The 66,975-nt window shown below is 45.9% G+C and overlaps 1 protein-coding gene and 5 gene segments (V, D, J or C); all 6 read left to right on the forward strand.

Moving 5' to 3' along the window:
- Positions 1 to 17,150: 17,150 nt before the first annotated feature.
- On the forward strand, positions 17,151 to 17,992 carry LOC119048488 (T cell receptor beta variable 10-1-like). The segment is given in 2 exon segments: positions 17,151 to 17,529; positions 17,650 to 17,992. Coding segments are annotated over 2 exon segments (531 nt in total).
- A 9,212-nt stretch (positions 17,993 to 27,204) lies between these two features.
- LOC119048495 (uncharacterized) lies at positions 27,205 to 30,571 on the forward strand. The gene is made up of 3 exons (XM_037144099.2): positions 27,205 to 27,332; positions 27,622 to 28,071; positions 30,243 to 30,571. The coding sequence occupies exons 1-3, from the start codon at positions 27,284 to 27,286 to the stop codon at positions 30,569 to 30,571; spliced, it is 828 nt and encodes a 275-aa protein (XP_036999994.2). The 5' UTR covers positions 27,205 to 27,283.
- A 3,238-nt stretch (positions 30,572 to 33,809) lies between these two features.
- On the forward strand, positions 33,810 to 35,193 carry LOC128626081 (T cell receptor beta variable 20-1-like). The segment is given in 3 exon segments: positions 33,810 to 33,909; positions 34,219 to 34,552; positions 35,181 to 35,193. Coding segments are annotated over 3 exon segments (387 nt in total).
- Positions 35,194 to 36,242: 1,049 nt separating this feature from the next.
- LOC119048494 (T cell receptor beta variable 19-like) lies at positions 36,243 to 38,068 on the forward strand. The segment is given in 3 exon segments: positions 36,243 to 36,489; positions 36,625 to 36,943; positions 38,032 to 38,068. Coding segments are annotated over 3 exon segments (405 nt in total).
- A 4,232-nt stretch (positions 38,069 to 42,300) lies between these two features.
- Positions 42,301 to 44,141, forward strand: LOC128626082 (T cell receptor beta variable 19-like). The segment is given in 3 exon segments: positions 42,301 to 42,589; positions 42,725 to 43,043; positions 44,105 to 44,141. Coding segments are annotated over 3 exon segments (405 nt in total).
- Positions 44,142 to 48,955: 4,814 nt separating this feature from the next.
- LOC119048487 (T cell receptor beta variable 19-like) lies at positions 48,956 to 49,791 on the forward strand. The segment is given in 3 exon segments: positions 48,956 to 49,224; positions 49,357 to 49,716; positions 49,763 to 49,791. Coding segments are annotated over 3 exon segments (438 nt in total).
- The last annotated feature ends 17,184 nt before the right edge of the window (positions 49,792 to 66,975 follow it).

Here is a 66,975-nt window from a genome sequence, read left to right on the forward strand (position 1 = left end):
GGCATGTGATATAGCAGAGAACAAGGAATGGTGGAATCACGGTGTTGTGGGAAATGACGATTGATGAAAATCTTGGAGACGATGAATGGCTCAAACAGCCCCAAAAGAGACATGACCTATTTCAGTCAATTCAACTGAAGAGGGTTAATATTCATCATTGGGAGGAGGTTCTATGAGAAAACACAGAGAGTGATGTCACTACTAAGACATATTTCACCTTGTGAAGCCCAGGGGAACAAGAAGCCCTGGCCCTGTACTCAGGCTCACAACAGTCTTGCCTGAGTAGAATCTCTTCCTGCCCTCCCCTGCCATGGCCACCAGGCTCCTATGCTGGGTGGCCCTTTGTCCTGGGAGTAGGTGAGTCTCTAGAAATGAAGATGTAATTCAACCATTAACATTTATATGAAAGCATATACAACCATTAACATTTATATGAAAGGCATAAGCTGTTCCCATGTTCAATTTAATACATTGTTTGTCCTCCTCATCCCTACCTGCTGCTTCCTGAACATTTTCCTCTCCTAGGTTTTCATACCCAATTCTTCACACACATGGATTAGAATGTTGGTTTTTGTTGCTAAACTTACTTCTCTACAATCAGACCTGTCCTCGTTCACTTCCTCCCTCACTGCTGATCCTCCCATCACTGGTGCCGTCATCACCATCACACGAACAATTTATATGTGGTTTGGCTTCTCAGTTTCCTGACATCCTCACTGTCAATAATATTGTGCCTCCAATATTTTCCAAGTGCACTTTCCACATCTGGAGCATGGAGTGAAGAACAAATAAGCTCTTTCCATAATTTCCATTTTATCATTCCATGCTCCTATTTCTCCCTTCTTTCTTTAACAAAATCATCCTCCTATGTTATTTAGAGTCACTGACCTGCCCTCACTTATCCAACTACTCTGAAATGCTCATGTCTTATTTCTCACATTATCTAAACCCCATTAAAGAGTTAACACTATAATGTCCACCCTTGGTAAATTGAACCCTTTATTCCCAGGGCATTTGTATAGTTCCTTTCATAATGATCGTGGTGGCCAATCAAAATGCTTCTAAGAGGGATTGGGTGAAAGCTGCAGCTCAGCCAGGAATTGTTTAGATTTGTGTGTCTGGGAGTCAGGGACTGTCTTGAGAGGAGTATGAAGGATATGAGACTAGAAGTACTGTCTTGGGGCCCAGATTCTGCAGTGCCATTGACACACCCACACTGATATGCCCAGGAGACAGTAGACATGTGTATCGGCAGAGAATAAAGTATAATTGAAGCACAGGTTGTGTAAGGTGACTATTGTTAAAAAGTCTTGGAGACTTTGAATGATCCAAACAAATCTCAGAAGAGACATGGCCTATTCCAGTCAATGCCTCTGAAGAGGATTAATATTCACATTGGGGAGGAGATGCTGTGAGAAATCACAGAGAACTCTGAAACTAGTAAGCAAGTCTCCACCTTGTGGAGCTGAGAGGAACCAGAAGCCCTGCCTCTGTGTTCAGGCTCACAACAGCCCCTTCTAAGGGAAGCTTCCTTCAGCCCCACCCTGCCATGGCCACCAGACTTCTCTGCTGGGTGGCCCTTTGTCTCCTGGGAGTAGGTGAGTCCCCAGAAATGAAGAATCTGCATTTCTGGATATTCCTCATTCTGTGTTCATTTATGCACCTTATCCTGTTACCAATCTCTGTCCTTTTTCACAGAACCCACACGTGCTGGAGTCACTCAGACACCCAGGCACAAAGTAACAACAAGCGGACAGGGAGTGACTCTGAGTTGTCAGCCAATTTCAGGCCATGAGGGCCTTTACTGGTACAGACAGACCTTAGTGCAAGGACCGGAGTTTATGATTTACTTTCGCAGTCAAACTATTGTAGATGAGACTGGGATGCCCAAGGAGCGATTCCCAGCTCAGATGCCTAACAAGTTGTTCTCCACTCTGAAGATCCAGCCCACAGAACCAGAGGACTCAGCCACGTACCTCTGTGCCAGCAGCTTAGCCACAGCGCTGCACAGTCACCACCTTCCTGTGCAGAAACCTCCTGCTTCCCCTTCTCTCATCAGCTCCGAGGTGTCCTGTGTAAGAGAGTTGTCTGCTCTGCTTGCACCAAGAGACATGTGTGGGTTTGGGGCATGACACGGACAGAAAGCAAAAGGTATGAACAGAGAAACCCCTGTGGAGGGAACAATGTAGAAAATGGGCTTTAGGTTTTCCTCACACACTGTCTGTGGGCTCAACTCTCTCCACACCTGAGAGACAGAACTAAGTTACCCATTTCTGGCCTTCCTGCACTTACTTCTCCATCTAAACCATATGAGCTCCTGGTAATGACTCCCCAGACCTCCATTCTCCTCTCCCTCTGAGGTGTTGACAGAATTTCTCCCCAACACACACCTGTTTTTAGGGTTCTATCATGCAGCCAAATTTTACTTATCATTGTCTTAATTCACAGCATTAAGGTGCTCTGAACTTTAAGATGGATATGCAATATAATTTCTTCTGTGTTTATTTCAAAACATACAATCAAACATATGATGTCCAAATTCAGTGCATTCTTTATCCTCCTGGGTCCTCCTTGCTCCTTCCAGACCAGCCCCCTCTCCCCGGCTTCAATACCCACTCCTCACATGGCCTCAGAACATTGCTCTTTGTTGCTGAACTTATTGCTACTTCTCTACCATCATTTCCATCCTCATTCACTTCTTCCCCCACCTCCCCCAAAATGTTGTCACCATTGGAGATGTCATCATCACAGACACTTTCTACAGGGCTTTGGTGTCTTAGTCTCCCGACCTCCTCACTTGCCGTAATTTTTCCCTCCAACACTTTTCAGACGCACTTCAGTAACTCCCATCTGTGCAGTGAGACACCAGAGAGCTCCTTCCAAAATTGCCATTTCAATCATCTCATTTTCCTACCTCATCCCATTTGTTTCCTTCTCACCAATTCAGCACCATCCTCCTAAGATTGCTTTACCCACTGACCCTCAGTTCATGTACTTAGCAGCTTTTAAACTCATGTGTTCTCAATTCTCTCATTGTCTAAATCGAGTTTATTGTTGAAGACTGTGATGGGAACCCTAGGTCAATCCATCTTCATCTTGGCAGCCCTGGATGGCAAGGTGGGAGTTCCTGAGTCACTGAGAGCATTTGGCAGTGATCACCACACAGCCTGGTCACTGACAGGAATTCTCTGATCCTCAGTGAAGAGCATTCCATTGGTTGATTCCGGGCACAGGAAATGCATAGTCAATAGGACGCTTCACTTACATTTAAAGAATCTAACTGCTAACGTGGTGTGTTAATGTTATTAAATAACAGAAACATTATAACTATACAACAACTAAATTATGAAGCTCCAAATACAGGATATGATCCCATTTCTGTGCAAATATATGTATATGAATAAAGAAAGCAGGCAAATAAACAGAGTTAGATTTACATCTACTAATGTATATGACTGCATATTTACTCAAATTTTAGAAATTACAAAATAACATATAGAAGATTCTTCTACTTTGATTAACAAAAGAATATGTTTTTCATATATGCCATTAATTTTTACTGTTACTTTATAGGAGCCATGACAAATCTATGTGAGGTTATAAATCAAATTCTTCTTCCAGTAGCTCTGCAAGGTGGGATTGGAGGAAGGACAGAGAGGTGTTACCTGGCCTCACGTTACATACATCTTTCTCACTTATTGCTGAAGTGACATGTAAAATATTACGTTTGACATTTTTTGCAGGGCATAGGGTATCTTTTTTTTTTAAAAAAAGAAGAATTCTCAGCCATGAAAAAACGATTTGTGTGAAGTCAGTACAGTGACGGGTAATAAAGGCCAGAGACATGACCAGTGATTCTAGCCAGAAAGAGCCCTGGGGCAGGACCACAATCCAAGTCACTTGTGACTGTCCCAGTGATCTGTTGCACAGAATTGATGTTCACCTTTGAGAGGAGGTCCTATGAGCAGTGACAGAGAGAGATGTCACTCTCCACCTTGTGGAGACCAAAGGAACTAGAAGCCCTGGCCCTGTGTTCAGGTTCACTAGAGCATCTTCTGGGTGAAGCTTCCTCTTGCTCCACCCTGCCATGGCCACCAGGCTCCTCTGCTGGGTGGCCCTTTCTCTCCTGGGAGGAGGTGAGATATTAAGATTCTGCATTTTGTTGATATTCTCATTATGTTTCTATTTACATTCCTTATCCTGTTCCAAACTCTGTTGTCTTCCACAGAGCCCACACATGCTGGTGTCACCCAGACACCCAGGTACAAGGTGACAAAGAGGGGACAAGATGTAACTATGAGTTGTGAGCCAATTTCAGGCCATGACTACCTTTACTGGTACAGACAGACCTCAGTGAAGGGACTGGAGTTTATGATTTCCTTCAGCTATGGAAAACCTCTGGACCAGAAAGGGCTGCCCAACGCCCGATTCTCAGCTCAGATGTCTAACAAGTCATTCTCCACTCTGAAGATCCAGCCCACTGAACCCAAGGACTCAGCTCTGTACCTCTGTGCCAGCAGCTTAGCCACAGCACTGCACAGGCACCCCCTCCCTGTGCAGAAACCTCCTGCTTCCCCTTCTCTCACCAGCCCCCAGGTGCTCTGTGTAAAAGTTTTCTCTGCTTTGCTGTCACCAAGAGACAATGTGTGGTTTGGGGCATGACAAGGGGAAAAAGGAAAAGGTCTCAACAGAGAGAACCCTGCTTAGGCAACTAGGTAGGAAATGGGTTTTAGATTTTCCTCACACATTGTTTGTGAGCTCAGCACTCTCCACACCTGACAGACAGACTTAGTTACCCACAGTGTGCACGTTCCTGCCTTCCTGCACTGGCCTCTCCATCTAAACCATGGGAGCTTCTGGTATTGGCTCCTCAGCCCTTCATTCTCCTTTCCTTATAATCTCCTAACAGAATAACCAAATGACCACACACACACACACACACACACACACACACACACACATGTTTTCTAGAGTCTGTCTTATAGCCAAATTCTACTTGTCATTGTCCTTTTTCTTTTCAGGGATGCTGATCTTAAAGTTGGAAATAGAATAAAATACCCACTGTGAATGCCAAGAGGCATATTCTGCTCCTCTGTTCAATTTCAGTGCATTCTTCATCCTTCCAATCCTATCTACTGCTTCTAGTACATTCTCCTCTCTCTGGCTTTAATATCCAGCTCCTGAGCATGTGGATTAGAATAATCCATGTTGCCCTGAATTCTCTACATGACATCTGTCCTCATTCACATCCCTCCACACCATGATCCTGCCACCACTGGTGATGTGGTTATCATGTGGCCAATATATACACAAGTTTGGCTTTGCAGTTTCCTGACCTCCTCATTTTCAATAATATTTTGCCTCCAATCTTTTTCAAGAATACCATCAATTCTAGACCATGGAGTGAAGGACAATACTCTGCTTCCAAAAAGTCCACTTCATGATTCTACACTCCTATCTCTTTCTCCTTTCTTTCTTTAATGCAAAATCTAGTTTCTATGATTCTTATAGTCACTGAACTTCAGCCCATATATCTAACTGCCTCGAAACTCTTGTGTCTTATTTCTCACACCATCTAAACCAGGTACAAGGATTAGTACTATGAAGTCAACCTCCTTTCCAAGGGCATCTGTTTATGTACCTTCATAATCACCATTTTATGACATCATTGATTATAGATACCATTGAGTCTGATCTAAAGTCTCCATGGAGGGATTAGGGAAAAGCTCAGCCAGAAATTATTTAGATTTGTGTGTCTGGGAGTCAGGGAGTGCCTTGAGTGGAGTATGAAGGACGTGAGACTGGAAGTACTGTCTTGGTGCCCAGAACCTGCAGCGCTATTGGCACACCCACCCACACTGATATGCCCAGGAGAGGTAGACACATCCTATAGCACAGAATAAGGAATGATGTAGGCACAGGTTGTATGAGGTAACTGTTGTTAAAAGTCCTGGAGACTTTAAAAGGTCCAACCACATTCCAGATGAGACATAACCTATTCCACTCATCTGCAGAGGAACACTCTTTACCTTTAGAAGGAGGTCCTATGACAAACGACAAAGAACTATGTCACTACCAAGCCACACTCCACCTTGTGGAGCCGAGAAAAACTAGAAGCCCTGCTCCTTTCTTCAGGCTCAGAAGGGCCTCATCTGGGTGAAGCCTCCTCCTGCCCCACCCTGCCATGGCCACCAGGCTCCTCTGCTGGGTGGCCCTTAGTCTCCTGGGAGTAGGTGAGTCCCCAGAAATGAAGATTCTGCATTTTTAAAAAATATTCCCAGTTCTCCTTTTATTTATGTTTCTTATCCTGTTTCTTATTCAAACTCTGTCTTCTTCCACAGAGCCCACACATGCTGGAGTCACCCAGACACCTAGGAACAAGGTGACAAAGAGGGGACAAGAAATGACTCTGAGTTGTGAGCCAATTTCTGTCCATAAACGTGTTTACTGGTATAGACAGACCCCAGTGAAGGGACTAGAGTTACTGTTTTACTTCCAAAACCAATTTCCTGTAGAGGACACAGGGATGCCCAAGGAGCGATTCTCAGCTCAGATGCCTAATGGGTCATTCTCCACTCTGAAGATCCAGCCCACAGAACCCGAGGACTCAGCCCTGTACCTCTGTGCCAGCAGCTTAGCCACAGCACTGCACAGTTGCCCCTTCCCTGTGCAGAAACCTTCTTCCCCTTCTCTCACCAGCCCCCAGGTGTCCTGTGTAAAAGACTTCTCTGTTCTGCTGTCACCAAGAGACTTTAGTGAGTTTGGGGCATGACAGGGACAGAAAGCAACAGTTATCAATAGAGAAACCCCTCGGAAGGGAATAATGCAGAAAATGGGCTTCAGGTTTTCCTTACACACTGTCTGTGGGCTCAACACTCTGCACACCTGAGAGACAGACCCCAGTTACCCAAATTGAGCATGTTCCTGCCTTCCAGCACCAGCCTCTCTATCTAAACCATATGAACTCCCAGTAAGGGCTCCTCAGCCATCCATTCTCCTCCCCTTGTAACCTGCTAACAGAATACCCCTCATGACTCCACACACATACACACAGACACACACCCAGGTTTCTAGAGTCTGTCTCACAGCCAAATTGCATTCATCATTGTTCATTTTGTCATCCAGGGGCCCTGGTCTTCAAGTTGAAAATAGAAAAAAATCTACTTTGATATCAAGAGTTGGAATCTGCTTGTCTGTCCAATTTCAGTGTATTCTTGGTCCTCCAAATCCTACCTAGTTATTCTACAACATTCCCCTCCCCCTGCCTTTAATATCTAGCTCCTCACACACGTGGATTAGAATACTGCCTTTCATGTTGCCCTGACTTCTCTACCCTCAGATCTGTCCTCATTTACTTCCTCCCCACTACTGATCCTGTCACCACTGGGGACATCATAATCACATAGACAATATATACACAGGTTTGGCTTCTCTCTTTCCTGATCTCTTCACTTTCAGTAACATTTTGTCTCCAATCTTATCCAAGAGCACTTCCAAGTCTTGACCATGGAGTGAGCAAAGATAATCTTCCAGAATGTCCATTTCACATTCCACGCTCCTATGTCTTTCTCCTTTAATGCAAAATCCACTCCCTATGATTCTCATAGTCATTGAACTTCAGGCCATAGACGCAACTGCTTTGAAACTCTCCTGTCTTATTTCTCACATTATCTACACCAGGAACAATGATTAGTACTATAAAGTCAATGCTGCCTGACTACACCCTGCTCTCCCAGAGCATCTGTTTCTGTCCCTTCATAATCACCCTTGTGTCCAATCTAAATGATTCTTGGAGAGTTTAAGGTAAAAGTCCCAGCTCAGCCAGAAATTATTTAGATTAGTGGGTGTGGAGGTCAGGGAGTGCCTTGATGGGACTATGAGGAACACGAAGATCAATGAATCAACTGTCTTTTTGGCCAGATTCTGCAGTGCCTGTGGCACATGCATGCCACCATGGCCAGCAGATGGGAGATGATGGACACAGCAGAGAACAGGGAATGCTGGAAGCACAGGGTCATGAGAAGTGACAATTGATGAAAGTCTTGGAGACTTTGAATGGTTCAAACAAACCCCAAAAGAGACATGACCTATTCCAGCCAATTCAACTGACAATTAACATTCACTGTTGGTAGGAGGTCCTATGAGAAATGACAGAGAGTGATGTCACTACCAAGAAACACTCCGCCGTGTGAGGCCAAGAGGAACAATAAGCCCTGCTCCTGTGTTCAGGTTCATAGGGGACTCTTCTGGGTGGAGCCTCCTCCTGCCCCACCCTGCCATGGCCACCAGGCTCCTGTGCTGGGTAGCCCTTTGTCTCCTGGGAGTAGGTCAGTCCACAGAAATGAAGAATCTACATTTTTTTATATTTCCAGTTGTGATTCCACTTAAGTTCCTTACCCTGTTCCCAAACTCTGCTCTCTTCCACAGAGTCCACTAATGCTGGAGTCACCCAGACACCCAGGCACAAAAAGACAAAGAGGGGACAAGGAGTGACTCTGAGTTGTGAGCCTATATTAGGCCATAACTATCTTTGCTGGTACAGACAGACCTCAGCAGAAGGCATAAGGTTTCTGATTTCCTTCAATTATGCAAAACCTCTGGACAAGACAGGTCTGCCCAATGAGCGATTCTCAGCTCAGATGCCTAATGGGTCACTCTCCACTCTGAAGATCCAGCCCACGGAACCAGAGGACTCAGCCATGTACCTCTGTGCCAGCAGCTTAGCCACAGCGCTGCACAGTCACCCCCTCCCTGTGCAGAAACCTCCCACTTCCCCTTTTCTCATCAGCCCCCAGTGTCGTGAAAAGACTTCTCTGCTCCGTTCTCACCATATAGGTTTAGGACACGGCAAGGACAGAAAGGATAAGTTATGAATTTAAAATTCTTGTGCAGGAAACAGTGTAGAAAATGTGCTTTAGGTTTTCCTCCTACACTGTCTGTGGGCTCAACACTCTGCACACCTGGAGATAGACCTTAGTTACCCACAGTGCACATTCCTGCCTTCCTGCACTGACCTTTCCTTCTAAAGCATAGGACCTCTTGGTAATGGCTCCTCAGGCCTGTATTCTCCTTTCCCTCTGAGCTGTGAACAGAATTCTCCCCACCACACACACACAGACACACACACATTTTCTAAGGTTCTATCATGTAGCCAAATTCCACTTATCATTCTGTTAATTACACCATTCAGGTGCTCTGCCCTTTATGATAGGAATGCAATAAAACTTCTACCGTGTTTGTTTCACAACATAAAATTAAATATTTTGTGTTCTATTTCAGTGTACTCTTTATCCTCCTGGGTCCTCCCTTCTCCTTCCAGACCAGTCCCCTCTCCCCGGCTTCAATGCCCACTCCTCACATGGCCTCAGAACATTGCCCTTTATTGCTGAACTTATTGCTACTTCTCTACCATCATTTCCATCCTCATTCACTTCTCCACCCCCTCCCCCAAAATGTTGTCACCATTGGAGACGTCATCATCACAGACACTTTCTACAGGGCTTTGGTGTCTCAGTCTCCTGACCTCCTCACTTGCAGTAATTTTTCCCTCCAACACTTTTCAGACGCACTTCAGTAATTCCCGTCTGTGCAATGAGACACCAGAGAGCTCCTTCCAAAATTGCCATTTCAATCATCTCATTTTCCTACCTCATCCCATTTGTTTCCTTCTCACCAATTCAGCACCATCCTCCTAAGACTGCTTTACCCACTGACCCTCAGTTCATGTACTGAGCAGCTTTTAAACTCATGTGTTCTCAATTCTCTCATTGTCTAAATCGAGTTTATTGTTGAAGACTGTGATGGGAACCCTAGGTCAATCCATCTTCATCTGGGCCCCTGTGGATGGCAAGGTGGGAGTTCCTGAGTCACTGAGAGCATTTGGCAGTGATCACCACACAGCCTGGTCACTGACAAGAATTCTCTGATCCTCAGTGAAGAGCATTCCACTGGTTGATGCTGTGCACAGCATAGTCAATGGGATGCTTTGCTTACTTTTAAAGAATCTATTTTCACTGACCTGGTGCGTCGGTGTCATTTTATTAAAATCAGAAACTTCAACCCTAGCTGGTGTGGCACAGTGGACTGAGTGGTGGCCTACAAACCTCAGAGACTCAATTACCAGTCAGGTCACATGCATGTGTTACAGCCAGATCCCCAGGAGGGGGCGCATGAGAGCCGACCACACAGTGCTGTTTCTTTCCCTCCCTTTAACCTCCCCATCTCCTCTCTTTTAAAATAAATAAAATACTTTTTAAAAAAAGGAACTTTGTAATCATATAATCAGTATATAAGGAAGCTCATACAGTAACTAAGTAATGAAGCTAAAAATATGATATGATCCCATTTATGCAAATATATATACCAATAAAGAAAGGAGGCAAAAAATACAGATTTATATCTACTGACATATAGGACTTTTTGCATAATTTGTCAAATTTTAGAAATTACATCATGATGCATAGAATCTGCTCCCCCTTTGCTAATAACAAAAGCATATATTTTTCATGTATGCCTTGTTTTACTATAAATTTACATGAGCCAGGACAAATCTATGAAATGTATAGATCAAGTTTTTCTCAGTAATTTAAGAAACTGTGACTGGATATGAAATAGGGGTGATGCTTAGCACCGTGTTATATATAAATCTGTCTCACTTAATACCAAGTTCACTTGTAAAGTATTACTCCCCAGTATTCAGTGCATTTAAGATCTTTAAAAAATACTTTAAAAAATCTCAGCTATAAAGAAAAGATTTATGCAAAGTCAGAGGAGTGAGGGGTGGTAAAGACCAGAGAGATGACTGGTGTTTTCCACCAGAAAGAGCTTGAGCAGGGCAATGTCCCAAGTCAAATGGAACTGTCCCAGTGATCTTCTGCATAGAATTCATGTTCGACTTTGGGAGGAAGTCCCCTGAGCAGTGACAGAGAGCGATGTCACTCTCTACCTTGTGAAGCCCAGAAGAACAAGAAGCCCTTCCCCTGTGCTCAGGCTCACAAGGGCTTCATCTGGGTGAAGCCTCCTCCTGCACCACCCTGCCATGGCCACCAGGCTCCTCTGCTGGGTGGCCCTTAGTCTCCTCGGAGTAGGTGAGTCCCCAGAAATGAAGATTCCGCATTTTCGGATATTCCCAGTTTTGTTTTCATTTATGTCCCTTATCCTGTTCCCAAACTCTGTCCTCTTCCACAGAGCCAACGCATGCTGGAGTCACCCAGACACCCAGGCACAAGGTGGCAAAAAGGGGACAAGAAGTGACTCTGAGTTGTAAGCCAATTTCAGGCCATAACTTCCTTTACTGGTATGGACAGACCTCGGTGGAAGGCATGAAGTTTCTGATTTCCTTCAGCTATGCAAAACCTCTGCACAAGACAGGTCTGCCCAATGAGCGATTCTCAGCTCAGATGTCTAATGGGTCGTTCTCCACTCTGAAGATCCAGCCCAGTGAACCCGAGGACTCAGCCCTGTACCTCTGTGCCAGCAGCTTAGCCACAGCGCTACACGGTTGCCCCTTCCCTGTGCAGAAACCTCCTGCTTTCCCTTCTCTCACCAGCCCCCAGATGTCCTGAGTAAAAGACTTCTCTGCTCTGCTGTCACCAAGAGACTTTAGTGGGTTTGGGGCATGACAAGGACAGAAAAGAAAAGTTATCAACAGAGAGAACCCTGCATAGGCAACAGTGTAGAAAATGTGCTTTAGGTTTTCCTCCCACATGTCTGTGGGCTAAACACTCTGCACACCAAAGAGACAGACTTAGTTACCCACACTGTGCACGTTCCTGCCTTCCTGCACCGGCCTCTCCATCTAAACCATGGGAGCTTCTAGTAAGGGCTCCTCAGACCCCCATTCTCCTCTCCTTCTAAGGTCCTAACAGAATCCACCCTTTGACCACACACAGATGTTTCCCAAGTCTGTCTTATAGCCAAATTCTACTTCTTATTGTCCTTTTTGTCATTCAGGGATGCTGATCTCGAAGTTGGAAATAGAATAAAATTCCTTCTGTTGATGCCAAGAGATATATTCTGCTTCTCTGTCCCATTTCAGAGCATACTTTGTCCTCCCAATTCTACCTACTGCTTCTAGAACATTCTCCTCTTCCTGGCTTTAATACCCAGCTCCTCACACTCATGGATTAGAATACTGCCTTTCCTGTTGCCCTGACTTCTCTACCCTCAGATCTGTCCTCATTCACTTTCTCCCCACCACTGATCTTGCCACCACTGGTGATGGCAGTGGACAATCATCCTGTGGACAATTTATACAAGGGTTGGGTTTCTCAGTGTCCTGACATCCTCATTTTCAATTACATTTTGCCTCCAATCTTTTCTAAAGTGCTTCCAGGTCTAGACCAGGGAGTGAACAACAAATAGTCTCCTTCCCAATTTTCCATTTTATCATTCCATACTCCTATCTCTGTCTTCTTTCTTTCTTTAATGCAATATCTACATCTTATGATTCTTATAGTCGCTGAACATCAGCCCATATACCCAACTGCTTTGAAATTCTCATGTCTTATACCTCACATTATCTAAACCAGGTACAAGGATTAGTACTATAAAGCCAACCCTGGTTTTTTCCAACCCTCCTTCCCCAGGGCATCTGTTTACGTACCCTCATAATCACCCATACATCCAATCTAAATTCTCCTCTGAGGGACTGGGTAAAAGCTGCAGCTCAGCCAGAATTATTTAGATTGGTGTGTCTGGGAGTCAGGGAGTGCCTAGAGAGGAGTATGAAGCACGTGAAGAGCAAAGTACTGTCTTGGTGCCCAGTATATGCAGTGCCGATGGGACATGCACTTGGAAATGCCCTGCAGACAGTAGACAGTGGATACAGCAGAGAACAGGGAATGGTGAAAGCACAGGGTTTAGAGAAGTGACAATTGATGAAGGTCTTGGAGACTTTGAATCATCCCAACAAACCCCAAAAGAGACATGACCAATTCCACTCAATTCAACAGGGGAGGATTAATATACGCTGTTGGAGGAGGTCCTATGAGAAATGATGGAGAGCGATGTTACTACTGAACCACACTCCACCCTGAGAAGCCAAGAGGAACCAGAAGTCCTGCCCCTGTGTTCAGGGGCTTCATCTCAGTGAAGCCTCCTCTTGCCCCACCCCACCATGGCCACCAGGCTCCTCTGTTTGGTGGCCCTTTCTCTCCTGGGAGTAGGTGAGTCCTCAGCATTTCAGATTCTGCGTTTTGTTGATATTCCCAGTTCTGTTTCCATTCACATTCCTTATCCTGTTCCCAAACGCTGTTGTCTTCCACAGAGCCTACACATGCTGGAGTCACCCAGACACCCAGGTACAAGGTGACAAAGAGGGGACAAGAAGTGACTCTGAATTGTGTGCCAATCTCAGGCCATGACTACCTTCACTGGTACAGACAGACCTCAGTGGAGGGAATAAAGTTTCTTATTTACTTCAACAATCAAAGTCCTGTGGATGATACAGGGATGCCCAACAAGCGATTCTCAGCTCAGATGTCTAACAAATCGTTCTCCACTCTGAAGATCCAGCGCACAGAACCCGAGGACTCAGCCCTGTACCTCTGTGCCAGCAGCTTAGCCACAGTGCAGCACAGTCACCCCCTCCCTGTGCAGAAACCGTCTGCTTCCCCTCTAGCCCCATTCCTCCTTAGCTGGCTTTCTAGGGCTCCCTGTTGTCAGATCGCAGGCAGGGGTTTAGTTCCCCACCTCTTGGTAGGGAAGCCAAGGACAGAATCCACTGAATGTATGGCATTAGGAAACTTCTAGAAGCAAAGGCAGTAGGGGCTGGTTCCTGGCATTCCTCACAAATTTTCACAGAGGGTGGCTGAGTCCAAGGCAGAGAGTTAATGTATCCCATGGGGCTTTCAAGTGAGGAAGGCAGCTTGAAACTGTGCAGCTACTGCACAGCGATCGTTATCTCGGCTGGACTGTCTCAGGTAGTCATCAGGGGTCCCTGCTGCCTTTGCCTGCACCATTGGCGATGGTTAAGTGGGACTATGGTTATATCCTCAGATCTGCTCAGCCCTTCCCATTTTCTTCTAATTCTCCCATAATTATCTTTCTAATTGTCACAATACACCTTTTTCACATTTTTAGAAGTCCCCTTTCCTTCACTTATCAGTTAAAAATAGCTCCAGGTTCACAGGAATTTGCAAAGGAGAATGAAACTTTTCAGTGTAGCTTTCATGCTGTCTCAACCAATGGTTATATCTTCCATAATTATCCTCAAATATGGAGACCAGGAAATTGACCTTGTTGCCAAGTGCAAGCAGTTCTAAGTCATTTTTATTCACGTATGAAGAGGCAATTGATATACAGAGCTAGCTTGGCACCACAGTCTGCCCAACCACACACACACACACACACACACACACACACACACACACGCCATCCCTGACCCCTGGGAAGCACCGATCAATTCTCCATTTCTGTGATGTCGTTTTGAGAATGTTTTATACACGGACTCACATGGTAGGTGGTCTTTTTTGAGACTGGCTCTTTTCACTCATACATTGCCCTTGAGATTCGTCTGAGTTGTTACATTTACCAGTAATTCTTGGGGTTTTTTTATTGTTGAAAAGCACCCCACAGCATGGATGCACCTCACTTATGGTAGGATATTTTGGTTGTCTCCCAGTTTTCACTATTACAAGTTAAGTGGCTATGTACGAACTTTTGTGTACAGGGTTCTGTGTGGACGTAAATTCTTATTGCTCTGGGTTCAATTTATGCCCCAGAGTGAGACTGAGGTTGCTCAGTTGTATGGGAAGCATGTTGTTATTTTTCAAGGACACTACCCAATTATTTTCCACAGTGGCTCTACCATTTTACCCTCCTGGAGATTCACTTTGTTTCTTGTTTACTCTATTATAGTTGTTCCCATTCCCCCCCTATTCCCACCTCCACCCAGACCCACCCTCTCCCCTCCCTCAATCAGTCCCCACATCATTGGGAACTGATTGTCCATGTCCATGGGACATGGACCCATGTCCATGCATCATATGCATAATTTCACTTACATGTAACATTGCACTTTATTATCTGCAAAACGTACATGCATGTTAGTACAAGAATAGAAACATGGTAGACCCAGATAGACTTTTCTTTGGGTGTTTTTTTTATCTCTTTGTAAATATCTGAATCCTTTCTCTCCCTTATCTAATGGGGGTCTGTCTGCACACCATGTCCCCTGTCCTAGGAAGCTGCCTGGTCCATCAAAACAGCATCCAAGGTACATCTTAATTAAGTTGCATAACTGAACCAAAACATTTTTTGGTCATCTATTAAGTTGCAGGGACATTTTAAGGCCTTACATTTTATTCTTAGAGGATGAAAATCTATTGATCTGGAAAGGAAATGACACTGTTTACTGTGGCAGCTTCTTCAGGAACATACAGGAGGATGGTTCCTATTTCAATGCAAAAACAGGTCAATGTTGTTGGCACTGGTTCATCACCCCTCAAGAGACAAACTTGAGAGAAACTTTGCTCTTTCTGCTACCCTTCTTCTTCCCTAGAGGGCACTCTTGAGACTACAGGCATTGATGACCATGGTGATGTTATTGTGGGACACATCTTTCAGGGCCAAGGGGACACGGATTTGCTTTCATTTTTGCTCATACTTACCTGTCCCATCATCTGGAGAAGTTCTTATTTCTATCTGGATCCTGCCATGGTTTACAGGCTTCTCGGCTTGGTGTCCCTTTGTCTCCTGGGAGCAAGTGAGTCCTTCCACGTGGGAATGTCTCCACTTGGCCTTTGCCCAAGACACTCTTGCGACATATTCTACGTTGTCATCTTTTCCCACAGGACCCGTCTCCCCTGGAGTCACTCAGTTCCCAAGCCACAGGGTCATACAGAAGGAACAGGCCGTGACTCTGAGATGTGACCCGATTTCTGGACATGAGACTCTTCTTTGGTACCAACGTGCCGCGGGGAAAGAAATAACCTTTCTGATCAGCTTCCTAAAAGAGCTCATACAGGATAAATCAGGGATGCCCGCTGATCGGTTCTCAGCGGAGAGGACCGAAGGGACGTTTTCCACCCTGCGGATCCAGCCTGCACGGCCAGAGGACTCCGGAGTTTATTTCTGCGCCAGCAGCCTCAGCACAGTGCTTCAGACTCAGGCCCTCCCTGTGCAAAAACACACCTCTGCCTGCCCCTTGCCACCAGCGGCAGCTCTAGACAGAAGTCCTCCCCCGAGCTTCATCCGCCACAGAGGAGAAGAGAGGCAGAACCGGCATTAACTCTTGAAATGCAAGAGGATCTGTGACATGTTTGTGGTCCAGGTCCTGGGGCTCCTTACACAGAACTCGGTCTATCACCTGTTTTTGAGGTGAGTGTGTCACCCCTCGGGGAAGGCACAGTGTGATTCTGGTCCACCGCACTGCTCTGATCTGAAAGGGATTGGGACTCTGATTGTGGCCACATCGTCACAACCCTTCTCCTCACGATTTAAATGGCTCCCTGATGGAAATAAAGACAGGAGTGAACATGCATTTACTCCTGGTTTGTAGGTGGCTCTCTGACAGAGGTGGCAAGGGTGGTGGTAAGTTTCAGTTACATTTGTCCCACACAAATCCATTTCCAAACACTTTTTAAAATCTCGTTTTTGAGTGGGATAGCCAAGTTGATAAACACAGATGAAAGGTGGTTTTCCTTTCTCCATCGGGTCTGATTTTTAAATGGAGAAAACATGGGTTAGCCGTACACATAGGCACGTCAGCCAATCCTGAGTGTCTTGGAGGTCAATTCCAGTTGTCACAACGGGTCTGTGTTATTTTTAGTGACGCTTGTCAGTCCCCTAGCATGTGTTGGTCCGAGGGGCACGGGTCTAGTAGGAGCAGAACGGGGCTAGACATATTTCTAAGCCCTCTGCATCCGCACCCACGGCACTGGTCTCCTCTGGCAGTGTGGGAAGGCTGCCCCCGCCACTTTTCTAGCGGCCACAAGGGGGCAGTGTGTTGTCACCAATTTCCTTGATGCGCTGTGGCAAGTACAGGGCTTGATTTCTGCATTTGGGTGGGGCTAGCGGGCAGATACCTTTCATGCATCAAGGACGTAGATAATAAACCAAAGACATGGCACCATAGATTCATGAGTGCAACCTGAGCAAAAGATAGCCATGTGCTGAGGAACGTGTGACCTGCCTTATAGGATGTAAGTAGCAAGGAGAGGACTGGGTGAATGTAAGATACAGGAAGAGGAACAAATAGGAAGACATCTCCTCTACTTCATGCCTGATCCAGCCCAGCCCAGCCTCTTCAGCCATGTAGGAAGCTGCGTATAATATCGCAAGGGGTGGCCCTTGCCCTGGTGATGTCAACAGCAGCTCTGGCTCTCAGGGAGGGTCAGAGCCACCTCTCAGGGACCAGGGGCAGAGCCACCTCTCAGGGACCAGGCAGACCCACCTCTCAGGGACCAGGGGCTCTCGGAGCTCCCACCTTCAAACCCAGAGATCAGAGTCTGGGACAGACTGCCTTCTCTGGCCCTGCCATGGGTCCCAGGCTTCTCCACTGTGTGGCCCTCTGTCTCCTGGGAGCAGGTGAGCCCTGAGGACATTCTTAATTAAAGCTATCACATCCCAGTTCAGTGTCCTTCTTTACGGCAGCAACATCTGTCTCCCTCTTGACTCTGTCTCTAAATGTTCCTTCTTTTTCTGCAGGTCACCTGGGTGCCACAGTCACCCAGAGCCCAAGATACCAGATTACCAGGATGGGGGAGCCAGTGACCTTGACTTGTTCTCAGGACCTGAATCATGATGTCATGTACTGGTACCAACAGAAGCTGAGCCAAGGCCCAAAGTTGCTGCTCTACTACTATGATCAGAACCTTAACAAAGAAACAGACACCTCGGACAACTTCCAACCCAGCCGGACTAACACATCCTTCTGTTCGCTGGGCATCCGTTCGCCAGGCTTGGGGGACTCTGCTGTGTACCTCTGTGCAACCAGCAGAGACACAGAGTGAGAGGGCTGCCTCCCCTCCACTCACAAACCTGCTCCGGGTCCACACACCACCTCCAGACCTTGCTGCCCTCCCACAACCGCCATGGGAAGTGGGTTCCCAGCTGTCATTATCTCCTGTGCAGAGGGAAGTTGGTGTAGACCCTACAAAACCCTGGACGGTTATGCCAAGGGTGGAAAAGTGGTTACACACGCCCAACGTTCAGCTGGTGGTGTTTCCCCAGAATCACTTTAATCACCTGTTCTGTTCTCTGCAGTAGACAAACAGAAACTTTTTTTTCATGTTTAAGTTGGAGACTTAGCAATATGTTAAACAGGGGTGTCCAACCTGTGGCCCACAGGACACTTGTGCCCAAGGATGGCTGTGAATGAGGCCCAACACAAAATCGTCAACTTCCTTCAAACATTATGAGACTTTTTTGGGTTTTGTTAGTGTTTGTGTATTTAATGTGCGGCCCAAGACAACTCTTTTTTTTCCAGTGTGGCCCAGAGACACCAAAAGGTTGGACACCCCTGTAAGAGCAGGCCCAGGTAAGAGGTAGACCCCTCCCATAAGTCCTCTCCTGAAGGAGAGGAAGCCACCCTCGGAGGCATGTTGTGATCACTCCCCAGGTTTCTTATCAATAAGGACAACTAGAACCACTAAAGACTCGTTCCAGATTCAAAGGCACAGGCATTGCCTTGAGCATGCGTTATTCCCAACGCACTGAACTATTTCGCCTGATGTAAACTGATGAACCATTTAAGTGGCACAGATAGGACTCATATCGAAAGCTCGATGTGGGGCTTTAGAAGAAATATTAAAGTTACCAGAGTTTGCTCCACGGGCATTAGTTCAGGTCCTCCAAGAAGCGGGTGCCAAGCCTGAGTTTAAACATGCCTGTGAGAGGAAACAGGAAGGAGTGAGGAGCCTGGAAGAACCACGACCCCTGTGAGGACAGAGGGAAGGGAGAAGGGAGGGAAGCAGCAAAGAAGTTCATTCATAAGAAAGTCATAAGAAAAGGTCAGCAAGGCCTGGTGGGCCCCTAAGTCAAGGTCGAGCTATGCCTGTGGCCCACCTTGCCCTAGGGACAGAACTCTGCACCACGGTTCCACAGCTGGGGGCAGGGACAGTGGTCCACTTCCCTTGGAGGGGGTCCCTACTCTCTGGGTGGGCCCCCAGATGGGGTGGTATGCCTTGATCTTCTCAACTTGCCCCTCCCAGCATGGAATCTCCACCCTGCAAGGAAGCCGGAATGAGAAGGATTGGGACCAAGCGTTCTTGGCCTGTTGTTTCTGGAACAGAGGGGCCACGCTACATGTGGGTGCTCCAAGGAGGAAGGAAGCAGGTGCCTGGGCTGCATTTGCCGGAACAGAGTTTCCACACCATGCAACTGGTGGGAATGGGAACTGCTGGCAACTCACCCCTCCCTGGGGAATGGATGGGTCCTTGTGTTCTCCATTGCTATATGCTCTTGAGATAATTTTCTTTTTTTAAGGTTCTATTTATTTACTTTAGAGAGAGGGGAAGGGAGGGAGAGAAACATCAGTGCATGAGAGATACATTGATCGGTTGCCTCTCATATTCCCCTGACTAGAGATCTGGCCCGTAACCCAGGCATGTGCCCTGACTGGAAATTGAACTGGTGACCCTTTGGTTCACAGGCCAGTGCTCAATCCACTGAGCTACACCAGCCAGAGCCTCTTGAGATAATTTTCAAAGGCTTTCAATGGTTGTTTCTAAACTTTCAGCGGTTATATCTTTTCTCTAGAGAGAAGGTATTCCAAGCTCTTCACTCTGTCATTGTAGAAATGGTTCTCATCCTTACATCCACAGACAGCCAGCCTCTGGGCCGTCATTTGCCTTCTCCTGCTCTAGCCTGACCTTGTCCCACTGCGAAAGCTTGGGCATCCAGGGATGCTGGTGAATCTGTGGTTCCTCTCTAATGTCTGTTTGTTTAATCCTCACCCTAGGATAAGTCTATTTATCTTAGAGAGAAAGAAAGGAGAAAGAGAGAGAGAGAGAGAGATGTTAACCCATTAACCAGTTATGTCCCGTGTGCACCCCACCAGAGGATTGAACAAACCACCACCTTTTGGTGTAGGGGACAACACTCCAACCAACTGAGCCACCCAACCTGGGCCCTGTAGATTTCTTTTTTTTTTTTTTTTTTTAAGTTTAATCCTACACAGACACTACTGAGACAAAAGTTCTGGTCCTTATGATGATGGTTTGCCGACTTCTTTGTGTAGCTTTCTCCTATCTGGTAGTCTTCCTCACAAACCCTAGCTGCCTTTGTCCCCTCTAACCTTTAATCTCTGTCTACTCAACTCAGCAAATTTTTCATGTTCTGTCCCCCCACACTGCGTGTGGACAAGACCCCTTTTTTCTTGCTTCTGAAGAATCACAGTCCTGTGTCGACTTTTCCAACAACTGAGTATAGTTGTTTCATGTTCTTTTTTTTTACTTGATCAGAGCAGGATCCTAAATTTAATGGATAGAATTAGGTGCTGGAAAGTACATGAAAAAAAAAAGCATGCACTAATTAAAAATGATGTGAATGAAGCTGAGGGAAGAGAAATCTCCGGAACTTCAGAATAATCAATATTGTCAAATGCTTCAAAAAGATCAAGCAAGCAGGGAAACAAATACACATTTTAATTCTAGTATATCTGTAATGTCAATCATTCAGAAAATAATTCATAAGGATGTATAGATTGAAAAAAATCCATGAAGAAGCTGGGGACTGCAGCTAAAGAAGTGGTTCTACTGTGACAAAAGCAAAGGTGTCTTCACGCCAAGACTGCTGGGTTCCACGAAGTGATCACGTCACAGAGCAGCCGTGGGGGGGGGCTAAGGATGCTTCAGGGGACCCTGCCTGACTCTGTGTTTTCCTAAGCCTGCCATGTGTGCCACAGTTATCTGCTCCATGGTCCTTTGTCTCCTGGGTGCAGGTAAGTCCCTGTTGTGAGTTTCAGCTGCCCACTCCCACCCCATCAGTGTCCCCCCTGGGCCAGGTCTCCAACTTCTGTCTGCTCTCTCCCCAGGCTCCCTTGATGCAGAAGTCACCCAGGCCCCAGGGCACCTGATCAAAGGGGAAGGACAGAATGTGAAAATGTCTTGTGTCCCCCAAAAGGGACATCGGTACGTTTACTGGTACCAACAGATCCTGGCAAAAGAGTTCAAGTTCTTGGTTTCCTTCCAGGACAAAAATGTTTTTGAAACAGAGCTGCCCAAGAATAGATTTTTAGCTGAGTGTCCTCAAAACTCACCCTGTAGCCTGGAGATCCAGGGTGCGGAGCTGCAGGATTCAGCCATGTATCTCTGCGCCAGCAGTGAATCCACACTGCTAAATATCAGCTCTGCCTGATGCACAAACTCACCCTGGGTGCAGCTCAGGAAGCAGGTGGCATACCAGGTCCAAAGAAAATGAAAGCTAATGAGCTCGCTTACACCAAAGCATAATTCATTGCAAAGCTAAACACATAGCCCATGGCACCAAAATGAGAACACAGAGATTTCTCCAGAACAAAGTGGAATAAAGTCCTGGAATCATCACACGGCTGATTTGACAACTCATTTCCTTTTCCATCTTGTTGGTCCCATATTCTTCCTTATTATTAACTGCCTTCTTCATTTCTTAGATCTCACACTGGGTACAAGTTTATAGATTCAGAGGCCAGCACTTCAGCCACAGTGAGAAGGGCCAACTTAACCTTGCTCATGCTAGATTACAAATCCAGGAGACAGGGGAAAAAATGAATACATTTTACTCAAGAACATGCTCTTGGAAAATTCAACATTAGCCAAGAGGGTGGGGTTATTTTGAACAATGTGGCAGCTTGGGGCTTGTCACTTTGACCTTACAAATCAAGGACACCCCGCAGATGTCCCTCATAAGTGAGGAACAAAGCATGATTACTACATTGGCTGGGCACAGAGAACCCAGGAAAAGAGAAGGAATTAGAGAGGCAATTGAATCCTTAGTTGTTAGAATGTCAGACCAAGTGGGGACTCTGGTGAATTTCTTTATTAAGGAATTAAATCCAGGTAACGCAAAAAGCATGTCAATTTAGACCTTACCTACAATGTCACTAATTGGTGTCCCTGGGGCTGGGGGGAGAGACAGATTAATGCATTCGCAGTGACACAACACCCACTGTGCAATGGAAAGTGGATGCAGACATGGAAAAACCCTCAGGCATGGGATCCAGATTGTGATGGGGAACAACACATTCATCATCAAATGCACACCAAAGGAGGCATCCTGGCATTGGCCCCACCTAGAGACATTATTCTATCACATTGAGCAGACATTGGGTTTGAGCACCTCTGTGAAAATTTGGCGATCTTTCTGCTTACAAACTGGTCGTTGCTACATCACCTGCCACTCAGTGTTAGAGAAGTTTATGTACTCTGTCTAGTCTCATAGGCTCTTACTTCAGTATAAGTGAACACCAATTGTTTTACTCACTGAGGTTTGAACATACTTCTTTTTATTCTGACCCCTGGAAGTAGAAGCCCCCACTTTCCTGGTCTATCCAGTGTCAGGGCCTCTGTTTTTAAGTCCCTTTCCCAGTGCTGGGGAGTGAGTGCTTCTTGGTGGCCATGTTTGCTCCTCTCCAAACTCAGTCTGACTCCCGCTGACCCACACCTTTGCTTTCCCACAGGGGGGTGAGTCCTTTGAAGGTTGTCTTCACCTTTTTTTTTGGACTGTTTCCATTCTTCTGAGACTATCCTAAGGATTAAAACTATATTCTTACTAGACCAAAGGTTTATTTTTGTTTCTCTGCTTGCTTAAGCTCTTTGAAGCATTTGACAATATGGACTAAAGCTTAGGTTCTGGAAATTTCTCTTCTCTCAGCTTTAATCAAATTGTTCCATTAGGCTTCATGTTTCCCATGTATTCTTTTTTATTTTTAATGCAGTTTCCAGAACTTAAATCAGTCCATTAAATATTCCTTTCTCAGAAAAATTTCTTTTGTCCCTTGTTCTACTTCAATTTTAGCATTCCAGTCTAATGCATTAAGCAGTCTTTTGTTAGTGTAGCCTATTAAAATCTTTATTCAAAAAACATTTTTCATTGGCCTGAGACAACGAGCCTGTGTCACCTAAAGTGTAGGTTCAACAGGTATATTCTAGGACTGGGTCAGATTTCCCAGTCTGCGTTTCTGGAGGTGGGTTATAGGAATATATATAATTTTGCCAACCGCCTGGTGATTTTTGTTCGTGCTGAAATTCGAGAACTCGGCCAAGAGAACTTGATGAGGTTGGTAAAATTGCAACTCTAGTGTAGTCCTCAACCATTTTCTTGCTCTTTCTGTTTCTTCTTACTCTTTTTTCTGTTTCCACTTCCTCTTATGTTGTCCCTAAACTTTGACTTCCCTAAGAACCCACGTGGATTGGAGCCTGTTGACATATCCATGTGACAAAATAAACATGCAGACAACCATTTGGACCACGGATCTTCCCTCTCCCACAGAAGGTGCCCCAGGGGCTGTGGGATGTCCCAGCAGATCCTACCTTGTGGGGCCAAGGGAACTCTTTGCTGTGGCGCATCAGGAACCATTGCTGGAAAAGCATCATCCTGCTGCTGACCATGCCCAGGGCACCAGGCTCCGCTACTGAACCCACGCTCTGTCTCCTGGAAGCCAATGAGCTTGGGAGTGCACAGGAACTTGGGTAAAAGACTCTTTACTCTGGCTGCCCTTCACTCTCTACAGCTCCATCTTCTCCCATAGGATACAGAGGCCATGAAGGCAGCTGGAGTCTCTGCCCCAGGGTCACACATGTGGGGCAGGGGGTGATTTTGAGATGTGATCCAATTTCTGGGCATGTATTTGTTTACTGGTATCGACGAAATCTCAGGCAGGAAATGGAATTCCTGATTTCCTCCCAATACCAAAACCCCGAGGCTAAGCTGGGAATGCCCGAGAATGATTCTCAGCTGGAAGACCCAAAGGAACCTACCTCACCCTGAAGACCCAGCCCACAGAGCTGGGGGACCCTGCTCCACACTTCTGTGCTTCTGTGGTACTGGCACAGTGAGGCTGAGTTAGCTCCCTCCAGGGTGCAAACTCTTCCTCTCCCCTGAAGTCCAGGAAGACACTTGAAAAGGCCCCTCCTCAACTTTCTGCCTGAGAAGAAGCAGGTTAATTGTGGCATCTCCAGCTGCCCCCAGAAGAGACCAAAACCATAGATTGCCCCTTCAGTGATTGAGAGGGTGTGCCTCTGGGCTGCTGAAATCCCTCTACACCAATGCAGAATTGGGCAGTCCATGGATCCCGAGTTTATAAACACAGCCCCCAAACAACACCAGATATCCGAGGTTGATAGTACCAAAACACTAAGAAACCCTGATTGATTTTGTCTCAAACCCTTCTCCCCTGCAGATCGCTTGTCCATCAGTGTACCCCGCAGGGGCAGTGAGCTCTTTGCAGAATGACCAGTGCTAACAGTGCAGGTGCAGGCAGCCTCTGCACCACCGCTGAGCCTCCTCATGGCAGCGATTGAAAGGGAACACCCCTGAGGGTGCAGACACCACGACCCCTCCAGGGGAAGGGAGAAGAGACACTGAGAAGTAATCCACACTCTGGGGCCACTCCCGGGAATTCAAACCTCAAGTCCTCGCCCAGCTGCCCAAGAAGCATGGACTTCTACGCTGTAATTCTGAACACCCAACTTCTCCTTTCTCTCTCTTGCAGGTTCCAGAGCCAGAGGGACACTGGAACTGAATCAGAGAGCCTGCTTCCTAATTAATGCAAGGTTTTTTAAAATTTAATTAAATTAAGTTATTTATTCATTTTTACCTGCAAGCTGTTGGCAAGCGCCCTCCCTTTCTGGGACTCAGTGTTCCCCTTTTTAAAATAAGAGACCTGCACTATTCGATCTCCGAGGTCCAACATGACTGTGATTCTTTGATTCAGCATGGATCTTCATGTTTTCCCACGTGTGTGACCACCAGGGACTGCTGTGGAAGACATGCTGCAGCCATCTGGAATCACTGTCATTGGACATGGGGACAACACCGATCCAGACATCATCTGGTTGGAAGGGACACGATAGGTCATTCCTATACGTTTCAACATTGGCATTGACTTGGAATGTGGTCATGTCAAAGAAAATGGTGCATATTTATTTCTTGCAATCTCCCCAGTGACGCCAGATGGCAGTAAAGGAATGTGTTAGAAAGCCCACCAGCCATGGCATGGTGCTCAGTTGGTGAGAGCTTTGTCCTGATAGGATAGTGTCATGGATTCAATCTCCAGTTAGGTCACATACAAGAAGAATCAACCAATAAATGCCTAAGTAAGTGGAACAACAAATTAGTGTTTATCTCTCTGAAAGAATCAATTTTAAAAATATTTTAAAAAGAAGAAGGAAAGAAAGGAAGAAAAGAAACAGAAAGAAAGAAAGAAAGAAAGAAAGAAAGAAAGAAAGAAAGAAAGAAAGAAAGAAAGAAAGAAAGAAAGAAAAAGGAAAGTCATCCATGTAAGGTAACCAAAGGGTTTGGTTTACCATGGCTGTCCTGGTCCAGGCCTGTGGTCCTGGCATAATTATTAATATCACCCTCTTTTACATATTAAAGGGCCCCATTTTGGACAATACTCTGTCTGACCATTGAAGATTTCAACACACGCTTGCTGCTTGAATCTGTTTGGTACTCATCACAGTGAGAGGGAGGTTTGCTCTGGAACACGCAGTAGTGGACAGGAAAGAGTAAAATTGGGTGGTTAAGGCATCTGTCCTAACCCCTTGGACTGGGTCTGAGCCTGCAGACAGAAGCCTGGTAACATCCAGAAGCTGATGGAACCGTTCACAAGTTGCAGAGTTTCTCTGGGCCCTAATTAACCAGGTCAGCTCCGAGATGATGATGAGACAATTCATCTCCCTGTGGTTGTGTGAACTCCAACCCTGCCCCAGCAGCCTGAGGGTGGGTGGCTCTAACAGCACCCAGGAAACATCCCTGTGGGCAGGGATGCTCAGTGATGGCATTTCCATCAAAAGCATTTGTGAGCAATTTGGAGTATTTCCAGAAGAAATAGCTGTGCTGACTCTGAGCAGCTGCAGTTTGATTGAATTATACATTTGGGGAAGCCTACTGAATTCTCCCCCAAATAATGACAGCCTTTGAGGGAGGCCTTCAGATCCTGCTATTAATAAGACAAAGCCATGAGCCATGATTTGGACCCTAAGGATTAACATGATCTTATTTATTACTCAAAGCCTGGGGGTTCTAGAGGTACGGGCTGCATCTCCTCCAGGCCCCCTGTAAATTCTAACAGGGTGGGACTGTGCCTCATTCTCCTTTGACTCTTCTTTCCATTCTTCCAACAACAGGTGGGCTTTCATGTAATTTTTATTCACCGCCACAGGGTAGGAAAGGAGAACAGAAGAATGGAAGGACGAGAGACCCCTCAAACATCAGTAGCCCATCCATGATTAAAGAGAATAGTTCGAAGAGATGCGAAGAATCAAAGGACATGAGGTGAGAGGGAGGGAGAGTTTGTGGTTTTTCTAATGTTTGTTCTTTGAAATGTGTACTTTTATTAAAAACACAAGTAGAATGACAAGAGATGAGCAAAACAAATTATGAACCATAAAATCAGTTTCCTCAAGATGCTTGAAATGATCAAAGCATCTTGAGACAAAGGAGGGGAGAAGGAAACTGAGTCAGATCATTTCCTGCCTCTAATTTTTCCTTTTTTCCCCTGATCGGCCCACTGATCTCTACATCCCTGTGAACCTACATCTCATACTTGGTCGCTATCTCTGCTCAACAACACCAAATGGAAAGGTAGGATCAACACAAGGGAAATAAACAAATAAATGATAAGAAAATGTTCTAGGAGAGGAGGGAAGTGGGGGGGTGGAAGAATGTAAAGGGGGGAATAAAGAGTGATGGAAGGAGACTTGACTTGGGGTGGTAAACACACAGTAGTACCCTATACAGATGATTTAATATAAATCGTACACCTGAGACCTATATAATTATATTAACCAATGTCACCCCAGTAGATTCAATAAAAAATAAAACATGGAGAGGGATGGGGTGAAAATTAATCTTTCATCAACTAAAGACCAATAACAAAGGTGCTCATCTCCCTCAGCTTTCCCTGCACCACACTATACCAACATACACTGAGCCAGGCTGTTAGTATTGTTCTAAAAAAAAGATGTCTCATTCCAATGACGTACAAGATCACCTGTAGAAACCGCAGAATCCACTGGAGATGGTGATGTCACAGGAAGACCCGCCTCCTGGGAGGCAGCTGTGAGGCCAAGTTCCCAGAGCTGCAGCAAGCCGAGCCTCCTTGCACTGCCCAAGGGATCCCCTCATACCCACCTCTGTCATGGGCCCCACACTCCGCTGCTGGGTGGTCGTCTGGCTCCTGGGGGCAGGTGAGTTCTGGGCTGGTGATCTATCAGCATCATGCAGCTTTGTCTGTGGCTCCATAGCTGTATCTCAAACATGCTCTGGACCTCCATGTGGCCCAAGACTTTCTGAAAGGTACTGACATTTATATAAAACAAAACTGCAATATGGACCAAAAAGCAAAATTCAGGTGAATTTTTAAAGGGACGCAGGAAACTTCAAGGCTATTTGCACTCACCTTGGGTGGCTTCACTGTAAGCTACAGACTTCCGCTGCCGGTAGGACTCTGTCTCACGCCATCTCTTCTCCCCTGAGGTCCCGTGAATGCCAGCGTCACCCAGCACCCCAGACACCTGGTCGTGGGGAGAGGACAGGAGGCAACTCTGAGGTGCGGCCCCGTGACAGGCCACACTTACGTTTACTGGTATCAGCAGCTCCCGGAGGAAGGGCTGAAGTTCATGATTTCCCTGCGGAGAAAACAAATCATGGACGAGTCAGGAATGCCATCAAAACGCTTTTCTGCCAGATTTCCAGAAAAGGGACCCAGCGTCTTCAACATCCAGCTGGCAGAGCCTGGTGACTCCACAGTGTATTTCTGTGCCAGCTCTGTGTCCACACCAATTCAGAGTCCCGTCCTCCCAGAGCACAAACCTCCTCCAGGCCCCGCCCCCACACAGCCACAGCTGGGAGAGGGGGCAGGGTCCCAGCTGGGGAAGGAACCTCCCAGCCCTTGCTCACCAACTCAGACTCTGTCACATGCAAGAGGTGACATAATTTCTGCAATAAAATATTTATTGACTAATACTTCTCCTTTCTTTGCTTCATAGTCTACTTCAAGTCCTCTGTGTGTGCTTTAAATACAGAATTTTATTGAAAAAAGTAAGATAATCAAGCAAATGACATGTTTTTTTCATTTGCCATAGGAGAAAATCTAGTTCCAGAAGTTTGTTTTTTTTCTCACACTCAGGAGAGTGGGGAGCTGGAAAAGTGAGTGAGAGAGAGAGAATATAAACCTATCAATCAGGGTCTGTGTACCTCAGGGGTTGAGCTTTGTGCACCATGCTGTACATCCTTTTATCCCTCTGAAATGATCCTGGTTTTGTGGCCTGGTGCCTGAGCTGCTATATAGCACCCCAGAGATGGAGAAAATGGAGTTGGATAAATCTGTCTGAAATATAGGAGACCTGTCTGGCCCTCAAATTTTGCTCATTAGAAACATATCATCTCAACTTTTTGTTATGTCTTTGAATAATTCTTTAAAACTCATCACTGAACAGATGTTGGGAACCTAGAAAACAGTTTTTCTTCTTCTTTATTCCATGAAACAATTCAGACAATCAAAAGGCTTATACATGCAAAGCATTTCAAGTTCTTAGTACCAAGGACGTCCACCCTCACCAGGACGAGTATAAACCAAGCTACCCTGCTGCCTTTCCTCTCGATTTTCTGAAATTATTGCTCACACTGCAGTCCCTCCTCTCCCTGCCCTGCAGCAACAGGGGGAAGCAGAAAAACTGCCAGGGGACAGAGAGGGCTGAGGAGGGTTGGAGAGACCCCAGGGGAAGAACCCCCCTCTCTGTCTCCTTGGAGTCAGACCTGAGCAGGACTGGAGGGAACGGGTCAAAGTGCACTCCGTTTAAAGGGCCAGGCACCAGACATAAAGAGAAGGACTTCAGAATACTGAGCTTTTGAGGGAGGAAAAAACAGTGGAAATGGAAGGAAGAAGAGTCTTCTGCACCCTGGGTAGTGAAGGGAAAAAAGAAGAAATAGGGGAAATTTTAGAGTCCTGGAAAATGGATGAGAATTATGAAATCATAGGACTCATATCACCCTTCAATCCATAAAAAAAACTTATGCAAGCATTTGGACTTTGCTAGAACAATGGGATTAAGCTGGGTATATTATGAAAGTCATAAAAATGAACAATAGAAGCATAACATCCATCGGATACAGGAAAAATAAAAAACACCTTCCACTGTCTCCCCCCAAAAACAATCAGTGTCAAAAGAAAAATTTAAGTCTACAATGCAAACAAATATGTTCAAGCAAGCATTTGAAGAAAACAAACCAGAGGATCAAATTTATGAACAGAAAAAGCAAAAACAGAGACAGAAAATAAAATTTTTTGATTGAAGTCACGAAAGAAATGAAAGCAAAACACAAACTTATCTAAGAAATGAAGAATACATAATAGATACGCACAGAACACTCAGATGGAAATCTAGTTTGGGCACTGAAGAAAAGAAGAAAAATTTCTAAGAGATTAAAAATGAGAAAACAGAAAACCAGCCAGGGAGAAGGTTCTCATGCCAGGCCCTAGACTAAAATGGGGCCCTGGCATGAATGGAGGATGGATTTGAGCAAAGCTGTACCCATGCAGTGATGGGACTAAAGGTGAATTCTATGTTCTCGGGTGACCCACATGTCTACAGGCTGCTGTCATGAGCAGACCTCACCTTGACTAGGAAGGGCACAGCCAACAGGCCAATCACAGTGAGTCTCTGCTGGGTGCCAGCCACTCAAGCCAGAGGGAGGCACAAGGGGATGGGGTGCAAGTAATCCAGGTCTCCTCTGCTCTGTCTCCTCATCTGCAAAATTAGGGAGCCTGATTGATTACCTCCAGGGCCTCTTTCCACTGTCTTTCTAGCCTTCTGGCACATTCTGCACACACACAGAGGGGATCCCCAGAGCTAAGTCTCTTGCCTCATTTGTCTTCCTGCAAGTGCCTTTAGCAAAAGAGGATCCCCTTCCCACTCTGAGTGGCCAGGTGCTCTGCTGCATGGCCCTTTGTGTTCTGAGAACAGATGAGTCCTAAGTTCAGGGAGCAAATTCCTGTTCAGAAGGTGCCACATTCCATGTCTAACTAAGCTTTTTACCATAACAGCAGTAGGGCCACTGTCTTGGGCTGTGTTTCCAGAACCTTCTTTCTTCCATAGGCACAGTGGGTGGTGGAATCACTCAGACCCCAAAATACCTGTTCAGAGAGGAAGGTCAAGATGTGACCCTGCAGTGTGAACAGGACTTTGGTCATGACAACATGTACTGGTACCGACAGGACCCAGGGCAGGGGCTGAGGCTGATCTACATCTCCCGAGGTGAGACTGATGTTGCTAAGGGAGACCTGGCTGAAGGCTACCAGGCCTCTCGGGAGGAGAAGGCGACCTTTCCTCTCACCATGCCATCGACCCGGAAGGACCAGACAGCTCTGTACCTCTGTGCCAGCAGCTTAGACACAGGAGCAGAGCTACCTCCTGTCTGCACATAAACGGGTCCCTAGCCCTCCTTGCTCACCAGGTGGCAGGGCTTTTTGGTGGATACTTGCCCACTTTCTTTCACCTCAGCCAACCACCCAAAGCAGCTGCTGCTGTAACCATGCTGTGTAGAATGGTTACAGTGCTTCAGCCATCCACTCCTTGTTCATCTATCTATATAAGCGAGAGAAACAGAGAGACAGAGAGATAGAGAGGTTGATTTTACAAATCAACTCTTTTTTTCCACTTTGCCAAACACTGGAAAACTGAAATGACCAGAAAATGATTTCTTTCTTCAGAAAAATTACAAAGCCCAATGGAGAGAAAAACACAGAGAAAACAAATACTATAACCACATGTCATGCAATGTGCCCTTCAATTGAGGTGTCAGCCAGGACAGAAAGTAGCACATCAATTCTGTCCGGTGACACCAGGAAGGGTTCCAAAGAGGAGGCAACCTGTGAGATGAAACTCAAATGAGGTGTAGCTTTCACCAGATGGACAAGCCTGGGCAGAGTGATACAGGCCTTGGGAGCTAATACAAGACAGAGTGATGGTATCACATTGGGATAAATGAGATAACCACCATCCCCAGGACATGGTGATAGGGAAAACTGGAAGGATGAGCGAAGGGAAGTTATTGATTACAATTGAGTTTCGGGTTCCCGTGGCTCTTCCTTGGGTATCTGCATAGATACCTACTAGAATCCTTTAAATGTACAGTTGGAACTTAAAAGATCAGACTCAGACTCCAGGGAAATATTTGCAGGACTAATCAGCAGAGGGGTGGTCAGTATTATTTTGCAAATATGCTTCATTTTCTCAGTGTATTTTCTCCTTTTCTCTTCTGCCACACGTATGTCAAATGAAAAGACAGACAGTGCTAATTCTTGGAACTCTATTGGTTTATGTGTTTTTGTTTCACCACATAATTCTGTATCTAGAAATGAGTGGCAGGCAATAGTATTCTGACTAACCTTCCCATATATTTTTATACTGTATTGGATATATTTTTAAAGCCTTTATGGAAGTGTTTATGGACCCAGTCTCATTTGTGTAGCCTTGTGTTTCCTCAGAACCAGCAATTTCTGGAAACATGTAGGAAATCCCTGACTATAACATACAAACTTTGTTCCATGAATTTTATCTTGATTTCTTTCTGAATTTATGTCAGCTTTGGCTTTCTTCTCCCACACATTCTGGGCAAGGTGGATGCACACGGACACTGCTGTACTGAGCTACCGAGGTGGGAAAGAGTCAGTGGTCCTGAGTAGGATTTGCATTTGGCAGTGTGGTCTGATGGGCACTCCAAGTCATCATGGCCACCAATGTTCTCTAACATTTGTTAACAAACAAGGGGACACACCAACCAAAATATATGTAGTGTGATGGATTTAATCACTTTACACTGTTTCTTCCAGTCATGTTTGCAGACTGGTCTGGATCAGTGGTTTCCGGAGCCAGCTGCTGGGTCAGGGACTTCTGTGGCAGTGGGGACACAGCCCCAAAGCTCCCTGCTCCCCTTGTACAGGTCATACTCCAGAGGTGATGGGCTTGGGGGAGGCTGTCTGCCCAATGGCAGAAGGAGATTAAGCAGAAGACAGTAAGAGACAGTCTTATCTTTCTTTGTCCTTTTGGGCATAAGGAGCAGGGGCCTAGAGTCCCTCATGTCAGTAAAGAAATCTACAAAACAGAGCATGTGGGCTTTTCTTGATGTTAAAATTTTCGCTGTAAAACTCATAATGTGCACTCAAGATTTGTAAGGTCTCTTATTTGTATTTGAACTGTTTGCTTTTTTCTGATGCTGAAAAGAACTCTTTCTCTGTGAAGTTTCCTAATTGCCCCCATTCCAGTGATCAAGGGATTTGTAGGTTGTGAAACTCAAGAACTTTAACACATCACTAAATGTTTCCAGAACAAGTTTGGAGAAGCCTTCACAAATAACATTAACCAGGAAGAACATTTTATAGAAAAATATAATCAGAAACGTATAATATCTCTTAAGTACAAGAAATGTAATTTCTAAATTTAAACTAATACTCAAAGTAATTAGTAGTAAATAAGGCAAATCAGAAAGCCGACTTGTGACCTGGGTACTAACTGAGGCAATGTCCCAGAATTCCAAAGAAACAGAAAAGGATGTGAGAGGCAGGTGTCATCCCAGCAGCTGTGTTCACGGTGACCTCACACTGGAACACACTCCAATGCCCATCAACGATGCAGTAGATCACTACTGTCATATGTATGCAACAGGATACAAGAGAGCAAAAGTATAAACATCACTTGCACAACCATGGGAGGGTGAATCTCATAAACACGCTGTTGAACGAGAGAAGCCAACACGCTGTAGGAGGTGAGACAAGTGTGAGCTGTCTCACAGGCAGAAGTGGCTTTAGAGCTGAGTGCAGGGCCCAGCCCCCAATGACCAATGCTGTGGCTGCCCAGCCCTTTGGTTCTTGTTGTGACTCCTAGACTCCCTCAGGAACACCATCAGGACACTTTGAAAAGACACGAGCTCATTACACAGCACACCTGAGGTCACAGAGCAAGGCTGCAGGTGGAGAGAGCTGCAGGGCCTGGGGTTCTGCTTTTAGGGGGAGACAGTGGCGTCCTAGTGTTTCCTGGGCTCTCTTGTTGAATTTAAAGCATAAAACCATGAATTTAAAGGCAGGAGAAGGAAAACTAAGGGACTCAAAGTGGTCAGTCACTGAAATGAACCCAAGGGCCCTAGAACCCAGGAGCCTGGGGCAGGGGACCTAGAACAGAGAGCCTCCTACCTGGGTCTCTATCTGGTCCCTGTGCCTGGCCTGGCCCTGTTATCCCACACAGCCATCTTTGAAGTGGATGCCTCAGCAGTCAAAGTATAACGTAAGTATTTCCACCACAAAAAAACAAAAACAAAAACTGTCCTAACAGGAGTTACTGTGAGGCTGTGGCACAAAAGATGTGACTGTGATCCATTCACTACACAAGCATATAGTCCCTTCCTTATGTCAGTCTAAAAATGTAGTTTAAGTCCCTTCAATGGTCTGGGTCTAGGTCTATCATCTATAAACAGGAGTAGAATCAGGACCTTCCAAGGCCCCTTAAGCAGTGTGCATATCATTCTCTGGGAGGGAGGAAAAGCAATGGGCCTGCCTCATTGGGACAGATCACCACCAGGGGGCAGAAGAGAGCATCATCCTTGGGATTCAGTACCAGCTACCCTCCCCCCAGTCCCACCCTTTAATCTGTTCTGAGTGTGGAGAAAGGAAGAATGAAGAGCTGGTCACACCTCTCTTGAGACATTGGGTGTGAGGCCAACACCTGAAGATGCTGCTGCTACTGCTGCTTCCGTTGCTTCTGGGACCCAGTACGAGCTTGATTATCTGAGTGGCTTGGGCGAGTGTGTGTGCCTGTTGGCATTTTGATGGGGTGGCCTGAGCTGGTGGGGTTTTGTGCTGATCCTAAGAAGGGAGGTCAAGTGAGAGGTCACCAGTCAGGGCAGATGGGGGCTTCTGATCCCAGGGAGTCTGACAGGAAGATTTCACCAACAAACAGGACTCTGGGGGCTGGAGGAAAAGGGGAGGGGATACAGGGTGAGGGCCTGCATTTCCTGCCTGTGGTCAGCTGGGACTGATTCTGCTGGCCTCCTTCATGGCTCTGACCTCTGTCCCTGCAGGCTCTGGACTCAGTGCTCACGTCTCTCAAAGTCCAAGCAGGGTCATCTGTGCAAGCGGGATCCCCGTGACAATCGAGTGCCATGCAGTGGACATTCAGGCCTCAACTATATTTTGGTATCAGCAGTTCCCGAATCAGGGCCTCGTACTGATGGTGACTTCCAACATGGGCTCACCTGCCACACACGAACAAGGTTTCTCCAAGGACAACTTTCCCATCAGCCACCCAAACCTGACTTTCTCAGCTCTGACGGTGGCCAGTGCACGCCCTGAACACAGCGGCCTCTACTTCTGTGCTGCCAGTGACACAGCGCTGGGCAGAGATCAGAGGCCCAGGCAAGAACCTCTGCCCCTCTTCCCAGCACCCAGCCTGGGGAGCCCTGGGGAAGGGGATGTTGGGGGAGGGGAACCACAGCTGCTCTGATGGAGCCATCTGTGTGTGGAGAGAGGGGGAGAGAGAGGGAATGGAAATTTATAAACCATGTTCTGTTATGTGTGTCAGAGGTTGTGTCTTGTATGCCAGGCTGTGCATCCTCTTACGCTTCTGGAATAATCCTGGTTTTGTGGCCTGGTTCCTCAGGTGCCATATGACACCCCAGAAATGGAGAAAACAGGGTTGGATAAACCTGTGTGAAGTAGAGGAGACATGTCTGGCCCCCAAATTCTGCTCATTAAAAACATATCATCTCAACAATTTTTTTTATCTCTTTGAATAATTTTTTACATTTCATCCCTGAACAGATGTTGGGGATGTAGAAAACAGTGTTTCTTCCCATTGTTTTGATGAAACTATTTCAGGAAATTAAAAGGCAGGCACTGGCAAAAACATTTCAATCGCCTAGTACCAAGGACGTCCCCCCTTCACCAGCACAGGTATAAACCACACTTCTCTGTCCTGTTTCCTGCCTCTTCATTTTCTGAAATAGTTGCACACACTGTAGTCCCTCCCCTCCCTGTTCTGCAGGAGACGTCAATGAAGAAAAACTGCCAGGAACAGAGGGGGCTGAGGAGCTTTGGAGAAGCCCCGGGAGAAGAGCCCCAGCCCCCTGCCTGTCTCCCCTAGAGTCAGACCTGAGCAGGACTGGAGGGAGAGGGTCAAAGTGCACCCCATTTAAAGGGCCAGACAGAAGATTTAAAGAGATGGTCCTCTAAATACTGAGCTTCTGGTGAGGAAGACTGGGCAGGGGAGCAGAACTATAAAAAGATAGGAAGAAAGGTCCTCTGGCTACTGTGGAGGGAAGGAGAAAAAGAAGAAATAGAAGAAATTTTAGAGTCCTGGAAAATAGATGACAATTATGAAATAAGAGAACTTATACCACCTTCCCCACATAAAAAAACTTACAGAAGTGTTTTGACTTTGCTAGAACAATGGGATTGAGCTGTGAATATTGGAAATATTATGAAAATGAATAATAGGAATATAGATTCCATAGGATAGAGGGGAAAAATCACCTACAACTGCCTCCCCCCAAAACATCATGTGTCAAATTAAAACTTAAGTCTACACTTCAAACATATATATTCAAGTAAGCAGTTGAAGATAACCATCCTAAACCAGAGCTCAGAAATTATTAATAGAAATGGCAAAAAGACAGGAAGAAAAAAAAGATTTTTTATAGAACTCAGGAAAGAAATGGAAGCAAAAGTCAAATGTACCTAAGAAATGAAGAATTCATTTAGATACGCATAGAACACTCAGATGGAAATCTAGTTCAGGCACTGAAAAAAACAGGAAAATTTCTATGAGATAATGGCAAATAAAAACCAGCCAGGGAGAAGGTTCTGGAATAAAACAGGGTCCTGGGGTGAATGCAGGATGGATTTCAGCAGAGTGGTATCCATGCAGTGATGGGACTAAAGATGAATTCTACGTTCTTGTGTGACCCGCATCTCTCCAGGCTGCTGTCATGAGCAGACCTCACCTTAACTAGGAAGGGCACAGCCAACAGGCCAATCACAGTGAGACTCTGCTGGGTGTCAGCCACTCAGGCCAGAGGGAGGCACAAGGGAATGGGGTGCAAGTAATCCAGGTCTCCTCTGCTCTGTCTCCTCAACTGCAAAATTAGGGAGCCTAAATTGATTACCTCCAGGGCCTCTTTCCACTGTCTTTCTAGCCTTCTGGCACATTCTGCACACACACAGAGGGGATCCCCAGAGCTAAGTCTTTTTCCTCATTTGTCTTCCTGCAAGTGCCTATAGCTACAAGGGGACCCCCTTTCCCACTATGGGCAGCCAGGTACTTTGCTGCATGGCCCTTTGTGTTCTGGGGGCAGGTGAGTCCTGGGTTCAGGGAGCAAATTCCTGTCCTGAGGGTGACATGCTCCATGTCTAACTAATCTTTTTCCCATAACAGCAGCAGAGGCACTCTCCTGGGCTGTGCATCCAGAACCTTCCTCTTTCTTCCATAGGCACAGTGGGTGGTGGAATCACTCAGACCCCAAAATACCTGTCCAGAGAGGAAGGTCGAGCTGTGACCCTGCAGTGTGAACAGGACTTAGGCCATGACAACATGTACTGGTACCGACAGGACCCAGGGCAGGGGCTGAGGCTGATCTACATCTCTCGAGGTGAGACCGATGTTGCTAAGGGAGACCTGGCTGAAGGCTACCAGGCCTCTCGGGAGGAGAAGGCGACCTTTCCTCTCACCATGCCATCGACCCGGAAGGACCAGACAGCTCTGTACCTCTGTGCCAGCAGCTTAGACACAGTGGAGCACAGCCACCTCCTGTCTGCACATAAACTGGTCCCCAGCCCTGCGTGCCCACCAGGTGGCAGGGTTTTGTTTCACTCAGTACCCGGCCTTGCCCACTTTCTTCCACCTCAGCCAACCACCCACAGCAGCTGCAGCCATCACCATGCCCTGTGCAATGAAATGTTATTTCAGACATCCACTCCCTATCTCTCTTTGTCTACCTGTATGTGAGGGAAGAGAGAGAGAGAAAGAGGTTAATTTTACAAATCAACTTTTTTCTCTACTTTACCAAACACTGGAAAAGAGAAGTGAACTGAAAATGATTCTTTCCTTCAGGAAAAGAACAAAGCCTAGTGGGAAGGAAATGTGGAGAAGAAGAATATTGTAACCACATGTCATGTAATGTGCCCTTCAATCAGAGGTGTCAGCCAGGACAGGAAGTAGCATGTCAATTCTGTCTGGTGACACCAGAGAGTGCTTAAAAGACCAAGCAACCTGTGAGATGAAACCCAAATGAGGAGTAGGTTTCACCAGATGGACAAGCCTGGGCAGAGCGATACAGGCCTTGGGAGCTATGGAAGGACAGAATGATGATGGTATCACATTGGGATAAAGGTGATCACCACCACCCCTGGGCATGACCACAGGGGAAAACTGGAAGAACTCATGGAGGGACAGTTTTGAACACAACTGAGTTTCTCCTTCTAGTGACTCCTCCTTGGGTATCTGCATAGAATACCTACCAGACTCCTTTAAATGTACACTCAGGACTTGGAAGACAGAGTCAGGCTCCAGGGAAATATTTGCAGGACTACTCAGCAGAGAGGTGATCAGTATTACTTTCGCAATACTCTTCATGTTCTCTGTGTATTTTCTTCATTTCTCTTCTGCCACATGCATATTGAATGAAAAGGCAGGTGGTATTACTTCTTGGAACTGCATTTGTTTGCCTGTTTTTGTTTGATCACATAATTCTGTGTCTATAAATGAATGGCAGGCAATAGTATTCAGACTGACCCTCCCACTTCACAGAACTAAAAATACTGGATTGGATGTATTTTTAAATGTTCTCGTGAGTATTTACAGGCCCTACTCTGCTCAGTGCAAACTTCTGTTTCCTCAGGATCAGCAATTTCTGGAAGAATGTACGAAATCCCTGACTATAACATACAAGCATTGTTCCACTCATTTATCTTGATTTCTCCCTGAATTTATGTCAGCTTCGGCTTTCTTCTCCCCCACGTTCTGTGCCAGTTGGACGCACACAGATACTGCTGTTCTGAGCTACCGAGGTGGGAAAGAGACAGTGGCCCTGAGTAGGATTTGCACTTGGCAGTGTGGTCTGATGCCACTCCAAACCATCACGGCTCCCAGTGGTTTGTAACAATTGTTAAGAAACAAGGGGACACACCAACATGTTGAGAGTGTGATGGATCTAAATCGCTTACTTTGTTGTCCTGGCCACGTTGAAAGACACATCCAGATGAGTGGTTTCCGCACCCAGTGCTGTGTCTGGGACTCCTGCATGGCAGTGGGGACACAGCCCCAAAGCTCCCTGTTCCCTATGTGTGGGGCGTACTCCAGAGGTGATGGGCTGTGGCAAGCTGTCTGTCCAAAGAGAGAAAAAAATTAAGCAGAAGACAGTAGGAGACAGACAGTCTTGTTTTCTTGGGCATAGCTAGAAGGGGTCCAGAGCCCCTCTTGTCACTAAAAACATCTACACAAGAAAGCCCATGACCTTACTGGATTTTAAATATCCACTGGAAAACTCTTACATGTGAACTTCAAATTTGTGTAGCCTATTATACGCACTTTAACCGTTTGCTTTTCCCTGAGACTGAAAACAACTCTAGCTGTTTGGGGAACTTTCTCGAAGCCTCATCCCATGCACAAGCTGTAACAGAGCTGTCACAGGAAATGAAGTCACAAGGTTGAAATACCACTAAAGGTTCCAAGAACAAGTTTAAAAAAACTGTCATATCTATTATTAACTAGGACAAAAAAAGGTATAGAAAAATGTAATCAAAGAAGGATAATATTTCTTAGGTACACAAAGCATAATTTCTGAATTTAAATTAATACTGGAAGTAATTAGTAGTAAATAAGGCAACTCAGAAAGCCGACTTGTGACCTGGGTACTAACTGAGGCAATGTCCCAGAATTCCAAGGAAACAGAAAAGGACGTGAGAGGCAGGTGTCATCCCAGCAGCTGAGTTCACGGTGACCTCACACTGGAAAACACTCCAATGCCCATCAACAATGCAGTAAATCACTATTGTCATATGTATGCAACAGGATACAAGAGAGCAAAAGTGTAAACATCACTTGCACAACCATGGGAGGGTAAATCTCATAAACATGCTGTTGAAGGAGAGAAGCCAACACGCTGTAGGAGGTGAGACAAGTGTGAGCTGTCTCACAGGCGGGAGTGGGTTTAGAGCTGAGTGCAGGGCCCAGCCCCCAATGACCAATGCTGTGGCTGCCCAGCCCTTTGGTTCTTGTTGTGACTCCTAGACTCCCTCAGGAACACCATCAGGACACTTTGAAAAGACACGAGCTCATTACACAGCACACCTGAGGTCACAGAGCAAGGCTGCAGGTGGAGAGAGCTGCAGGGCCTGGGGTTCTGCTTTTAGGGGGAGACAGTGAGGGCCTAGTATTTCCTGGACTCACTCTTTGTTGTTGAATTTAAAGCATAAAACCATGAATTTAAAGGTGGGAGAAAAAAAAACTAAGGGACTCAAAGTGGTCAGTTACTGAAATGATCCCAAGAGCCCTAGAACCCAGGAGCCTGGGGCAGGGGGCCCGAAACAGAGAGCCTGCTGCCTGGGTCTCTATCTGGTCCCCATGCCTGGCCTGGCCCTGTTATCCCACACAGCCGTCTTTGAAGTGCACACCTCAATAATCAGAGTATGACTCAGGAACTTGCACTGCAAAAACAAAAACAAAAACTGCCTGGAGTCAATACCACTTACTCTGAGGCCACTATGACACAGAACAAGGGACCATAATGCCATTTACTACACAAACATACACTCCTTTCCTCACGTAAATCTAAAAAACTCCTTTAAGTCCATTTGAAACCAGAAAAGCTGACCTTCATGCTGCCTGTCACATAGTGAACCCAGTAAGCACTGACAGGGACTCAATCTTCCTGGGTGCTTCATTCAGAAGGCTGGTGATTTGAGAAGACAGCAGATTCATACCCTTATGGACCATCTTATGTTTCCTTCCAAGTCAGCTTTTCCACAAAAGAAAAGAAGATGAGGGGAGGGGTTTTGAAATTCAGGAAAAAGTGGATTAAGAACTGCAGCATTCCAAGTCTGGGCCAGAGGGCAGTCCTTGGTCTCTCCCTGGAACACAAAGGCTCGGGTGTCTCCAGCTGCGCCCCAGGTAGCAATCCTTACCTGTGCCCTGGGAGGTCACTGTCTCTCCTGGGAGTGGTGAGGCCTCCATACTTGCAGTTGCTGAAACAATAGCTTTAACATGTGCATTACCTATGAGGCTTATTAACTATTTACCTTTAAACTAAAAATCTTACAACTCTTGAGTTCCCTATCACATTCAATATTCTAAGTCTCAGTGCATCATCTATAAATTAGGAGTGGAATTAGAATATTCCCAAGGCCCCTTCCCCCAGTGTGTGTTTGGTTCTCCAAGATGAGACAAAGAGCAATGAGTCCTGCCTCATTGGCACAGATCCCCACCAGGGGGCAGAAGACAGCACCCAGACGATTCTGGAAACACCCTCCCCTCTTAAGCTGTCCTAGGGGAGGAGAGAGGAAGAATGAAGAGCTGGTCACAACTCTCTGGGGACCTGTGTGGTGTGAGGCCATCACCAGAACATGCTGCTGCTTCTGCTGCTTCTGGGGCCCAGTACGAACCTGATTATCTGAGTGGCTTGGGCAAGTGTGTGTGCCTGTTGGCATTTTGATGGGGTGGCCAGAGCTAGTGGGGTTTTGTGCTGATCCTAAGAAGAGAGGTCAAGTGAGAGGTCACCAGTCAGGGCAGATGGGGGCTTCTGATCCCAGGGCCTCTGACAGGAAGATTCCACCAACAAACAGGACTCTGGGGGCTGGAGGAAAAGGGGAGGGGGAGGGGGTGAGGCCTTGAGTTTCCTGCCTGTGGTCAGCTGGGACTGGTCCTACTGGCCTCCTTCATGGCTCTGACCTCTGTCCCTGCAGGCTCTGGGCTCAGTGCTCGCGTCTCTCAGAGTCCAAGCAGGGTCGTCTGTGCAAGTGGAACCCAGGTGACGATCGAATGCCATGCAGTGGACATTCAGGCCTTAACTGTGTTCTGGTATCAGCAGTTCCCAAATCAGGGCCTCGTACTGATGGTGACTTCCAACATAGGCTCACCTGCCACACACGAACAAGGTTTCTCCAAGGACAGCTTTCCCATCAGCCACCCAAACCAGACTTTCTCAGCTCTGACGGTGGCCAGTGCACGCCCTGAACACAGCGGCCTCTACTTCTGTGCTGCCAGTGACACAGCGCTGGGCAGAGATCAGAGGCCCAGGCAAGAACCTCTGCCCCTCTTCCCAGCACCCAGCCCTGGGAACCCTGGGGAAGGGCTGTTGATGGGGGAAAACCACAGCTCCTCTGATGGAGCCATCTGTGTGTGGAGAGAGGGGAGAGAAATAGAGAAGAGAGAGATGGAATATAAACCTATAAACCAAGGTCTGTGTTACTCAAACTCTGTGCTTTATATACACAAAAAGTGGCAAACTCACAACCCACCTCTTCCCCATAAAAACAAAACTTACTGAGGCATTTCCACTTGGCTAGAAAATTGGAAAATGATCCCATTAAACTGTGTATATTGTAGGCATCCAAACAGTATGCAAATGAACAAAAGGAACATAAAATCCATAGGATGGAGGAAGAACACACCTTCCAGTGTCTAAACCTCAAACAAATATATTCAAGCAAACAGTTGAAGATAACCACCCTAAACAAGAAGTTGAAAATTATGAATACAAAGGGCAAAAGCAGGGAGAGAAAAAATGTTTCTTTGATGGAACTCAGGATACAAATGAAACAAAAGACACACTTATCTAAGAAATGAAGACTATATTAAAAGAAACCCACGGAACACTCAGATGGAAATCTAGTTCAGGCACTGAAGAAAAGGAAGGAAACATCTCAGAGACTAAAAATGGCAACAGGAAAACCAGCCAGGGAAAAGGTTCTGGAATAAAACAGGGTCCTGGGGTGAATGCAGGATGGATTTCAGCAGCGTGGTATCCATGCAGTGATGGGACTAAAGATGAATTCTACGTTCTTGTGTGACCCACAAGTCTCCAGGCTGCTGTCATGAGCAGACCTCACCTTGACTAGGAAGGGCACAGCCAACAGGCCAATCACAGTGAGACTCTGCTGGGTGCCAGCCACTCAAGCCAGAGGGAGGCACAAGGGGATGGGGTGCAAGTAATCCAGGTCTCCTCTGCTCTGTCTCCTCATCTGCAAAATTAGGGAGCCTGAACTGATTACCTCCAGGGTCTCTTCCCACTGTCTTTCTAGCCTTCTGGCACATTCTACACACACACAGAGGGGGTCCCCAGAGCTAAGTCTCTTGCCTCATTTGTCTTCCTGCAAGTGCCTATAGCTACAAGGGGACACCCTTTCCCACTATGGGCAGCCAGGTACTTTGCTGCATGGCCCTTTGTGTTCTGGGAGCAGGTGAGTCTTGCGTTCAAGGAGCAAATTCCTGTCCTGAGGGTGACATGCTCCATGTCTAACTAATCTTTTTCCCATAACAGCAGCAGAGGCACTCTCCTGGGCTGTGCATCCAGAACCTTCCTCTTTCTTCCATAGGCACAGTGGGTGGTGGAATCACTCAGACCCCAAAATACCTGTCCAGAGAGGAAGGTCAAGCTGTGACCCTGCAGTGTGAACAGGACTTAGGCCATAATTCCATGTACTGGTACCGACAGGACCCAGGACAGGGGCTGAGGCTGATCTACATCTCTCGAGTAGAAAAGAATGTTGAGAAGGGAGACCTGGCTGAAGGCTACCAGGCCTCTCGGGAGGAGAAGGCGACCTTTCCTCTCACCATGCCATCGACCCGGAAGGACCAGACAGCTCTGTACCTCTGTGCCAGCAGCTTAGACACAGTGGAGCACAGCCACCTCCTGTCTGCACATAAACGGGTCCCCAGCCCTGCGTGCCCACCAGGTGGCAGGGCTTTATTTCACTCAGTACCCAGCCTTGCCCCTTTTCTTCCACCTCGGCCAACCACCCACAGCAGCTAGGCTGCCACCATGCCGTGTGGAATGGAGTATCATTTCTGATTTCCATTCCTTATCTACCTATTTATGTATCTATCTTATGGCGGGTGGGTAGAAAAAGAGAAGTTGATTTTACATATCAACTCTTCTTTTCTACTTTACCAAACACTGAAAAGCAGAAAAGGATGGAAAATGGTTTGTTCTTTCAGGAAAATAACAAACCCAGTGGGGAGAAAAACACGGAAAAGACAAATACTAGAACCACATGTCATGTAATGTGCCCTTCAATCAGAAATGTCAGCCTGGCCAATTCTGTCAGTGAGACCAAGAAGGGCTTCAAAGAGAAAACAACCTGTGAGAGGAAACTCGAATGAGGACTAGGTCTCACCAGATAGACAAGCCTGGGCAGAGTGGTACAGGCCTTGGGAGCTAATACAAGACAGAGTGATGGTATCACATTGGGATAAATGAGATAACCACCATCCCCAGAACATGGTGATAGGGAAAACTGGAAGGATGAGTGAAGGGAAGTTATTGATCACAATTAACTTTCAGGTTCTAGTGGCTCTTCCTTGGGTATCTGCATAGATACCTACTAGAATCCTGTAAATGTACAGTTGGCACTTAGAGGACAGACTCAGACTCCAGGGAAATATTTTTAGGACTAATCAGCAGAGAAGTGGGCAGGATTATTTTGCAAATAGTCTTCATGTTCTCAGTGTATTTTCTCCTTTTCTCTTCTGCCACAAGTATGTTGAATTAAAAGGCAGGCGGTGTTAATTCTATTTGTTCACGTATTTTAGTTTGATCACATAATTCTGTATCTAGAAATGAATGGCAGGCAATAGTATTCAGACTGACCGTACCAGTACATACAACTGAACATACTGGAGTGGGTATATTTTAAAGTCTTCGTGGAAGTGTTTATGGATCCCAGTCTGTTCTGTGTGGCCTTGTGTTTCCCCAGGATCAGCAAGTTCAGAAAGAATGTACGAAATCCCTGACCATAACATACAAACTTTGTTCCATGCATTTTAATTTGATTTCTTCCTGAATTTATGTCAGCTTTGGCTTTCTTCTCCACCACGTTCTGTGCCAATTAGACTCTCGTGGACACTGCTGTACTGAGCTACTGAGGAGGGAAAGAGACATCGGCCCTGAGTAGATTTGCTCTTGGCAGTGTGGTCTGATGGGCACTCCAAGTCATCACGGCCACCAATGTTCTCTAACATTTGTTAACAAGGGAACAAATGACAACACTGGGAGTGTGATGGATCTAAACCACTTTATATTATCTCTTCTGGTCATGTTTGCAGACACGTTCAGATCAGTGGTTTCCAGAACCCACTGCTGGGTCAGGGACTTCTGTGGCAGTGGGGACATAGCCCCAAAGCTCCCTGCTCCCCATGTACAGGTCATACTCCAGAGGTGATGGGCTGGAACAAGGCTGTGTGTCCAATGGGAGAGGGAGATTAAGCAGAAGACACTAAGTAAGAGACAGACAGTCTTGTTTTTCTTTGTCCCCTGGGGCATAAGGAACAGTGGTCCAGAATCCCTCTTGTCAGTAACAAAATCTACAAAACAGAGCATGTGGACCGTACTTGATGTTCAAATTTTCAAGTAAAATTTGTACTGTGCAATCAAGATTTATAAGGTCTCTTATTTGTATTTGAACCATTTGCTTCTTTCTGATGCTGAAAAGAACTCTTTCTCTGTGAAGTTTCCTCATAGATTCCATTCCCATGACCAAGAGAGGTGTCAGAAATGAAATTCAATAACATTAAGATATCACTAAATGTTTCCAGAACAAGTTTGGAGAAGCCATCACATCTAATATTAAGCACGAAGAACAATTTATGGAAAAATATAATCAAAAAAAGGATAATATTTCTTAGGTACACAAAGCATAATTTCTGAATTTCAATTAATACTGGAAGTAATTAGTAGTAAATAAGGCAACTCAGAAAGCCGACTTGTGACCAGGGTACTAACTGAGGCAATGTACCAGAATTCCAAGGAAACAGAAAAGGACGTGAGAGGCAGGTGTCATCCCAGCAGCTGAGTTCATGGTGACCTCACACTGGAAAACACTCCAGTGCCCATCAACAATGCAGTAAATCACTATTGTCATATGTATGCAACAGGATACAAGAGAGAAAAAGTGTAAACATCACTTGCACAACCATGGGAGGGTGAATCTCATAAACATGCTGTTGAACTAGAGAAGCTGACACGCTGTAGGAGGTGAGACAAGTGTGAGCTGTCTCACAGGCAGGAGTGGGTTTAGAGCTGAGTGCAGGGCCCAGCCCCCAGTGACCAATGCTGTGGCTGCCCAGCCCTTTGGTTCTTGTTGTGACTCCTAGACTCCCTCAGGAACACCATCAGGACACTTTGAAAAGACACGAGCTCATTACACAGCACACCTGAGGTCACAGAGCAAGGCTGCAGGTGGAGAGAGCTGCAGGGCCTGGGGTTCTGCTTTTAGGGGGAGACAGTGAAGGTCTAGTGTTTCCTGGGCTCTCTTGTTGAATTTAAAACATAAAACCATGAATTTAAAGGCAGGAGAAGGAAAACTAAGGGACTCAAAGTGGTCAGTCACTGAAATGAACCCAAGGGCCCTAGAACCCAGGAGCCTGGGGCAGGGGGCCTGGAACAGAGAGCCTCCTACCTGGGTCTCTATCTGGTCCCTGTGCCTGGCCTGGCCCTGTTATCCCACACAGCCATATTTGAAGTGGATGCCTCAGCAGTCAAAGTATAACGTAGGTATTTCCACCACAAAAAAACAAAAACAAAAACTGTCCTAACAGGAGTTACTGTGAGGCTGTGGCACAGAAGATGTGACTGTGATCCATTTACTCACTACACAAGCATATAGTCCCCTCCTTATGTGAGTCTAAAAATGTAGTTTAAGTCCCTTCAGTGCTCTGGGTCTAGGTCTATCATCTATAAACAGGAATAGAATCAGGACCTTCCAAGGCCCCTTTAGCAGTGTGCATATCATTCTCTGGGAGGGAGGAAAAACAATGGGCCTGCCTTATTGGGACAGGTCACCACCAGGGGGCAGAAGAGAGCATCATCCTTGGGAATGAGTACCAGCTACCCTCCCCCCAGTCCCACCCTTTAATCTGTTCTGAGTGTGGAGAAAGGAAGAATGAAGAGCTGATCACAACTGTCTTGAGACCTTGGGTGTGAGGCCAACACCTGAAGATGCTGCTGCTCCTGCTGCTTCTGCTGCTTCTGGGGCCCAGTATGAACCTGATTATCTGAGTGGCTTGGGCGAGTGTGTGTGCCTGTTGGCCTGATGATGGGGTGGCCTGAGCTGGTGGGGTTTAGTGCTGATCCTAAGAAGAGAGGTCAAGTGAGAGGTCACCAGTCAGGGCAGATGAAGGGTTCTGATCGCAAGGCCTCTGACAGGAAGATTTCACCAACAAACAGGACTCTGAGGGCTGGAGGAAAAGGGGAGGGGGTAGGGGGTGAGGGCCTGAGTTTCCTGCCTGTGGTCAGCTGGGACTGGTCCTGCTGGCCTCCTTCATGGCTCTGACCTCTGTCCCTGCAGGCTCTGGGCTCAGTGCTCGCGTCTCTCAGAGTCCAAGCAGGGTCGTCTGTGCAAGTGGGATCCAGGTGACAATCGAGTGCCATGCAGTGGACATTCAGGCCTCAACTATGTTTTGGTATCAGCAGTTCCCGAATCAGGGCCTCGTACTGATGGTGACTTCCAACATGGGCTTGCCTGCCACACACGAACCAAGTTTCTCCAAGGACAGCTTTCCCGTCAGCCACCCAAACCAGACTTTCTCAGCTCTGACGGTGGCCAGTGCACGCCCTGAACACAGTGGCCTCTACTTCTGTGCTGCCAGTGACACAGCGCTGGGCAGAGATCAGAGGCCCAGGCAAGAACCTCTGCCCCTCTTCCCAGCACCCAGCCCTGGGAACCCTGGGGAAGGGGTGTTGGGGGAGGGGAACCACAGCTTTTCTGAGGAAGCCATCTGTGTGTGGAGAGAGGGGAGAGAGGGGAGAGAAAGAGAGGAGAGAGAGAGAGAGAATAGAAACATGCCAATCGAGGTCTGTGTTACTCAGAGGTATGCTTTGTATGTGAGGCTGTGCATTCTCTTATTGTTCTGGAACAATCCTGGTTTTGTGGCCTGGCGCCTGATTTGCTATAGGACACCCCAGAAACAGCAAAAATGGGGTTGGATCAACCTGTGTGAAGTAGAGGAGACATGTCTGGCCCCCAAACCTTGCCCATTAGAAACATTTCATCTCAACTTCTTCTGGGGGTTACAAATTTTATTTTATACGTTTTAAAGATTTTATATGTTCATTTTTAGAGAGAGGGGAAGAGAATGAGAATGAGAGAATTGTCAATGTGTGGTTGCCTTTTGCGTGCCCTGTACTAGGAATCTGGCCCACAATCCAGGCACATGCACTGACTGGGAATCGAACTGGCGACCCTTTAGTTCATGGCACACATTCGGTCCACTGACTACAGGAGCTAGGGCTTCATCTCAAATTGTTGTTACCTCTTTAAATAATTCCTTAAACCTCATCACTGAACAGATGCTGGGAACATAGAAAACAGTATTCCTTCTCCTTTGCTTTGATGAAACTATTTGGGAAAATTCAAAGGCAGATGCGTGCAAAAGCGTTTCAAGTACCTAGTGCCGAGGACGTCCACAAACTCCAGGATGGGTACAAACCATGCCACTCTGCCATAATTCCTGCCTCTTGATTTTCTGAAATATTTGCACACATTGGGGTCCTTCCTCTCTCTGACCTGCAGCAGGAGGTCAATGAAAAACAACTGCCTGCAAACAAAGAGGGCTGAGCAGGGTTGGAGAGACCTCAGGGAATGAGCCCTGCCCCTCAGTGTCCCCGCTGAGTCATCCCTAAGCAGGACTGGAGGGAGAGGGTCAAAGTGCACTCCATTTAAAGGGCCAGACATGAGATTTAAAGTGATGGTCCTCTGAATACTGAGCTTCTGAGGGAGAAAAGAAATGTCAAAAGGGAAGGAAGAAGGGTCCTCTGGACACTGGGTCATGAAGGAAAAACAGGAGAAATAGGGGAAATATTATTCCTAGAAAATAGATGAGAAGAATGAAATCACAGGACTCATATCACCCTCCACCCCATTACAAAAAAGTTATGGAAGGGTTTGGACTCTGCTAGAACTATGGAATTAAGCTGGGTATATTGTCACTATTACGAAAAAGAACAATAGGAGCATAATACCCATAGCATAGACAACACACAAGAAACCTTCCATTGTCTCCCCTCAAAAAACAGTCATGCGTCAAAAGTAAAACTTAAGTCTACACTTCAAACAAATATATTCAAGTAAGCAGTTGAAGATAACCACCCTAAACCAGAGTTCAAACATTATTAATAGAAATGACAAAAAGGGAGAGGAACAAAAAAATTTTTGGTAACATTCAGGAAAGAAATGAAATCAAAAGTGAAACATACCTAAGAAACAAAGACAATATAAAAGATACACATGGAACAGTCAGATGGGAGTTTAGTGCAGGCACTGAAGAAAAGGAGGAAAACATCTCAGGAACTAAAAATGGCAACAGGAACACCAGCCAGGGAGAAGGTTCTGGAATAAAACAGGGTCCTGGGGTGAATTCAGGATGGATTTCAGCAGAGTGGTATCCATGCAGTGATGGGGCTAATGATGAATTCTACGTTCTTGTGTGACCCACATGTCTACAGGCTGCTGTCATGAGCAGACCTCACCTTGACTAGGAAGGGCACAGCCAACAGGCCAATCACAGTGAGACTCTGCTGGGTGCCAGCCACTCAGGTCACAGGGAGGCACAAGGGGATGGGGTGCAAGTAATCCAGGTCTCCTCTGCTCTGTCTCCTCATCTGCAAAATTAGGGATCCTGAACTGATTACCTCCAGGGCCTCTTCCCACTGTCTTTCTAGCCTTCTGGCACATTCTGCACACACACAGAGGGGATCCCCAGAGCTAAGTCTCTTGCCTCATTTGTCTTCCTGCAAGTGCCTATAGCTACAAGGGGACCCCCTTTCCCACTATGGGCAGCCAGGTACTCTGCTGCATGGCCCTTTGTGTTCTGGGAGCAGGTGAGTTCTGGGTTCAGGGAGCAAATTCCTGTCCTGAGGGTGACAAGCCCCATGTCTAACTAAGCTTTTTACCGTAACAGCAGTAGGGCCACCATCTTGGGCTGTGTTTCCAGAACCTTCTTTCTTCCATAGGCACAGTGGGTGGTGGAATCACTCAGACCCCAAAATACCTGTCCAGAAAGGAAGGTCAAGCTGTGACCCTGCAGTGTGAACAGGACTTAGGCCATGACAGCATGTACTGGTACCGACAGGACCCAGGACAGGGGCTGAGGCTGATCTACTTCTCCAGAATAGAAAAGAATGTTGAGAAGGGAGACCTGGCTGAAGGCTACCAGGCCTCTCGGGAGGAGAAGGCAACCTTTCCTCTCACCATGCCATCGACCCGGAAGGACCAGACAGCTCTGTACCTCTGTGCTAGCAGCTTAGACACAGTGGAGCACAGCTACCTCCTGTCTGCACATAAACAGGTCCCCAGTCTTGTGTGCCCACCAGGTGGCAGGGCTTTTTGGTGGATTTTGCCCACTTTCTTTCACCTCAGCCAACCCCCCAAAGCAGCTGCTGCTGTAACTATGTCATGTAGAATGGTACAGAGCTTCAGCCATCCACTCCCTATCTCTCTATTTATCTATCTATCTCTATGAGAGAGACAGAGAAGTTGACTTTACAAATCAACTCTTTTTTCCACTTTACCAAACAATGGGAAGCAGAAGGGAACTGAAAATTATTCCTTCTTTCAGAAAAATAACAAAGCCCAGTGGGGAGAAAAACACAGAGAAGACAAATACTAGAACCACATGTTATGCAATGCCCCCTTCAATCAGAAGTGTCAACAAGGACAGGAAGTAGCATGTCAATTCTGTCTGATGACACCAGGAAGGGCTTCAAAGACAAGGCAACCTGTGGAATGAGGAGTAGGTTTCACCAGATGGACAAGCCTGGGCAGAGTGATACAGGCCTTGGGAGCTATGGAAGGACAGAATGATGGTATCACATTGGGATAAATGAGATAACCACCATTCCCAGAACATGGTGATAGGGGAAACTAGAAGAATGAGCAAAGGGAAGTTATTGATCACAATTGAGTTTTGGGTTCTAGTGGCTCCTCCTTGGGTATCTGCATAGATACCTACTAGAATCCTGTAAATGTACAGTTGGCACTTAGAGGACAGACTCAGACCCCAGGGAAATATTTGCCAGACTAATCAGCAGAGAAGTAGGCAGGATTACTTTGCAAATAGTCTTCATGTTCTCAGTGTATTTTCTCCTTTTCTCTTCTGCCACAAGTATGTTGAATTAAAAGGCAGGCAGTGTTAATTCTATTTGTTTATGTATTTTTGTTTGATCACATAATTCTGTGTCTAGAAATGAATGGCAGGCAATAGTATTCAGACTGACCATACCAGTACATACAACTGAACATACTGGAGTGGGTATATTTTAAAGTCTTCGTGGAAGTGTTTATGGATCCCAGTCTGCTCTGTGTGGCCTTGTGTTTCCCCAGGATCAGCAAGTTCAGAAAGAATGTACAAAATCCCTGACCATAACATACAAACTTTGTTCCATGCATTTTAATTTGATTTCTTCCTGAATTTATGTCAGCTTTGGCTTTCTTCTCCACCACGTTCTGGGCCAATTAGACTCTCGTGGACACTGCTGTACTGAGCTACTGAGGTGGGAAAGAGTCAGTGGTCTTGAGTAGGATTTGCACTTGGCAGTGTGGTCTGATGGGCACTCCAAGTCATCACGGCCACCAATGCTCTCTAACATTTGTTAACAAGGGAACAAATGACAACACTGGGAGTGTGATGGATCTAAACCACTTTATATTATCTCTTCTGGTCATGTTTGCAGACACGTTCAGATCAGTGGTTTCCAGAACCCACTGCTGGGTCAGGGACTTCTGTGGCAGTGGGGACACAGCCCCAAAGCTCCCTGCTCCCCATGTACAGGTCATACTCCAGAGGTGATGGGCTGGAGCAAGGCTGTGTGTCCAATGGGAGAGGGAGATTAAGCAGAAGACACTAAGTAAGAGACAGACAGTCTTGTTTTTCTTTGTCCCCTGGGGCATAAGGAGCAGGGGCCCAGAATCCCTCTCGTCAGTAACGAAATCTACAAAACAGAGCATGTGGACCATACTTGATGTTAAAATTTTCACTGTAAAACTTGTAACATGCACTCAAGATTTGCACAGTCTTGCCCTGGCTGGTGTGGCTCAGTGAGATGAACACTGACTGGCCTGAGATCCAAACAGTCATGGGTTCGATTCATACTCAGAGCACATGCCTGGGTTGTGGGTCAGGTCCCTAGTTGGGAGCAGGCATGCAAAAGTTCACCACACAGTGATGTTTCTCTCTCTCTCTTTCTCCCTCCCTTACTCATTCTCTAAAAATAAATAAGTAAAACATTTTAAAAATGGTTTGTGCAGTATCTTGTATACGCTTTAACCATTTGCTTATATGGTTTCACCTGATACTGAAAAGAACTCTTCAGCTTTGAAGTTTTATAATAGTCCCCATTCCTACGGCCAACCTTAAGAGTTGTAGGAAATGAAAGTCAGAACATTAAAATATCAGTAGATGTTCCCATAACATTTTTGAGAAGTAGTCACATCTATTATTAACTAGGAAGAACATTTTATAGAAAATTATAATCAAAGAAGGATAATATTTTTAGGTTCAAGAAACATAATTTCTAAATTTAAACTAATACTCAAAGTAATTAGTAGTAAATAAGGCAACTCAGAAAGCCGACTTGTGACCTGGGTACTAACTGAGGCAATGTCCCAGAATTCCAAGGAAACAGAAAAGGACGTGAGAGGCAGATGTCATCCCAGCAGCTGAGTTCACGGTGACCTCACAATGGAAAACACTCCAATGCCCATCAACAATGCAGTAAATCACTAGTGTCATATGTATGCAACAGGATACAAGAGAGCAAAAGTGTAAACATCATTTTCACAACCATGGGAGGGTGAATCTCATAAACATGCTGTTGAACGAGAGAAGCCAACATGCTGTAGGAGGTGAGACAAGTGTGAGCTGTCTCACAGGCGGGAGTGGGTTTAGAGCTGAGTGCAGGGCCCAGCCCCCAATGACCAATGCTGTGGCTGCCCAGCCCTTTGGTTCTTCTTGTGACTCCTAGACTCCCTCAGGAACACCATCAAGACACTTTGAAAAGACATGAGCTCATTACACAGCACACCTGAGGTCACAGAGCAAGGCTGCAGGTGAAGAGAGCTGCAGGGCCTGGGGTTCTGCTTTTAGGGGGAGACAGTGAGGGCCTAGTGTTTCCTAGGCTCACTCTTTAGTGTTGGGTTTAAAACATCAAAGCAGGAATTTAAAGGCAGGAGGAGAAAAACCAGTGGCTCAAAGTAGTCAGTTACTGAAATCAACCCAAGAGCCCTAGAACCCAGAAGCCTGGGGCAGAGGGCCCGAAACAGAGAGCCTGATGCCTGGGTCTCTATCTGGTCCCTGTGCCTGGCCTGGCCCTGTTCAATCCCACACAGCCGTCTTTGAAATGGACACCTCAGCAGTCAAAGTATAAGCCAACCATTTTCCATTGGGGAAAAAAAAGCTCTCCAGACTTAACACTACTTACTTCGAGATTATGACACAGAAGAAGTGGCCATAATGCCACTTAGTACAAAAACATGTCCTCCTTTCCTTAAGTGAGTCTAAAAAATTTGTGTAATTTGTTTCAGTGTTCTAGGTCTCAGTGCATCATCTATAAATTAGGAGTTGAATCAGAACAGTTCCAAGGCCCCTTCTTGCCGTGTGTTTGGTTCTCCAAGAGAGAGAGCAATGAGTCCTCCCTCACTGGCACAGATCCCCACCAGGGGGCAGTGGAGAGCACCCAGAGGATTCTGGAAACACCCTCCCCTCTTAATCTGTCCTGGGGGTGGAGAGAGGAAGAATGAAGAGCTGGTCACATCTCCCTGGGGACCTGTGTGGTGTGAGGCCATCACCAGAACATGCTGCTGCTTCTGCTGCTTCTGGGGCCCAGTACGAACCTGATTATCTGAGTGGCTTGGGCAAGTGTGTGTGCCTGTTGGCATTTCGATGGGGTGGCCTGAGCTGGTGGGTTTTCTGTGCTGATGGCAAAGAAAGGGGTCAAGTGAGAGGTCACCAGTCAGGGCAGATGGGGGCTTCTGATCCCAGGGCCTCTGACAGGAAGATTCCACCAACAAACAGGACTCTGGGGGCTGGAGGAAAAGGGGAGGGGGTAGGGGGTGAGGGCCTGAGTTTCCTGCCTGTGGTCAGCTGGGACTGGTCCCGCTGGCCTCCTTCATGGCTCTGACCTCTGTCCCTGCAGGCTCTGGGCTCAGTGCTCGCGTCTCTCAGAGTCCAAGCAGGGTCGTCTGTGCAAGTGGAACCCAGGTGACAATCGAGTGCCATGCAGTGGACATTCAGGCAACAACTATGTTGTGGTATCAGCAGTTCCCGAATCAGGGCCTTGTACTGATGGTGACTTCCAACATGGGCTCACCTGCCACACACGAACAAGGTTTCTCCAAGGACAGCTTTCCCATCAGCCACCCAAACCAGACTTTCTCAGCTCTGACAGTGGCCAGTGCACGCCCTGAACACAGCGGCCTCTACTTCTGTGCTGCCAGTGACACAGCGCTGGGCAGAGATCAGAGGCCCAGGCAAGAACCTCTGCCCCTCTTCCCAGCACCCAGCCTGGGGAGCCCTGGGGAAGGGGTGTGGGGGGAGGGGAACCACAGCTGCTCTGAGGGAGCCATCTGTGTGTGGAGAGAGGGGAAAGAGGGGAGAGGTCAGAAAGAGAAAAAGAAAAAAGAGAGGAGAGCATCCGAACAGGATCTTGAGCTAGGCCTATAAAGTGGCCAACAGACATAAACAGATTCTTGGGCTGAAATTTATTCACCTTGGATTTCTTTTTCTGACTCTGCCCTATATTAATTATATGTCCTTGGTTAGATTTGTACATAATTCCTTATGTAGATTTTGAAATACTTCTACAAAACACTGTATTTTCTATAGCATTGGCATTTGGCTCTCCAAGACATTCAGCACCATCCTGTACCACCCAAGGCTCTGGAGGCACAGTTGTGAGACAGCCAAACAGAAACAGTCCTGGTGAACAAATCTGATGGTGTGTCAAATATAGTATTTGTACTGAATGTGTTGGTTGAGCCGGCTCTTGAGAAAGTTGTAGAAAGCAATAGAAGGCAGAGCATATAAGAAAGACTTCAGACAGCATGGCTTGTCTACAGAACTAGAAAGTTCTCTCAGCAACCAGAAGACAGTAAGTGGAGCAGTGAGTGTGAGCCCCTCTGAAAAATTCTTTCCTAGGGAAAATTGAAAAATTACATTGACCACACATCTTGTATGATCCAATAAAAAAATAAGTGAAAAAAGTGACATACATTTAATAGAAGAAACATCCATCACCAGTAAACAGTTGAGGAGATCATTAACCTCACAGGGGAGGTCAGCAAAATGTGGGCTAAGATACAATGATATGTCGTCCATTTATAATCATTTGGGTAACAAAATAGAAAGTGCTTGGAATTGCAAACTGTTCAGGTGCAGACCCACAGGATTACTGGTAAGAGCAGACATGATATTTGGAAACAGTTAGGCATTATCTCATACAGCTGATCATCCCTACGTCCCATGTCCCAGGAATTCCACTACATCAGAAGGGCACTCATGCAATAGAAAACTATACACATCAGTCAAAATGAGCTGACTCTGGTGATGAGCAATGTTATAGGTGAACCTTAGCCATATAATATAAAATAGCGGGGCAAAAGTTGACCCTGATAAGATTATGCAAAGCATGAGACACTTTTGATAAAGTTGTTGATAAAAACAACAAAATCCAGAAAATAATTTTCCCAGCTACCAATATACCCAACAAAACTACACGGAGAGGAAAACAAGAAACAGATATTGCTGAAACTGGCTTTTACCAGCTCATGATTGCTGATGGTACACATCTCTCCTGACTCTGATTTCAGCAACGTCATGTCGGTAGCTTGAAATCAACTGGCCACGGTAGTATGTTTATACCACAGTAATCAACAGACACAACAGAACAGGACTTGTTGCATTTCCTCCAGAGAGCTGGTTGTCACACAATTACCAACACACACTGGCAAGGAATGATGACAACAATGCAGGACGGTGTTTGATATGGGACTTGGATGGTCAGTGGCAGGAGACAGGATGGAGAAAACCACAAAGCTAGATTTAAATATTGTCATGCAAGGTCAGCCTGGCATGTTGTGTTGAACTCGGTGTGGGGAGGTGATTCATAAGCACCTACAACATTTTAAAATAAATAATAACCATGTGTCACCAATACTGCCTGAATGTTATGAACCAAGAGTAAAGATTAATCAAACCCTATGCTAATGAGATTCAAAAGGAGAGAAAAAACATACCTGAAGTAATTAGATTGGTGGAAGATTATTAGGGTGCAGAGCATTGTGTACCGAGAACCAGGGGGTAGGCACTTAGAACCACGTGTGAAATGAAGGTATGGACATGAGACTCTGCCCCAGACCCAAGTCGAACTGAACCAATAAGATGGGAACCAATTCAGAGACAGACACACTGCCACATTATATGATGACCATATTGCAGATAATCACTATATTTTTCCTGGCGATTCAACACCCCACCTGGCTGCAGTCACCTCCTCCCAGACGGCTTTCATTGCCCCTGAACCCAGGGTCCCGCTTTAATTTTAGTCCCCTACTCTGTTGGCATCATCGGCCAAGATAAGAGAGCTAGTAAAATATTTACATTATCCCACCACTTTCTTTGCCAATGGCAGGGAAAAGATAAGAGCATTTTAGGTTTTGGCATGAAGCATGGCAGGCGTATGTCAAGCAGGCATTCATTTCCCTCCTGTACATTAAGCTTCAGGCTGTAGCATTCCCATGTCAGGGTGGACACAGGGTGCTGTGTCCGCACTTGCCTTTCCTAATCCAGCTGACTATGAGTCACAGCCCGCCGTCCACACGTGTTATCCTAGGAGAGGGTGACAATCAGCAGTGAATGTGATCCAGTCCAAATCTGTGTTCTGTCCTCCTTGGGCTAGGACCACCACAGCAAAGTCCTGTATTTCCTCCAAATTTTTCATGACATAAATGAGCAATTCTTTTGGAGTGCAGCACTTTCTTTTTGTGCTCCGAGTGTGTATTCTACTCTCTAGGCCAGGTTGTATTTGAAACCAAGTTACCCTTTAAGAGCCAGTGATGGATGGAGTAGGAGATAGACTCTTATTTCTCGGTGTCTGTCTCCCAAGCACATACACACACACACACACACACACACACACACACACACACACACACACACTCAACAGAGGCACATCCTAAGCGTGAGCTAGAGTTAATTAGGTGGCCTGGGGAAGAGTGGACCCAGGGGCCTGTTTGGAAGACCCAGAACAAAATTTGTCAGGCAGAAAAGAGGCTGCTAAGCTCAATGAATGGGAGGGTGTAGTCACGTGGCCAGAGCAGCAGGGGGAGGAAGGGGGTGAGTGCACGTGAGATGGGAGACAGACATCAGACCATTCATGACCTGACCAATCAAAGTGTGTAATGTGGGATTTGACAATGTCATGGGAGCCATTGACTTTCTTCATAGACACTTTAAGAGCAGTTTTAGGTTCCCACAAAAATTGACTAGAAGATACAGAGAATTCCCATGTTATACCCCTTGCCCTGTCCCCAAGGTTTTAGGCATTTGACTTATGTAGTAACCAGATGTGTGTGTGTGTGTCTGTGTTTGTACACATGCGTGTTTGGTAATCATCCTGGCTGCCGTGGAAAAAGTAAGGGGCAGTGTGGAAAGAGCTGCCGCAGAGAAAAGAACTCGCTCACACAGGTGTGCAGTCAGGTGACAGCATAGCTAGGATGACGCTAAGAACATAAAAGGTATGTTGGAAGTAAAATCGAAGAACCCAATACGCAGCAGGGGCGAGCAGTAGGGAGGACTGGGGATGACGACCACAGCTGGAGGGATTTGGGGGGCCCCGTGGGAGGAAGATCATGGCTCACTGGAAACTGGGGGTGCCTCTGAGACAGCGCCTGCCTGGAAATATGCAGAAAGCAGTTGTTGCACAAGCCATGACTCAGAGTGGATCGGGATGGGGGTAGAAATTCAGGACATTTAGCATAATCGGAGAAATGGAAGTACACAGGACCCCTGGATCCTGAGTACACACGGAGAAGAGCGGAACACTTCGGAGAGGGATTTAAGAGGTGTAGTCACCTTGAAGGGTGCCTAGAAAAGGTGGAAGGAGCAAATTGTACTGATAAACCATCAATCAATACTAGATTAATAACTGAATAATCGTGTAACTAATTACTAGTAACAACTCTATGCATATACACAGTTACCACGCCAAGGACTGCTTGTTTCCCGACTCTGCTCTGGCACCGCAGGCACCCAACTGCCTGCCTCTGCGCAGCTTGGGGCAGGCTACTCCGCACTCAGCAACTCAGGGAAGGCAAGGCAGCCAGAGATCAGAGAGCAGTGGATGAACTTGCTCCTTTGACCACTAGGGGGTGATGTGGGTCTTTCTGTCAAATACCTCTGGGGCGTAAAGAGCAGGCGCAGATCTTCCTTCACCTGAGAAACTGTTAGATACTTCAGATAGCTCAGGTGAGATACAGTAGGTACTGGCTGGAGAATGATTTGCAGGTAACCTGGGAAGCCAATAGGTCCTTGAAACAGCAGAATCTGATCTTACACTTTGTAAACACCACCCCACCCCACCGTAAAATTTACCATGTAGCTGTACCTGTAGTTACATAATGTATTCAAAATTGGTAAATAAGTAAATCAATGCCGCCACCCTTTCAGTTCTGCAATGTGCTGAACTTCCAGCCAGTAGGAGGAGAAATAAAGGGTGAGAGTACCCACAGGAATCTAAGGAAGCATTTCATCACTAATAGCAAAATGTAATGCATTTCCCGAATGTCACATAACTATGGGTCAGTTTTATTTCTATTTACTAGCAGTTAACTGTCAAAAGATGTATTTTAGCCCTGGCTGGTGTAGTTCAGTGGATTTAGCGCGGGCCTGCAAACCAAAGGATCTCAGTTTGATTCCCAGTCAGGGCGCATGCCTGGGTTGCAGGCCAGTTCCCAGCAGGGGACGCATGAGAGGCAACCATACATTGATATTTCTCTCCCTCTCTCCTCCCCTTCCCCTCTAAAGATAAATAAATAAAACCTTTTAAAAAAGATGTACTTTAAAGAGAGATACCATTTATAGATAGTAGCATAAAATATAAAACATAAAAGCAAAGAGCAAATCTACTAGAAGATGAGCAACACCTTAATGCAGAGAATTATTAAAATTTTAGAGGAACACACTTTAAAAATCTGAAATAAGTGGAGATGTGTACCATGAATATGAATAAGTAAGTCCACTAATAAAGGTATTCCAATTTCTGAATATCATCTATGTATTCAATGCAGCACTAACCAAAGTCACAAAAGAGATCTTTTTTAAAAATGAAATTTGACAAAAGTAATCTGAAAGTTAAGTGAAAAGAGGGGCAAGACTAGGAAAGGAAATCCTGAAGAAGTACCAAGAGAGGTGACTTGCCCTGCCAATCATTCAATTACTTTGTAATTCAGGAAAATGAACAGGCGTAAGTAAATAGACAAACAGAAGACAACAGTAACATTATAAACATGCCCACAGGGATGTCTGCCCATCATTACAGGGAACAGTGTAGCACACAGCAGGTTCTGCTGGGACAAGTGGTTATTCACAGAAAGAAAGAGGAATTACTCCTCTCCTCAGAGCAGAAGCAAAAATAAACTCTAAATGAGTTACATGCTTGAATGCAAAATTCTAAACGATCACTGTTTGGGTCAATAATATGGGAGTATGTCTTTATGAAATTGAGCAATAGGAGCATTTCTTAAAGAATTAAAAAGTGCATCCCTCCCCCAAATGATAAGCTCTACCAAATGAAGAAATTCAACAACAACAACAACAAACTATCCCAGAGAGAGAAGCACAAGCCCCAGACTGGGACAATAGGAACAGCATGTGTGACCAGTTGTGACACAGGTTTGTTATCCAGAAGTGATCAAGAACTGTTACCAATGAATAAAAGCTAATCAACCCAAAAGCAATCTGGGCAAAGGGCAGTTTGCAGAAAACACCAGCTGCCTATAAATATTAAAAATACATTTGGCCTCCTTAGTTCTCAGAAAGATGTAGACTAAAACTGTGATGAGAAGCAGTTTGAACCTTAACGGACTGGAAAACATTAAAAATATATTAAACACCAACTGAGTCTTAAATGCGGAGCATGTGAAAACATTCACAAACCGTTGACAGGACTAACTGTTTGGCTTGATTCATTTGGAAAGAATTCTTTTTTTTTAATTTTTAATTTATTGATTATGCCATTACAGTTGTTCTATTCCCCTCCTTCATTCCCCTCCACCCTGCACCCCCCCACCATTCCCCCCTTTAGTTTATTACCATGTGTCTCAAGTTCTTTAGATTCTGTATTTCCCATACTATTCTTGCCCTCCTCCCTATTTTCTACCTACCATCTATGCTACTTATTTCTTGTACCTTCTCCCTCCTCCTCCTCCCACTCCCCTGTTGCTAACCCTCCATGAGATCTTCATTTCTATGTTTCCGCTCCTGATCTAGCTGTCCTTTTAGTTTGCTTTTGTTTTAGATGTGCCTGTTAATAACTGTGAGTTTGCTGTCCTTTCACTGTTCATCTTTTTTATCTTCTTTTTCTTAGATAAGTCCCTTTAACATTTCATATAATAAGGGCTTGGTGATGATGAACTCCTTGAATTTGACCTTATCTGAGAAGCACTTTATTTGTCCTTTCATTCTAAGTGAAAACTTTGCTGGATAGAGTAATCTTGGTTGTACGTCTTTGGATTTCATGACTTGGAATACCTCTTTCCAGCCCCTTCTTGCCTGTAAAGACTCTTTTGAGAAATCAGTTGACAGTCTGATGGGAACTTCTTTGTAGGAACTGTCCCCTTATCTCTTGCTGCTTCTAGGATTCTCTCCTTCATTTTAATCTTGGCTAATGTAATGATGATGTGCCTTGGTGTGTTCCTTCTTGGGTCCAACTTCTTTGGGACTCTCTGAGCTTCCTGGATTTCCTGGAAGTCTATTCCCTTTGCCAGATTGGGGAAATTCTCCTTTATTATTTGTTCAAATAAGTTTTCCACCGGTGGCTGTTCCTTTCCCCCTTCTAGTACCCCTATAATTCGGATGTTGGAGCATTTAAAGATGTCCTAGAGGTTCCTAAGTCTCTTCTCATTTTTTTTAATTCTTCTTCATATTTTCCTGTTTGGTCATTTTTTTCCTTCCTTCTGGTTCACTCCCTTGATTTGAGTCCCAGTTTCCTTTTCATCACTACTGGTTTCCTGTGCAATTCCCTTCATTTTAATTAGTTTAACCTTCATATGTTCCTCTAATTTGTGACTAAAATCAACCAGTTCTGTGAGCCTCCTGATCACCAGTGTTTTGAACTGTGCATCTGAAAGTTTTGCTATTTCTTCATCACTTAGAGTTATGGGCTCTGAGGCTTTGAGATCTTCTTGAGCCATGTTTTTGTCTGTTCAAACCTGTTAAGTGTGAGGAGCGGAGCCTTAGAGGCAGGGCAGGGCCACTAGGGCGGGGTTGCTGGGTTGTGATGCTGTATGGGGGGGCAGGGTCAGAGCAAGGAAATGGTGGCCCTCTCTGCTGCCTCTCGTTGCTGGGGCCCTCTTGGTCCCATCTCTCTGCCCACTCCCTCATTGGTCTATCTGCCCAGGAATGTGCCACCACAGTCAACCCGCCACCCTTCACCGTCGCTGGATCCACTGGTCGCTCACTGGGTCGGACCTTTGCAACCCCACATCTGGGATCCACATGCCTGGGATCCACATGCCTAGGATCCACGCACCTGAGTCCGTCCCACCGAGTTTTCCGTGCAACCCCGCTCTGCCAGCTGCTGGCTTCGCCCCTCTTACCGGTCAGGCTGAAGCATTCGTTGTTATCAGACTTCCAAAAAGTTCAATTTTCTGTGTTCTGGCTGTGTTTTCTGTTGCTAATATTTTGTTGTCTCTAAATTTGGTGGTGTGAGAAAGCACAGCGTCTCCACTTATGCCTCCATCTTTGCGGAAGTCCTGGAAAGCATTCTGTCACATCAGGCAAAGGTGACAAGGTGACCCTAAGGCAGTCCTTACATTCCTGGGGATAGGAAGACCCTGCATTTAGGTATGCAGAGAAATGTACAAAACTGCAGTCCCATTTGTAGTAGCATAAACACCTAGAGAAAAAAAGTGTACACCAACTCAAGAGGGGGTGATAAATTCTAGTGAATGAATAGAATTGAATGCTGTACATCAGTAAAAATTATCTAAAATTATATGCACCATTTTAATTTCACACAGTGTTGAATGAAAAATGACCATGTCATAAAAAAAATTGAACAGAATGATTCCCCCTTAGACATATTTCAAAGACATGCCACATTAAATAACACATAATTTACAAGTTTTTACCTGAATGCTAAAGGCTATAATGAAAAACAAGTGAATTAAAATATAAACTTCCGAGTTATGGTTACCTGCACATGGCGATAAAAGGACAATGAAATCTTAAAAAATAACATAGAGGCTTCCAAATTCTCAGCAGTAATCTATTTTCTACATTGGTTCAGGGAAGAGTACTAATTTTGTTGTCTCCCTGGATGCATTGCGTATTTGTCATAAATATTGCTTTGCATATTCAACATTTAACTTTTTAATCCTCACCTGAGGATATGTGCATTGGTTTTAGAGAGAGAGGGGAAAGGAGAGAGAGAAAGAAATACTGATTGGCTGCCTCCTACATGCTCCCCAACCAGAGATCGAACCCACAACCTGGGCATGCGCCTTGACTGGGAATCAAACCCTCACCCTTTTGGTGTATAGGATGATGTTCCAACCAACTGAGCCACCCTATCAGGGCTCAGGATTTATTTTTTTAATGTAAGAAGGGGCTACATGGCTTTATATATACAGCAAAGGCTGTGATTGATAAACCCCGAGCCATATCATCCGTTGTCTGATGTGGAAGGGGGGAGGGGGGAGGCAAGTGGACAGGTTAAACAAGCAAAGAAACAAGTGATGTGTAAGTGGTTTTATAATAAAAATGGTGAAAGAGCAGAGGCAGGGAAAAAGAAGATAAAAGCAGCTTGAAATGCACACCAGTGAACCCACCCCAGCTCTCCTTGCCTCCCCCACTTCCTCTGAAATGTTTCAGCCTGGTGGACCCAGGGACTCTCTCCAAAGCGACCGAGTCACAAGGAGGTTGCTGACGAGGGGTGGCCACCTGCCACTGTTGTTTTCCTGAGCCAACCATGTTTCTAAAACTTCTTGGCTGTGTGGCCCTCTGTGTCTGGGGAGCAGGTGGGTTCCTGCTGTGACCTCACAGACTCGGGTGCAGGGGTTTCTCCTGGGCCTGCAATGCTGGGCTGCCTCCCAGGCTTTTTCTCCTCTTTCTGTCTCTTCCTCCACAGGTTCTGCGGACGACGAGGTCACCCAGAGTCCCAGACATCTGGTCAAAGGAAAAGGACAGAAAGCGAGGATGGAGTGCATCCCCAGAAAAGGACATAGCTATGTTTATTGGTATCATCGGAAGCTGGAAGGAGAGCTTGCATCTTTGGTTTACTTACAGAATGAACAAATCATTCAGAAAGCAGAAGCGGTCAAGGAGCAGTTTTCATTTCAATGTCCCAAAAACTCACCCTGCAGCCTGGAAATCCAGCCTGCGGGGCCAGGGGACTCAGCTCAGTTTTTCTGTGCCAGCAGCCAATACACAGTGCTTCAATTCCAGCTCCTCTTAGTGCACAAACTCGCCATGCACTGCGCTCAGGAAACAAGTGGTACATACAGTAGGTGGTAGGAGTGACCAGGAACCCAACTTGAGAGAGCAGATGCCAGGAGGAAAAACTCCTTCGTGGCAACTCTAGGTGATCAGGAAGAGATTCACACAGTGGAGGGGACAGAACCCCGGGAAGGAGAAGGGCTCTGTAAGGGCGGCTCGGATTCCCCAGTTTCCAGGATGTCCGGCAAGGGAAAGACCCAAGAAACTTTTTTTTTCTTTCATGAGTATGATGGATTTCTAACAACCTTTATAAAAGTAGACAATTCTGTGGTCTTCACCTGGCAAAGCTGTGCCTTCAGAAATAAGGAAAATGGCAGGTCAGTGGTCTCTTGTTTGGACCCTGCTTACCTGCCCAGCACATTCCATGGAACCAAATCTAGAGCTGCCTTAAGGGATTCATGAGCCCTGGCTGGTGTGGCTCAGTGGATTGAGCACCAACCTGCAAACCAAAGGCTTGCTGGTTCGATCACCAGTCAGGCACATGCCTGGGTTGTGGGCCAGGTCTCCAGTAGGGGGTATGGGAGAGGCATCCCTACACTGATGTTTCTCTTCCTTTCTTTCTCCCCCCTTCCCCTCTCTCTAAAAATAAATGAATTTTTTTTTTAAAAAAAAAGGATTCATGATGTTCTCAGCTGGTCAGCCGAGAACAAACTCAGCCGCTCCCTCCCTCAGAATGCTACAATCATGCATCTTTATTCATTTATTCATTTCACTCATTCATTCATTTTTTTCATGCAACTTTTAACACCAACATAACATACACGCAATAAAGAGTGCTCACTTCACATATATATTTCAATATATTTTGACAAACTTTTACAACCATGCACAATTTACAATAGCCAAGAGTTGGAAGCAACCTAGGTGCCCATCAGTAAATGAATGGATCAAAAAATTGTGGTACATATACACAATGGAATTCTATGCAGCAGAGAGAAAGAAGGAGCTATTACCTTTTGCAACAACATGGATGGAACTGGAAAGCATTATGCTGAGTGAAATAGGCCAGGTGCTGAAAGACAAATACCATATGATCTCACCTTTAACAGGAAGCTAAACAACAAAACAAACAAGCAAGCAGAATAAAAACAAAGACACTGAAATAGAAAACAAGGGGACAGGGACCAGAGGGGAGAGGGAAGGGAATTTAAGGGGGAAAAAGGGGAGGGATTTGGAGGAACAAATAGGAAGGACACAGAGACGAGAACTAAGGGGGGTGGAAATGGGAGGGAGGTGGGGAGCAAGGGGCGGAGGAGGCTGAGATGGGAGAAATAGACAAAAAACTGTACTTGAAAAATAACTAAATAAAATTAAATAAAAAATAAAAACAAACAAAAAAAGAAATTAAAAAAAACACTTTTACAACCATATAACTAGCATGGCAATCAAGATAGAGAATATGTCCCTCTCTCCAGAAAGTTCAGTACTTGTGACAGAGTCAGTAATAGGGTCGGAGATCTTTGCATCCATTACAGTTCATACGAAAGTCATAGGTACCTTCCGGTCACGGTACATAAAGGAAATATCATTCACTCTCATCGCTACTTTGAAATCATGGCAGTTTTCAGACTCACCAGGATATATTTTATTTAATGAATTTCAATGACAAACATATTAATATACCATAAATTTCTTTTAAAATATTTTAGAAGAAAATATTCATCACTCACTGAATAACAGCATTTCACAACACTAACTGGTTTTCCTTGTAATATGATGTATCCCACTTCATGGATTTAAAATGTTATTCTGAGAAGGGACTCTCAGGATTTACCAGGTTGCCAGAGGGGTTCACAGTCCCAACAAAGTTCTAAGCCCCTGGAGGAGGCATGAGGCCCTCAGTTTTGCAGCTGGACTGAAAACCTGAAGCCTTGACCAGTGGGAGCACCTTGTCAGAACACATTTTTCTGAGTTCCACCCACACTGCTGTACCTGCTACTGATCCTCAGTCCAAATCGTTATGTCATTTCCTCTCTCTCTCTCTCTATCCTTTCTTCCAGAGGGGACAGCAACAGTTCAACAGTTTCTAAGCCAGCAGATTCCAACCACAGGTTTCATCATGAAAATGTCTTTCGTCACAGATAATCTCAGACCTAAAAACAAATGATTTATCTGCCACAGTAGTGAATTCACACTCATACACCTTGATGCTGGGCAATCCAATGCTGGGTAATCCAATCCGATGCTGGGTAATCAGTAAATGCCTAATTCCCTTGACATAGTTTTAACTTCCTCAATCCTGTGCACTAGATTGCAAGGCCCAGAAAAACACAATTGCAAACATGAATCTGGTGGTTATTCTGTGCTAAGAACTGTTCTAAATTTCTTATTTATATGAAGTTCACAACATTAATGTATTTTTTTGAAGCAGATACTCATTATACCCATTTCACAGACAGCAAAATCGAGGCAAATGGAGATGAAGAGACTTTCTCAAGGTGACATGGGTAATAACTGGCAGCACCAGGACTCAAACCCAAGCAGTTCCCCAAATCCCTGCTCCAATCCACCTTCACCAGGGGGCGGTGGGCTTAGGACCCTTTGCTGTTGCTGAAATTACTGGAGCAGCCTCTGCTCCATCTCTACTGTATCAATTCTAATAAACACAGAGCTTGGAAAGACTTGGCCTTGTTCTATAACAACAGAACATCTGAACTTCCTGTGTCTGGAGCTTCCCTACTTAACAGCATTGGTGGGAGACAGCAGGTGATAGACCAACAATCAACTCTGATGGTTGTAGACATTTCCTAGTTCTCATCACAGCTCGTGCGGAAGCACCTGGCATTCTGAGTGTGACTCTGACCAGGAGGTGGGGGATTCGGTCTTCTCACCATGTGGGCACTTGTCCACTTAGAATGGACGTCAGGAACTCTGTAGACGGAAAGGAAGCCACTTGATCTCTCTGAACCTTCATCTCTCCATCTGCACCATCAGCTGCAGCAATGACAGATCCTGCATCTGGAGCCAGGGGGAGCCCTAGAGCCCACCCAGCCTCTCCTCTGTGCCTCTGTCCTAGTCTGTGTCTGAGCTTCAAAAAGCTCTGAGCCATCTGTGCCATGGGCAGCTGGACCCTGTGCTCCGTGGCCCTTTGTCTCCTGGGAGCAGGTGAGTCCAACACCTAGTCAGTAATTTCTGTGAGGGGGTGCAGACCCTCTCCAGCACCTCCTTTTTACAGCGGCGCCAGGCTCACCTCCAGACATTGTCCCCAGCCTTTATACACTTACCCCACAGGACCCATGGGTGCTGATATCTACATGCCCCCATTCTGCCTCTCTGGGGCTGGCCCAGACGTGACCCTGGAGTGTAAACAGAACCTGAGGTACAATGCCATGCACTGGTACCGGCAGGACCCAGCACAAAGTGTGAGGCTGATTTATTACTCAACTATGGAAAAAGATGTGCAGAAAGGAGACATAAGTGAAGGCTACAGCATCTCTCGAGAGCAGCAGGGGCTGTTTCCCCTCACTGTGCGCTTGGCCCACACCAACCAGACAGGCCTGTACCTGTGCTCTGGTGCTGCACCACAGTGGGGCGTGGCCACCACCCACCTGCGTGCAAACCACAGGCAGCCTGCAGCCCCACTAAGCCCCTATGTTACCTTTTCAAGTATGTCCCTCTGCTAGGTATCCTTCCTGGAACTCTCTGCATTCTTATGTATCAAAACATAAATTAGAAGTAAAGAAAGATTGACAGCAGAGTCAGAGTGCAGGGGATGAGGTCTGGAAAAAAGAAACAAGTGATTTCAAAGACTCTGGCCATATGTTATTTTCTACATGAGGTTATTTGTTCAAGTGCTCACCGTACTGGTATGCTATCAAGTGCCTGTGTACATATTCAATACTAATATTTTAATGGGGGAGAA

The sequence above is a fragment of the Artibeus jamaicensis genome, unplaced genomic scaffold, assembly GCF_021234435.1.
Source record: "Artibeus jamaicensis isolate MK-2021 breed Jamaican fruit bat unplaced genomic scaffold, CSHL_Jam_final scaffold_2172, whole genome shotgun sequence".
NCBI lineage: Eukaryota > Metazoa > Chordata > Mammalia > Chiroptera > Phyllostomidae > Artibeus > Artibeus jamaicensis.

Bases quoted from the DNA above. Each gene is read 5' to 3' on its own strand.
- LOC119048495 (XM_037144099.2), top strand. From the start codon at position 27,284: ATGGGCCCCACACTCCGCTGCTGGGTGGTCGTCTGGCTCCTGGGGGCA. The intron at 27,333-27,621 runs GTGAGTTCTGGG...TTCTCCCCTGAG, and splicing joins CGTCTGGCTCCTGGGGGCAG to GTCCCGTGAATGCCAGCGTC. The intron at 28,072-30,242 runs GTGACATAATTT...TTTCTTCCATAG, and splicing joins GACTCTGTCACATGCAAGAG to GCACAGTGGGTGGTGGAATC.